The sequence below is a fragment of the Schistosoma haematobium genome, chromosome 2 (genome assembly GCF_000699445.3).
Source record: "Schistosoma haematobium chromosome 2, whole genome shotgun sequence".
NCBI lineage: Eukaryota > Metazoa > Platyhelminthes > Trematoda > Strigeidida > Schistosomatidae > Schistosoma > Schistosoma haematobium.
In genome coordinates this window covers 10,171,399-10,232,346 of record NC_067197.1, presented here as the reverse complement: position 1 = coordinate 10,232,346, position 60,948 = coordinate 10,171,399, and the positions used below count along the sequence as shown (strand labels likewise).

General features: G+C 40.2%; 1 protein-coding gene across 3 annotated transcripts; it reads left to right on the top strand.

The window, feature by feature from the left end:
* Positions 1-865: 865 nt before the first annotated feature.
* Positions 866-23,382, top strand: MS3_00006173 (uncharacterized protein). 3 transcript variants are annotated; one of them, XM_051214291.1, is made up of 10 exons: positions 866-1,124; positions 1,161-1,261; positions 1,293-1,405; positions 5,606-5,802; positions 7,630-7,806; positions 8,682-8,910; positions 15,368-15,448; positions 18,848-19,201; positions 21,276-21,694; positions 22,704-23,382. In XM_051214291.1, exons 1-10 carry the CDS (start codon positions 957-959, stop codon positions 22,905-22,907), a joined length of 2,043 nt encoding a protein of 680 aa, XP_051067443.1. In that variant the 5' UTR covers positions 866-956; the 3' UTR covers positions 22,908-23,382. The 3 variants fall into 3 exon arrangements, with proteins under 3 accessions (XP_051067443.1, XP_051067444.1, XP_051067442.1); XM_051214292.1 differs by lacking the exon at positions 15,368-15,448 and having other exon boundaries at positions 22,704-23,103; XM_051214290.1 differs by having other exon boundaries at positions 1,161-5,802; positions 7,630-19,201.
* The last annotated feature ends 37,566 nt before the right edge of the window (positions 23,383-60,948 follow it).

Here is a 60,948-nt window from a genome sequence, read left to right as displayed (position 1 = left end):
GGAACGAAGGTGGGGACATAGTCTTTAGCTTAAGTACCTTGGGTGTCTGTTCCGTCATGGTGCAATACCACGTACGAGAATGAACGAATGATATATATATATATATATATATATCAAAAACACGGGGGGAAATATCACAATATATAAAAAATTAATATAACGCAGTAATATACAGAATTCCAAAAAGGAAGAGACTCACAGTTTACAATCTGGTATTTGAGTACTGCATACAAGCGGCTAGTTCCTGTCTAGAAAAAGTCAGTGAACTTTTGGAAAAGGTCCAGAGGACAGAAACTAAGCTGATTCCCGGAATAGTAAAGCTCCCGTATGATGCTCGACTGGCCTAGCTAAACCTATTCCCGTTGTCATATCGAAGAACTAGATGCGACTTGGTTACAGTTTCTAAATTGCTTAGTGATAAATTTTCACCTGATATGCCCTCATTTTTCTTGTCTTCCAAATCAGAGAATTTACGAGGACACTCCAAAAAGGTTCACAAGCCCAGGACAAATTACCTGTCAGTTGGCTATCGACTTTTACATCGAATCATCAACGAGTGGAATTCATTACCTCAGCACGTGGTTGAGGCTCCATCCGCCGACTATTTCGAAAGAAAGTTGGATCAACTGAGAGAACACCATTATCAGGACTAACACAGGCCATCAAGCCTCTTGTCCTTTCCAAACTGAAACTGATAATACCACTGAAGATTCGTCCCATATCATTCATTATTACGATGGCATCACTTTCGTTAATCGACGGATGGACGTAATTAGACATAAGGTGCCTGGACTCAGGCCAAATTTTAAAATATCTTGATTTGACCGCTTCTGCAAAACTTCACGAATTTTCGGTGTGACGCACCAATCATCTTACTATAGTTTGACCTTCAAGTGCTCGCAAACTCCACCAGTGGACGATACCCTTGAAGCTTCTAGTCTCTGTATCGACCTCTAATGCTGCAGGCGATTTATCCATATGAAGGTCCTTTTCCCGGAACCTTGAAGTTTTCTCGAGACGAAATATTTTTAGATATCCGAGAGGAAAACGAGTATTGGCGTTTGGTTTCCAAAACCGACGGGACTCTAGGATGTGTCCCTACTAATTTTGTTAAGCGATATGAGGTAATTTTTCATGCAACATTCGAATTAAATTAAAAGGCTAAAGATGAGGATTTTGTTCAGCAGTTAGCCAAAAAAGCTCTAGCGAACCTAACAGCCAATTCGTCGGAGGAACTTCAGGGAAAAGAAGACTTAGTGAAGTAATTCGACTTCTCTACATTGCTGTTTTAGACGTTTGCTTCAAATATCCAAGAGGAAACCAGACGAAAGTACAGCACTTTGTGGAGAACTTTCTGGGCTAAAAATAAGTGCTCCTGAAAAACCTGTAACTATGACTGGAACAGGTTGGTTGTACTTTCCTATACTTCTGTCTTAGCATCCGGGTGGCACCATCTCTCACACTAAGTTGACTTAAAAGATAAGACATGTTAATACCGAGGTCATCGTTCAGTATACGATAAGCGAATATTAGATCACCCCGTATTCTACGGTAAGGTAACGGAAATAAGTTGATGTGTCTCAGTCTGTCTTCGTAAGACGGCAGATAGACCTTTCAACATCTTAGTACATCGTCGTTGGTTTCTTTCCAGCATCTCTGCTTCGTACATGAAACAAGGACTCGCTGCTTGAATCCCATATTCTAAATGTGGTCGCACATAAATCGGGTATAATAATTTAAAATTTTCGTCATCTAAATACTAGAAAGACCTATGAATAGACCATAATACCCTATAGTCTTTCGCAGCAGCAGCCTTACAGTGACTAGTGGTTTTGAGATCATTGCTTAATATGACTTCTTAATGTTACTAGTTTCTTACTTTGGGTAGCACGAGTCCACATATTGTATAGTGATACGATTCATCATAGTTATTTAAGTGCATCACCGCACTCTTATTAGGATTCGCTTCTAGTGACCACCTGTCTAACCATGCCACCATTGAGCAAAGATCATCCTGTAATACTATTCTATCCGACATACTGTGTATGAGTCTCCGAATTTTTATGTTATCAGCGAGGAGTAGAACGGATGATTTTGCTACAGTTGGTAATTCATTTACATAAAGTAAAAAAAGAAGAGGCCCGAGGATTGTATCTTGGGGAACTCCACTTTTTACAGGTACTCACGAGGGGGGAGCTCCATTAACCCTTACCCTTTTGTCTCCTGTCATGGAAAAAGTTACTTGTCTAATCTACGACTGTATAATGGATTCCAAAACGTTCCAGTTTGGATTTAAGACCAGAATGGGAGACCTTATCGAAGGCCTTACTTAGATATATGAAGATCACATCTACAGGAATATTCCGATCTTTTGCAGCAGCCCGATCTTCTCTTGCAATGAGAAGATTTGTCAAGCATGATAGGCCTCTCTGAAAACCATGTTGTTTCCTGGAGAAAAGATTATGCCGTTCAACATAGTTTATAACAGATATCAATGATTTTTTCCATCAGTTTTACAACCTCACTAGTCAAGCTAACGGGTCTATAGTTACTAACTAAATCCCTACTCCCAGCCTTATACATCGGGCTTATTATAGCGTCTTTCAAGTCTCTGAGCAGTCTGGACTGCCCAACTAATGTCATATTATTGCTTTATATTCTCATCACTAAATTAATATTCGTAGTTGTGAAATAACTCGTTCGTAGGGAACTATGCGGATATGTCGTGTACTTATATTTGAAGTATTAATAATGTGTGGTGAAGTGAGGTTTCTTTCTACTCATTTAATGTTCAATTGGTAACCGTAAGTTAATATTGTCAAGTTAAAAATATAGGCTTTTTGCCGTTAGTGCCCAATTTCTATGCGCCTCGTATGCCCGATATAAAACACAGTCAGACAGAAAGTTTGTAGCTTTAGTTTCGTTCCATTGTTGTAGTTCGTTTGCAAAGTACAGCTTCGTATACGAGATGCTCATGTTTACCAGGTTAGTTTGTAATTTGAACTCGATCCAATCAAAACCTGGGACCGGAAACAAACGTCCGTTGCTACTATATTATTACCGTAAAGTTTATAAGATGAATAAAAAGGTGGAAACAGTAGTACTACTATTTGTCATAAGAAGAAAACTAGTCACGGAAGGTATGATTTAAAATGACAATAAAGGGAACAAGTGTGCGGAATACTATCGGGACTCAAGGTCTGAGGGAAGATAATGAATAAATGATGTGCCACTACGATTTTGAACTTAAGATTTCCCTGTTTTCTTAACGGTTGCGCCGCCAGGTAGCATCATCCTTTAAGGTTGGTGTTAGTTAAACATACGTTACATATTTTAACTGAAAGGAGTACCAAAGAAGTACATTAACCTTGTAAAGGCTCTCTACTCAAACACAACTGGTCGAGTGAGAGCTTATGGCGAACTGTCATCAGAATTGATTACCTCAAGTGGTGTTCGTCATGACTGTCCACTCTCTACATTCTTGTTTAACTCTGTCGTTGACGTGCTTTTAGAGATGACACTTTCCTCATCCAAATTTCCAGGGGTTGAACGTCTACCGGGAGATTCACTTTTCGACCTAGAATATGCCGATGGCATAGTTCTATTTGGTGAAGACGCTGACAAAATGCAGTCTTCTGACCACTCTAAACAACAATGCAAACATGTTCGGGATGCGATTCTCCCCCTCGAAATGCAAAATTTTGCTTCAGGATTGGGTTGCATCGACACCCGAACTAATGATATGGAGTGAAGTAGTTGAGCGTGTCGATCGCTTCACTTACCTTGGAAGTCTCATCAGCCTTTGTGGTCTGGTGTGTGACGAAATCTCAGCAAGGATACAGAAGGCTCGATTAGCTTTTACCAACTTGCGTCATTTATGGCGTAGGCGAGATATCCGTCTATCAACCAAAGGACGTGTTTACTGCGCAGCAGTTCGTTGCGTCCTACTTTATGGCAGTGAAACATGGCCGGTAAGAGTAGAGGATATTCGTAGGTTACTAGTATTTGATCAAAGGTGTCTTCGAAGCATTGCTCGTATATCCTGGGACCATCGAGTAAGTAACACAGTTGATAGGAAACGGGTACTAGGTAAGGATGGCAAATCAATTGGTGATGTAGTGAATTTTCATCAGTTGAGATGGCTGGGACATGTGTTACGTATGCCCAAAGACCGACTGCCTCGATGTGCGATGTTTTGTTGTATAGGAGTAGACTGAAAGAAAGCTAGGGGCGGCCAGACCAAAGCATGGCACAAGTCCATGAAGTCACTGACAAGTAAACCGAATCATGTTGGTAGATGTAGACTACCTGGTTGGGGACCGCGAGATGATAGCAACCGACTGTTGGAGACCCTGAATGACATGGCTCAAAATCGTTTGCAATGGCGCAGGTGCATCCACTCTCTGTGTTCTCCCAGATTCTAATCTTCTGAATTCTCCATGTCCCTTTTTTCCTCTTTCCAAATTTATTTCACTGGATTATACTCTTTAAATAACATCTCCAAACACTAATTTTTCTGATTACTGCTTATACTCTTATTACCTCTACCACTACGGGATTTGAATCGACCACTGCATCTGTGTGCTAATGTGGTATGGCAACTCGAACTGATGTACGTACGTACAAAGTTCTACGTTGTTACTGACTGACTGACATATTTTAACCGCATTAGTTGACGGAGATTCACTTGCTAATCTTTACGCAGTACCCTGTACTTACTCTGATATAATAGGGGATAAAAGGTGAACTACAAAATCATAACAAGAAGGTTCATACGGCATGTAAGTAAATAATCAAGTACATTGCTTAGTTAGTCCCAGTTTAGATGGAGATCTGGCCAAGAAAAACTTTCAGTTAAGTGACCTTATCTTACATCCATGGAGAATGTAATTGAAAACTCCTGGATCGCTATCAACCTTCATTATGAGCTATACTTGGTATCTTTTTAAGTCGCGATGTTTCATTACCCCAGTTAAGGGGTCGTGAGTGACCAACATACATTCCTTACATCTATCTTTTATATCACGATACCATGCCATAAATTTGATGGCACTCCACTCTCACCTAGCTCCAATCTTGGCATATAGTAGTTGTAGAGATCTCTAGGATGGCTTTGTGAAGTAGAACCATGTCACCAAGTTCGGTGTTTAAAGCTGGTGTCACCAGTCGAATTATCGTCACCACCCAAGCACCTCGGCGTTACTGCCTTGACTTTGTGAATGGATGGCGACCCTCTAGAGATAACGATGATCGGAAACAGTCACCAGACATCCACAACTCGATCATCATACAGTTATTCGACAAATGTCAGTCACTCAGTATACTTATCCTTTAATAACGAGACTTTCAGAGTAAATAAGTTGTTCAACACTACTACGTCACTTCCCATATACAAACTGAGCAACAACACAAGCCAGTCTTCGAACAACAGTTGGAATTTGGGAGGATCGAAATACATCTCAAGCACTTTTGCATTGTTGCTTGAGGTGTCCGAAACACTTCATTTTATGTTTGGTTTTCATTTGTAAGGTATCCTCTGTCTAAATAACTTATGAATTTTTGTACCAATAGTGATAAATGTTCCATTTACGACCTTTTTTTCTAGTTGGATTAATACCTGGAAAACCTTCCCCTGCTAAACAAAGCATTGGTTTACCAAAGAATTTTGAATCCTGCTTAGTGGATACAATCAGACTTGGTACAAATTGCTCATATGCAGATTGTCGATCTGTCTATTATGCAATTGTTGATTTACTGTCCACTATTCCGGAGCTAAAACAAAATTTTCAAGGCTATAATTCAGTAATGAATAAACGTTTTAAGCAAATCATACCAGTTGAAAGTTAACGCTGTTAATAAGTATTTGTTTTCTGTTTGTGTAGACTTTAGTTATGTATGGTAATTGATCATTGACGAAATAAATCATATTCTATGTATAATCACTTGAATATCACCATTAGTGAAGCGACTACAGTACTCTGACGATCGCTAGCAACGGAACGCATTTCGGTGTGCTTTTTACTCTGTTCGACAATGAGTTCTCTCCAGAATACTTACACTTCTAAAGCCTTGGTTTCTCAAAAACAAGAAACGAAGCAGTGACCATCTTTCTGACTATTTTATGTTTGTCATCTATATCCACTTTATGCTGAATGTGTTCACTAATACAGGTGTAAATAGCCAATACTTCACACCAAATATTTACCTCGAAATATATTGAAAAGGCATAATTGGCAAGTCGAGTAACTAATATTTCACGCGCCTCTGACGTAATCATGGTTAAATGGATAAAATCAAATTTTAATAGTTGAATTCATAAGTCGACATAAGCTAGACCACCATGGAAAACCTGGAAGCACTGGTAGTCTAGCTTACATCGACTCATAAATTCAACTATTAAAATTACTACAATCTCCACAAACCCCATTCTGATAATAAGAATCAAATTTATCAGTTTAAAATTCTATTAGTTTCTCTTTGCTCTTAGCTTAAAATATTATGGTTCAATTGTTCTTCTTTTCACCCATTACTAAATTTCAGTCTGAACCAAATAAATGTTGCAAGTAGCTAACTAAAAAACTTTAAAGATAAAAACAGGATTATCTTATTTTTGACTAGTCATAGATTTATAATCTTGACGTTAGTAGAATATATGTTTAAAAATACGAGTGTCTATCAGAGAGCAAAGTATAAACTTGGTTTTACTGATTACCTTTCACTTAAATGGATCTTAGAGATTGACAAAAGCACCAAATGTTTCGAGCTTTTTTATCTTAAGACAAGAAACGGGGTATAGACAAATCGCTCTAAGGTGACCTTTCGTCAGATATCTTACAAGTAACTTCTTGCTAACACATTTCTGATACTACAAAAGTACTAACATCACAAAGCTTCTGGTCATCCAATGCTCACCACTATGTTTAGTTATTGGAGTGTGGTAACTGTTTTATTACAGATGTTTGATTGGACAATCCAGAAATTGAACTGGACGATTTTTGACCTCCCAGTCAATAGGATCGTATGGCGTACTAATCCGTCACTACACTATACCAGCAAATATTAAATTAATAAGGTGTAAAACTAGGCATTAACAATAATGGCACCTGGAGTAGTAGAAAACTAAAATAGATACGGTCGACAAATAATGATTTTTAGTAAGTAAAAGATAAATAGTGGGTCTACATATGTTACCTATGTCTGTTGCAAGCCTTAAGGTCTCTGCCTGTCAACTTTTGATGTCACAGACTCGAAATAGAAAACACGCAGTTCAAGAACTTATATTTGAACCTTATATTCTCCCATACCCTTACTTAATTACATTTTGATCTCTTCAAAAGTGTCCTTTGATCTGCCAAATCTACGTCTGACTAGCTACCGTCACTAATAAAATACATCTAACTTAGCGCCCATTCAGATTTTAAGCTCTTTCTTAATAATTTCATATGGAATTCTCCAAGTGATATCTCTAGTTATATTTTCCAAAGTATCTTTTTGACTCCACCTGTTGAGACGTAAGTGTGGTTTGTCGCACAACTTAGCCGGGTTTTAGTCTCCTTGTTGTCACATTGAGGAGTACAAATAAATCGTCATCAGTCACAGAATTGCTTATGACTAACCATTTTGTTTTAGACCTCATATACAGTGGAAACCGAACTGGATTATTCACGAAGTCCTGATTGGTATCTTCTTAAAATTAAACTTGGATATTTTGAATCCCGACAAAGTAATGATCAAGAATGTAATTGGGGATTGCATGAGGACAGTCATGAAATCGTTGAACGCCTAAATGAGCTAAATACTCTTCTGGTAATTGTTATTGTTTCTGTTATATTTCAACTAGCTTTCACTGTTCCACTTTTTGATAAACACTACTATCCTTAACAGTGTTTTTAGTTTTTTACACAATTGCGATTGTTCTAGTGCGTAGAATCATTACAATTGATTTTTAGGCAATACTTTGACAGTAACTGCTGTTTTAATGCAACCTTCCCCATTTGTTTGATCTGTATCAGATTCCAGGAAGTTGTTCTAGTCAAAGTTCTAACATTGTCAAATATTTCTTATATGGTTTGTTACATGCAATATCCTAGGTTCCTTCACGCCATCCGGCTCAATAACGTGAATCACTAAAGGGTCGGTCCATTGTAAATAACCATATGTTGACTAACCGCTTACCATTTAGTTGGAAATTCTATTATAAAGAGATGAACAAGTATTTAAGTATATTGTAAAGTATATTTAATTCACACTTAGCGCAACTCACTAACCGGTCCCAGCTCCATGTACGCGGCTTTGATCCAAACTTAAAAGGCGAGGATTGATGGAAGTATCTAGCTGTCGAAACCGAGATCAATAAGGCCAAGTCCTAATTTACGACTCCCGATCTTTATTATTTACACTGTATTCAGCGGTACATCAATCTAGTAGCCCTCATCTGATAAAAATGATTGCATATCATTCAAACACTATTTGACCATCATTACTAGTTTTGGCAGGTGCTTATGGCTGTCGGTTTTGTTTTCTGTTGAGATCTTGCTCTAGAAGAATGATCATTTATTTTAGACATGTTTGTTGGAAATTTTCAGTTTTTTGACCCGCTAATCATTTAGATTTTATATTAAGTTAGTTCACTTTTATTGGAAAAGGTGTCATATTCATTTCCATTTATTATCATATTTTAGGAAAAAGCTGATCCAAAGTTAGTTGTTTGCTATCTACATTCGGTAAAATTTCTACCAGTGCTCTCTCTTGTTGGACTATATCAACGCGAAACCAGGAATGAAATAAGATCTAAGCTCCTTAGATCTGTCGGTATTTTGTGTTCCCTGGATGCCTCTTGCATTCGTATTTGCCTTGGGTCAGTTCTACCAACTGAGCTTATTCGTGAGCTACGAGGTTCTTCACCTTGTGGTAATTTACCCTTTTTCTTCATTTTATCTTTTTCGCGAAGTGTAAACTCCATTTTCGCTCTTTTTACAAAAACATTATTCTGTCACAACAAAAATGATTACGCAAATGTTTATGCTGAAAATTAAGTCATAAAAGAAAATTATATTTTTTAAGATAGCCCTTAAAATTAAGTAGTTCCGTTTCGTCGCGAATTTCTTCGTCACAGAAATAATCAGAACTAATTTTTAAGTGTGAGTGTTCTTAATATAAGTACTTAATACTACTGTGCACTAAGCTAATAGTTCTCAGATCCTATGAATGGGACTGCTTCTATCCTCTTTTTGAGAAGCTTTTTTGATAAAGAATTGTCTAGATCCGAGTTACTTCAATCATATACCAATTGAACTTGATGATTATTAACTGCAGAATTTTACTAAACTGACAGTACCTCATATACTCAACAAGATTACTAGTTATTAATCATAGGTTCTCACCTCGCTCTTCCTAATTCGGTTTGGGCGGTCAGCAGCACGGCTCAAAATCAAGCTCGTAAACTTCTATTTAGTAAATTAGTTAGACTATTATTTTTACATAGTCGATATTGACAGTCATCTTGAACCATAGCTCGTCGTACTTATTTCATTTTGTACTTCTGGTTATTATCCCTATTTTTTAGAGATAATCTAATCTATAGCTTAGCAGCCATCTTTTGATAGATATTGAGTTGAAGGTTTTCTCATTCAGAATGTAGTAGTTTTAATGCATGAGAATACCTCAAATAATTGTAAGGCAAAACTCATTAATGGTCGTTTTGTATTCGAGTGATTGACAGTAGCGGGAAATGTCTTGTTATGTGTCGGGTAGAGATTGGAAACTTCATGCACATGCTTTGTAGAAGTAAACCGAGCGCCGGTAATGATTACCGTCATGGAGTTTTTAAAACGAATTAAGATGATGCAGAGAAAAAAGTTCTTTTCAGTAATATTATTTAATAAAGCTCGCGTCTTTCAGTTCTATATACCCTTCTGACTATCAACAACTGATTACAAAACAATCATCAGTTTCAGTCACAACAAAGATCGCGAATTCTAGTCATGCTTTCTGTTAGCGGGACATAGACTAGATTAAAGCATGCTCAATGCATGATTGCTTTGGTGCACGCTGATTGGCTGATTCTTATCCAATCAGCACTAGTCGATAGTCGGAGAATACTCTGGAATCTTCTTATGTAAAAACTATAAATATACCGACGTTTTCCCTATTGTGCTTCTGGCTTGCATCTTGCCTCCATCTAACCTTGTTATTTGGAATATAATCTCTTTCCTGTTCAACCGTGTTCTGATTTGGGGTCCTGTCGAGTGAATCGGTGTCCAAGAATACTAAGCAATAGGAATAGCTGGGTCATAACCGTAAGAAGAAAGAGATTATAACAGTGGCGGCGGGGAAAAACTAAAGAAAAATGGCAATTTCTTTAGAACAGTTGCGGTTAATATTACAGCACCAGCAGTTGTTAGCCTTGCAACAACAACTATTGAGCACACTTTTCACTCGACCAGAAAATAGGAAATCTGTTTATGATGCAGTAACAGACATTTCAGAAGCATATCTAGTGGAGGGTTCAAATCCCTTTATACCTGAATCAGAACGTAATATTTGTAACGTGTCCGGCTCACAGCAAGAAAATACTGTGCTGAATGCTCATAAAGTTGTGGCAATACGAAATGATCAAGAGCCAGACCCTGTAGATTAAGCCCGGAGTCCAGAATTGAATGAAACACTACTGGTCCTGTCTAGCTCTGAAAATAAACTTCAGCTAGAACAAAATTATGGTCCACGTGATATTAGCCGAAAAAGCTATGGGGACTCGTATTCAGAAAATAACTGCAGTGACACGATGAACCCAAATATACTGAATGTTACTCAAAATCATTGTGAGATAGAAATTTATATTGAATCAGCTTATCCGATTTCTAATGACAATGTATCAGATATGGGTTCTCAGAATAATGCATGTAATTTTGATGAAATTTCTTATAAAAATCAGGAAGATATGTCAGCCGAGTCCAAATCTCTTCCTTTGGTAGCTGCCTTTCAAACAAACTATGACATTCAGAGAAAGTATGTTACCATCCAGATAAACGGCATATCAGCTCGTCTTCAAATTGACACGGCATCAGATATCACGTTAGTGTCTAGAGAAACGTATAACTTGCTGGGTAAACCGCCAATGAAGCCATCTAAGAAAACGGCTAAAAACGCATCAGGTGGTGTGCTAAAACTGGTTGGTGAATTACAGTGTGAATTTTCCTTCAATGGAACTAACTGTACAGGAATATGTTACCTAACAGAACGGCCGAACCTTGATCTTCTTGGTCTAGATATGCTAGACAAACTTGGAATAATGGATATACCAATTAACAGTGTCTGTAACGTATCGTGTTCATCATTGGACACCCCATTACTTCCAAAGAAGACAGGTGAACGGTTACTAGAAAAACTGAAAAGAAAGTTTGCCTCTGTTTTTCAGAATAGCCTTGGCCACTGTACCAAGATGAAAGCGCACTTACCAGTGAAACCAGATGCCATACCTATTTTTCGCCCGAGACGTCCTGTACCATATGCTGCTCTTGAGCTAGTCGACCAGGAACTTAATCGCTTGCAGCAGGCTGGTGTAATCCGACCAGTTAACTACTCTGCATGGGCCGCACCGATTGTAGTGATTAAGAAGGCCAATGGGACTATACGCATATATGCCGATTTCTCGACCGGTTTAAATGCTGCATTAGATGTATATCAATATCCCTTACCAGTTCCGGAAGACCTGTTTGCCAAGCTTAATGGTGGGACATGTTTCGCGAAAATAGACTTCTCCGATGCTTATCTCCAAGTGGAAGTAGATGAAGATAGTAGAGAGCTTCTGACCATTAACACTCATCGAGGGTTATTTCAATACACCCGTCTACCATTTGGCATCAAGACCGCACCCGCCATCTTTCAGCAAATAATGGATACGATGCTAACAGGTATACCTGGTACAGCAGCTTATCTAGATGATATCATAGTTATGGGTTCAACTGACAGTGAACTTTCTGATCGACTACACCAAGTTCTTAACCGAGTGTTGGAGTATGGTTTCCAACTACGTGAGGAAAAATGTATCTTCTTCATGCATTCGATCAAATACCTTGGTTTTATCTTAGATAAGAACGGTCGCCGACCAGACCCTGCTAACATCGAAGCCATTCAGAAGATGCCTGCACCAACTGATGTTTCTTCATTAAGATCCTTCTTGGGGTTAATCAGTCATTACAGCACATTCTTGCCTGAAATGCACCGAGTGAGAGGTCCCCCAAATGAATTACTATCGAAAGATAAACCTTGGCAGTGGTCAGCAGAATGTCAAGCATCTTTTGACAGAGTCAAATCAATGCTCAGCTCAAAGATTCTTTTGACGCACTTCGATCCCAGCTTGGAAATTGTTGTTGCATCTGATGCCTCTAGTCATGGAGTTGGAGCAGTGATATCTCACGTGTTTCCGGATAAATCAGAAAAGACAATTGCCCATGCTGCTAGATCACTTACTCCAGCCGAGCGAAACTACAGCCAAATTGAAAAGGAAGCTCTTGCAATCATTTTCGCAGTCAAAAGATTTCATAAAATGCTCTATGGTCGTACATTTACTCTACTGACAGATCACAAACCTTTGATTGCAATCTTTGCTTCTAAGAAAGGAATCCCTGTCTATACGGCTAATAGACTACAGCGCTGGGCAACAATGCTCCTGAGTTATGATTTTAATATCAAGTATCAGTCGACAAATACTATCGGTCAAGCTGACGCTCTCTCCCGATTAATTGGAGTTCAACATCCTGGACCAGAGGATATAATCATTGCCTCCACAGCAGTAGACCCAGAAATACGAAGTATAGTGGCAGATGCCATTCGAAACACTCCAGTGTCGTCAGATGAAGTCAGGGAAGAAACGCTTCGAGACCCAACACTACAAGAAGTTAGAAAGTTCCACCTAGAAGGGTGGCCCTCGAAAATCTATTCCACAGAGCTTCAACAGTTTTACCAGCGAAGACTCTCTCTTTCAATCATCGATGACTGTCTGCTGTTTGCCGAACGTGTCATAATTCCCAAGAAGCTACAACCAGCAGTGCTTGAACAGTTGCATGCAGGACATCCTGGAATAAATCGCATGGAAGCACTAGCACGAAGTTATGTATACTTGCCGCATTTAGACACCCAACTGGAGCAGCTATCCCGTTCGTGTACCAAATGTGCATCAGTAACAAAAGCACCGCGAAAAGAAGAGCTGCAATCATGGCCAATACCACAGTCACCGTGGCAGCGTATACATTTGGACTTTGCTGGTCCACTTCATGGACAAACTTACCTTTTGGTGGTTGATGCATATAGCAAGTGGCCAGAAATTTTTCTCATGGAACACCCGACTGCAAGCTGCACAGTCAGTAAACTACGTCAACTATTCAGTCGTTTTGGAATCCCGGAATTGATAGTTAGTGACAACGGAACACAGTTTACGTCCGAAATCTCACAATTTTGTCGGCAGAACGGAATCCAGCACCTCCGAACACCTCCATACCATCCCCAATCAAATGGCCAAGTGGAACGCTTTGTGAGTACATTTAAAAATGCTTTAAAAAAATCCAAAGGGGAAGGGACCACTGAAGATATCTTAGAGAGTTCCTGTTTATTTATCGTTCTACACCGAACCCTCAGACAATTAACGGGGTCTCTCCAGCAGAAGTTCTACTTGGCAGAAAGATACGAACACATTTCGATGTCATCCGTCCTACGCCAGCTATTGAACCCCAACGAAACCTATCGATGGAGAATCAGTTTAACCGACATCATGGGGCACAAAGACGATTGTTCACGGTGGGACAAAAAGTGCTTGCTATGGACTATCGTGGGAAACATCCTACATGGACAGCTGGTCGGATCTTGAAAAAGAAGGGGAGTGTGGTTTACGAGGTGTCAGTTGGCTCGGAAGTTTGGGTACGTCATGCTAACCAATTGAAAGCAACCTCGATAGCCAGCAACAAGATTCAATATCGATTACCTCTTGATGTTCTGCTAGACACCTTTAAAATCAAAACGCCGGGAATAGACACATCAGTTTCTGTGCAAGGAAAGAGTGATACTTCTTTATTGCCTAGACGATGGACTAATCGAAAGCACAGGCCAGTCACTCGGTTGCAGTTGGACCCTAGCACCAGATCCTACGAATCTGCTCAGAAGGGAGGTGTTAGCGGGACATAGACTAGATTAAAGCATGCTCAATGCATGGTTGCTTTGGTGCACGCTGATTGGCTGATTCTTATCCAATCAGCACTAGTCGATAGTCGGAGAATACTCTGGAATCTTCTTATGTAAAAACTATAAATATACCGACGTTTTCCCTATTGTGCTTCTGGCTTGCATCTTGCCTCCATCTAACCTTGTTATTTGGAATATAATCTCTTTCCTGTTCAACCGTGTTCTGATTTGGGGTCTTGTCGAGTGAATCGGTGTCCAAGAATACTAAGCAATAGGAATAGCTGGGTCATAACCGTAAGAAGAAAGAGATTATAACACTTTCCTCTACCACGTATTTCTTTCAAAAACCTTTTGCCGAACTAGTCAGGCCGATCCAAAAAATACGAATCGAAACGTGTAAATATCATCATTAATTTCATTCCTCATCCTACTATGATCCATATCTCCTAATTTTTTTAGTCTTTTTGATCACTTTGTTCCTTCTTATTTATTTAAACACACAGACATTAGTACGCGGCGGTACCAAGCAGATGTGCGCAACATAAGTCACTGGATTTGTGTGAGGGCTGGGATACTGCCCGGGTGCCCAAACCGAAGCAGGTGGTTTTCTTAGGAGGCCACACCCCGAGCCTTTGACCTAAAGATCTGATCCACAAGGCAGTGGAGCAAAGTCAGGTTTTGCAGTCCCATAGTAGCCGGTGACCAATGGTTCGTTCATACTCCATTTGTCCCTTCAGGATCCTGGAGCCCATGTGCACCATTGGTTTGGAATCAGGGTTCCCCAACTCCCCTAGGTGGACTCTCCGTGTCCACCGACCCGTTTAAAGCGCCGGACATTCGTTTCTTCATTGTCTGTATATTTGCTAAGTAGACATTTAAATTTCACTTCGTAACTACCAATTATTTTCATCCTATTGTCTCATTATTCTCTAGGGTACTAAACAACTTTTGTTTGATGTTTTAAAATGTTTAGTCACTTCGTTAAGAATGCAATACTCAATTTTATCGTCGATTGATCTATATGGACTGTGATTTGGCTGCTTTAGTAAATCATTTCATTTGGAGAAAATTTCTGCCGAATTATCTTAAATTTTTATGCTTAAATTAAGCATGATAACCATTCTTTAAAATGTGATTCTAGCTAATTATTTTGGATTTTCATATTTTTTTATATTTACATTTTCCAATTTAGAGATTCCACATCTTGCTTTACAGTTACGATTTCTTTCTATATTAATTAGTCAGTCTCAGACTCTTCCTGTTGACTTGTACAGTAAGTTGAATTTCTACTGTAATGTGTTCAGTTAGTCTGTGGTACAAGTAATAATTGTGAGACCAAAAGATTGCATTATTTTCTAAATGCTTTTTTTACAAAAATTTACGCTTTCTTAGTTTTGTAGCCGAAGCACTTGTAACAACATATGGTTAAACTTTGTTCCAGAAAACGATATTTCAACACTTTTTGATCTCAAATATCTCAGCTTAGTATACTTTGGAATGCATAGGTTTTACATCATCAGGCTGGTTACATTCATTATTTGAATTGTTTATTATATGTTACTTATCCAAATATTTGAATCCATTGTTTATTACTAGAATATTTAATTATCTTTCATTCTAGGATGAAAATCCAGCCATCATGGTGTAGTAAGAATATCAATTTCATTTGTTTATGTTGGTACTGAAGTATTTATTCTTAAAGAGTTTAAATCACTTTCTCCTATCGTTTGCTAGATATTGTATGTGAATTTGCTGACATCTTATCCTGTTTCCTTTTTTAGGTATAGTAAAGTGTTAGATTATTGAAAATCATCAATTTTGTGAGTCCCTCACTTTCTAATGAATTGAAACCCGAATATAAGGCCTAATTCCTCCCGTCATATCAATGTGAGTAGGTAGTATTAAGACAATCGAACATACGTTTCTAAGGCTCACTCGTCGGATTTTATTCCGAAGTCCTGCATGTGGTATAATGACGTTAAACTTGTTATGACGCGGGGAGTCCTAGATCTGATACTGGCACATAAAGTGCTACTCGCTATCCCCCTCCCAACTGACTACTTACGTAAGAAAACAACAGGGGAGGAGAACGTTTATTGGGCTACCAAATAACATGCACAAATACTCAAATATATGCATTCCTACCCTTTAGAAAACCAATCTATTTCTTAGCCAATGGTATGCATATCTGTCCTTTGGGTCATTTCTGATTGTCATCAAGTGACCTCATTTGGTTACCTCTGATTGGCTCATTGTATCACGACTTACTCTTTGGGTTATTATTTTTATTTATTTGAACACTTAAATATTGGTGCAAGGGGGCACCAGATATTTATGCCCCACACAAAACAATGAGAATGGGAAGAGAAAAAGAATGTAAGATGAGTAAAAGCAAAAAAAGAGAACAATAATAACTACAGATTAGTGTATGGTAGTGTAATAATAATAATGGGGGGAAACGGAAAGTACAGTCAGAAAGAATTCTTCCAGTTATGGAAGTTACAACCACTTTTTATGAAGAAGGTTACAGCAGGATCGCCACTGGCTTCTATTTTGAGCCATATCTGATAACGTCGCTAGCTACTGTGTTGCACCACCCCTAGGACCCCAACCAGGGAGTCGTGAAGAACCAACAGAAGCCAGCCCTTTGCAGCTTTCTTTCATACCACGACACCATGTCATACACTGACCACCTATCCGCTTTTTCCAACCAGTCCCATAGTCGGCAAATAATGAACAACGTGGAATTCTCTGGGACGACATTCGTAGAACATGTCCGAGCCACCGAAGTCGATGTTTCAAGATGGTAACACCAATTGGATTATCGTCTCTGTGCCCGAACACACGATGCCGAATCTCTGCATTACTAACATGGTGTTGCCACTGAATGTCAGCAATCATTCAGAGACAACGATGATCAAACACAGAGTCGTCTAACATCCTCAACTCAAAGAGGCCAGGTTTCATAAGCATACAGAAAAACTACTCTCACCGACACGTTGTAGACCCGACCTTTTACAGTCAGACTGACATCACGAAGGCGTCAAAGATGGCCCAGATTAGCATACTCCGCTCTGGCTTTCACTATACGTGCATTGTTCTCATCACTCACACCCCCACCAGCACTTATGCAGCTACCTAGATACACGAACTTCTCGACTACTTCTATCTGCTCACCATCCAGGGTGAGTACAGGATTAGAATCCTGCCAGTCTTGTAGAAGTACTTTGCACTTCGAAGGTGCAAAGCACATAGCATACCTACGGACACTGATTGCCAACTGATTAAGTGCGGATTGCATGCCTTGGGCATTATCGCACAGTAAGACAATATCATTCTCATACTCAAGGTCGAGAAGTCTTTCTTCAGCTAGTACTACGATATCTGTCGAACGAACTTTCTGGATAAGAACAGTTAACTGGTGGTAGAATTCATCCTTGATTACATCCGGGCTGCAATCTGCCGGGGCATAGGCGGAAACGATGAAAAGACATCATTTCTCACGCCGACTTCTCACTTTGATGGAACTTTCTAGTCTAACAGCACATAACCGACTGTTAATGGAGATCCAGTCGATTAGTGCTGCCTCGTCCCGAACGCTTAGTGCGATACCAAGGCCAGACGAAGTTGCGACAGTGTCCCCGGATAAGCGCACGTAAAACAAGCCTTTTGAAGTGACAGATGGAGAGCAAATTTGTAGTACTTTACCAGAGTCTTGAATACGGGTCTTGGATAGACAACAGGCGTCGATATTAAGACTCTAAAGACATAGCCAGCCCTGTCTGTTGTCTGACCTGCATAAGTGTGCGAGTGTTGAAGGCAGCCAGTTTGAATGGTGCACGTGGTTTCAGAAAAAACTGTTTCAGCAGTCGCATTCGGTGGTAGCATTCATTTTTCGACCAGTCAGTGACTCGAGATCGTTTAGATAGAACAGAGTTTCCACCATGGGCGAGCTGCTGTATAAGTTGAAAAATAAGGATACACAAAGTGGGAATAAAAAAGAGTGAATAAATGACGTAGTAAAAAAAGGGAGGAAAAAGAAAATGTGAACCGTCTGACTTTTAATCGAGACGAGAATAGCATTTTCAGTAATTATCGTCATTTCATTTTATTTGTGTGTGGGCTGTGACACTGCCCGGACCGAAGCAGGTGGTTTTCTTAGGAGGCCACACCCCGAGCCTTTGACCTAAAGATCTGATCCACAAGGCAGTGGAGCAAAGTCAGGTTTTGCAGTCCCATAGTAGCCGGTGACCAATGGTTCGTTCATACTCCATTTGTCCCTTCAGGATCCTGGAGCCCATGTGCACCATTGGTTTGGAATCAGGGTTTCCCAACTCTCTGCTCGGTTAAAGCGCCGGGCATTCGCTTTTCGTCCTTTCGATTCTGTAGACAACACGCCCGCCATGAGAAGGCAGTAAGTTGGACTTCCCTGACAGAGGCTGGATACGCGTGGTCGTGCGAGTGTTTCGAGAGGGAGGGCGGGCTTTCCTCACTCTCGGCCGTACCAGGGCATTTGGGGTAAGTTTCACAAATAAAAATAAACCAGAACTCATAAAGTATTCATTGTTGTTTATTCACACAAACCACAATGACTTTTTCTTGTTGCAATTCATTGCTAAATTTACAATACGTCATGTAGTAAATGAGTATATTGATATTGCTTTCTTTTTAGCATCACTTGATCAAGAACTATTCGCTCACCTCATTAATTTATGTGATACTTCAAAACAACAGTCAAACTTAATTGATTTAGGGAATCACTCTCCTAGTAATCAAATCCTAATAACGGATGGATTGGATCCGTTTGAACAGAATGGCGGTCAGTATTACATGTTTTCTTATGCAGTGGCGTTGTTTTTGTTAGCATGCAACTGGCACTTTTGTTCAGTTTATGCGCTAAATTCTTCTGAAACAAGTTCGCCAAATTCAACAGACACCAAGACACCGTTATTAAAAGCGTTACTAGCCAAACCTGTGTCATCACGTTTATTCCTTGAAATAATTATTCAGACATTTAATCGTCACTGTAAGTTGTAATTGTTATCAATGTATTGTTTTTAGATTACGTGATTCCTTTCTGTAATTAGTTCGCTTCAAATAATAGGTTGTAAAATGAAAACAAAGGTGTTTTCATATTTACACACTTTTCTAACAAAACAAGGTCTATAGGTATCATTACCAAGGTCTGACTTAATAATTTCGAATAAATTGAGCATTGGGTAAATTGTTATTAATAACCAAATGAAAATTAATCCAAGTTTAAATAGTACAAACGGAACAACACAAGAATATTGTGATCAGTCAAAAAACAGGTCTGAACAAATCAATATCATGTCATTTTGGTCAAGGTGATTCATAAGCGAAAGATAAATTTGTGTATGTGTGCACAGTTAAGGAACACACTTCGGAATACTTTAACTCGCTTAAAAGAAAAAACCCCTTTTATGTCAACACAGAACTGTCTACAAATTAGGTTGTGTCGATTGTGATGCCTTCTATATTGGAGAGTCATCTCACGAAATCTTGACTGGAGCCAAAGAACATATTTGGTACACAAAGAAACCACCTAATCACCCCGTAGAACTGGATAGACTTCAAATTAAATCAGCAATAGCAGTTCACACCATTTTCAACAACCACCAAATCGATTTCAAAAATATTAAAATATGACAAAGGTTTTTCCAATTACAAAGAAATGAGAGTAGCTGAAGCTTTCCATTTAATGCTTAATCCTACTGCTCTCAATATAAAAGAAGGCTTCACTATACATCGTACTTGGACTATCTATCCTAGCCACCTAGTCTGACATTATTCACAGTTCACACTATTATCATTAAAGAGGAAGAATGTATTTGTAAAATCTCAGCGAATGAATTTGAAGTAAATCCAACGTTTCGCCTGGCAATCTGGTCCAAACTTTTTCAAGGAAATATAATCAAATATAAATGTTATCTTACTATATTTTTCTAATCATTGACCTATTTCCGATTATGTGACATTGATTTAAGCCTTTATTATTCTTATTAATACTAGCACACCTGTCATCACACTATTAATTTGTACTTTTCACTTATTATGTAATCTTTTCTATTGTTTAAAACAACTAGTCACTTTGATTGTTATCATTGACCCATAAACTACCTTGATTGGTTTAATAATTTTATATATGCATATAAATATTACTGTATATTAGAGTAAAGCCTGATGAGGATCTAATTGAAAACAATATTGTTCGCTTATATATGTTGGTCTAAATATAAATAGGTACATGGTTATCTGATTCATTGTGTACTGAATAGGTCATCCAATCAACACTCAAAGTAGGTATTTGGATTCTTGTGTGAGAGACATGTGGTGTGAAACGAAAAGTGTTGAAATAACATATTGTGTGTGAGAAATTTCATCCACTATATATTGTCTTTGGTCAGTGAATATTAAGAAAACATATAATTTTTATATATGATATGAATAAAAAATATCACAGCATGCATAAAATGAAGATAAATAGACAAGATAAAAGAATAAATTCAAAGAGGAAGAATGTATTTATAACTGAAAGTTTGTTATTTTAATGTTCCAGTCAGTTGTTCAACATATTCAGATATGATAACTGGTTAGAACCGTTGAATGTAATTTACGTTATTCAAATAATACGGAGTTCATGTTTACTTTATTAATCATTAGTTGCCATGGGACAGTTAATTGTATTCCATCTCTCCTATTAATACTGTTTAGATTTACCCATATATGTAGTGCTTCGGCTGTTAAGAATTATTTATTTTATTGCTTTAAATAGGGTTATGAATTACAACCTTATTTTCATAGCTATAGTTTGAAATCAAAGGGCTTATAATTTAGTCACTTTTTTTTATTAGGGTCATTAAAAATTGGCTTCATCCTTAACTATGTACATACTTTAATAACGTTGTTATATGAGTTTCAGAGAAAGTGACCGGTATGATAAATTTCAGACTGAGTTCACATAAACAGTTGCCAAATTTTTATATATTACAATGGTTAGTATGCTTATTTAAGAGGAAAATTCAGTGTATCTGTTTCCTAACCATTCATGATTTCGTGGTTTTCTTTCGTAATTTTAGTGGATCCAATCTTCATGGTTACGTTTTTACCAAACGATAAAAATTGCGATTCAGCAAATAATTTAACACAATGGGCTAGCTTTGCTCGATTTGATGCTACTTGGACGACTTCGTCAGAAAAAAACTTGGAAGATTTTATTAAAAAGTTTGAAGCTAATTCATACTTGCGTAAAAATACTCACAATGATTTGGAATATATTCAAAGTCTTTGGACTCATAATTTAGGCCAAACAGCTGAGTTGGACAGTAAACCTGTCTTGCCTGTTAATGCTAGCCTAAATACACCAAATGACAGTGTAGTAAAATTTCTCTGTGATCTATTTTCGTACTCAGATACTGGAGCTTTAATATATCAGAATGATTTGGATGTAATCATTGGAGTGATAAACCGGAGGATACGAGATGAACCGAATTCTGAAGTACGTTTTTTTAGTAGGTGATGAGTAATTCGTATTTTTTTATTACAGGTGATAAGTTGTTCTCCCATCCATGTAAAATATATTTATCCGTGAAGAGCATCTGTATTCTTTTATTTTACGGAGATGCTAGTTAGTTACTACGTTGAATTCGAAAATCCACCAGCTTTCAAAAGATAGTTTGTAGCTGCGATTGCTAGTGTTTATATTTCTTGATCAAACGACCAACTATAACTATATCGAAATGTACCTTTATGTTTATAAATCCACCGTTGCGAGCTATGATATGGAGAGGCTTCATGTACATGTGCCATTAAACGTCATTAATCTTTTTCTACCTCAACTAGTACTACTTCTACGGACAAGCGATTGATAGGGATATTTGAAACCACTCATAGTCACCTTGCTTTTATAATTGTTCATAATGGCTTCTGTTCTACGTCCCTTACATGTATGTCTATGTTCATTCTTTGTATATTTTACCGGCCACACCTATTCTTTTTAATTAATCCTGGGATATCACCTGTCAAACATGTCATCTTATCGTAGTATCATATCTTCTAGTCTTTCGAAGAAAACAAGTACAGTTTTTTACCGACTGTCTTGTTCACGTCCGTTTTCTCGTTATAAAGAGCGAAATAAATTAGCCGTTGTACTCACTGCAACTCATATACTAACGAATATCGATGTGCATATAAAGTTTTTGTCAGACTCGAAATACGTCTAATGTTTAATCAACAAGTACTAACCACCAAATTTTCTTAAATTATAACCAAGATAATGTTCAGCATCTTGTATTAAAAGAGTTTAGAACTTCAGAGAGAGCGTAGGTTTTCTTCATGATTCACATGTTTTTTGTTGATAAGTTCGAGGCAACACAAAAACTATTGTCTTTTACAAAAGTATGTATATAATAAAGTAAAGAAATTTTTTTCAACTAGTTTTTCGTCGTTTTTAAAAAAATTTTACTCATGTTTAATTCATATTAAAAAATTGTTTTCATTCATTTCAGCATCTACCTCATTTACTGCTACTTCTTAACCTGATATGTATCAATGCGAATATTGCGAATAAAAGTTCTTTGAAAATTAACGATACCATGGAAATACTTGCACCTCTTTCACAAGCATCTCTTAGTCCACGTTGTAAAACACTGGCGATCGCTGCACATCAACAAATAAAATCGGTTATCTGTTCACCTGATAGAAAGTATTGATTGTTTATTAATTGTTAACTTGAGAAGATTTATTGATAATTCGTATTTCTGAACATTCCTTTTTTTTCTTTCACAAACAATTTTCATTATCATCAGAATTCCAAGTTTCTAAATAGAACTCTTTAAATAATACTATCCACAGAGTACTAAACATGTTTATTGTTATTATAAGAAATACAAAAATTAGAGAAACGAATTATTTTATCAAATTCAGTTATTCTGAGCGATAAACAACTATAGATCGTGCTTGGTAAGATTTCATTGATGTCCTTCATAGGTAGGTAGTAGTGGATGTAGGGGATTAGCTCCGAGATAATTCTTTAGGCTTCATATATCAATCGCCCTGATGACCATTATTAAATAAATCCTGACGGTGTATGAATTTAGAAGGCAACACGAAGCGCTGACTACAGTTTTATTATTGAATTGCACAGATCACTAAGCCACAAGCATACTAAGCGAATTAAAAGTCGAATAAATCATATATATATATATATATATATATATATATATATATATATATATATATATATATATATATATATATATATATATATATATATATATACATTAATAGTCTGCGTCATAATCATTAAAATTAAAACACAAATTTCAGCGAAGGGATCTCTTTTCAACGAATCTATTATCAAGCTGTACAATCGTATATATATGAAAATTTTGTTTTTGTAAAAGTACTAATTCCGTGAGGAAATGTGGACACAGTTAATAAAAAGGTTATAATACTAGATTACGTAATATGAATAATAATTTTGATTTTGATTATTACCCTGAAGAAGTCCAGACAAGTTAGCTGGACGAAACGTTGGAATTAGTTAAATTTCAATCGCTGAGAATATTTCAAATATAATTTTCACATATAATAACAATAACAATAGATTTGGTGAACATAATAAGATGATTAAAATGTTTTTGTTATAATAATTAAAGGTCATATAGGTGTAGAAAATAAATACGGTGATATGATGAGTATTTACGAATAAAACAATGAGAATATAAGACATGAGTAAAGGGGAGAATGGAGTAATAATAATAATAATAGGATAATCAAATTACTTAAGGCCAAGGTAACGATAAGACGTAATTCTTTTGTACGCATAGTTCTGGTTTAAGCTCCTGGACGGTAAGAGCTTCGGCTATTTTTAAGAGTTGGATACGAAGAAATCTGGGTAGATTTGAATGAATCATATAAACAACCTTAAATTCATTTTTTGGATCTGTGGAATGGTTATAGTCGATTAGGTGTTTCAGTATAGAACTACTAACTGCTTTCCTTTCCCCTTATAGAACCAAGCTGGAATATGTTCCCGTATCCGAGTTGTAAGCGAGCGCTGGCTACGGCCAATGTACCTTGCTCCACAAGAGTAGGTGGACTGGTAGATGCACATGGAGGCGACCAGACACGGAAGCTTATCTTTTATGGATACAGAAAATAAGTTCCTACTAGTGAAGGTTATTCGCAGTTTAGCGGCGTTAAATGTTCTTCTAATAGTTGTTGTTAGACGGTTTTTGATTACGTCTGGTGTTCGATCACCTTTAAATTCCAGACTTATATAAAGGTTTTGCTTCGGAATGGAACAACTAGATTTCTTGTCGTAACTACTTCTATTCATATTCTTTTCTATGTATTCGATGTATTCGATAACATAAAGAATGGATGAAGTTTCTCTTCCTACTAAACGGAACCCAGTTATATAAGTTGGCTGGCCATTCCATGTTTGTTTTCTAAAGATGGATCTTTTAAAGAACCATTACTCCTCATCAGACGTACATCGAGAAAAGGAATTGATTGGTCCCGTTCCCTTTCTAAAGTGAAGTCTATGGAAGGGTGGCATGAGTTAAAGGTGTGTAAAATATCCTCTAAATCAATATTATTGTCACAAACGATAAACGTGTCGTCCATATATCTGACGTATAGGTGAAATTGATTGATCATTGAGCTTAGTTGGTCGTTTTCTAGTTTTGCCATGAAACAATCTGCTAAAATCGGACCCAATGGAGACCCCCTTTGCGATCCCATCCCTCTGTCTATATATTTCATTATTGAAACTAAACTGGACATTAAAAGTACAGCGTAACAATAGTTCTTTCAAGTGTTCAGTCGGCAAACCTAGATCTATGTTGTTGGAATCAATATACTCACATATATAACATATCGTTTCGGTTAAAGGTATGCTAGTGAACAAAGAGTTAACGTCAAGCGATAACATGTGTTTTCCGGAAGTATTAACGTCCTTAATACGATCAATAAATTGAAAAGTATCATGAATAGAAAATTTAGATACTCGCCTTCTAACATTTTAATCATCTTATTATGTTCACCAAATCTATTGTTATTGTTATTATTCATATTACGTAATCTAGTATTATAACCTTTTTATTAACTGTGTCCACATTTCCTCACGGAATTAGTACTTTTACAAAAACAAAATTTTCATATATATACGATTGTACAGCTTGATAATAAATTCGTTGAAAAGAGATCCCTTCGCTGAAATTCGTGTTTTAATTTTAATGCGTCATAATCAACCAAAATTGTATCAGCTTACAGTAGTTCTGATATTCTACAAAAGAACGCGAACATGTATATAATATGAAGGATTGGTTTAAAATATTTTCTCAGGTATACTACGTTAGTACGATTATAAGACTATTTACGTTATATTAGAGCCAGGGTTCACGATCCAGAATAGAGAACCAGAGTATAGACTAGATAATACTTAACAGAATTACAAGCAGTGAGTCCGGAGTAGAAATCAATAACAGGAAAGGAAATCACATATTTAATAGTCGGTAGGCTGTAGTTTGTCCACGATCAATATATCAAACGTGTAACTTCCAAATATTGCGAACTGTTAAAAACCCCACCACACACTTGTCATTATACCAGATAATTCTGAAAGAAAGAATGTTTGAGCGAACAAGTGTTTTCATTGGTTTCATCATCAGGCTCTGCAGTTATAAGCCCATAATTATTGTTGCTTGCTAGTTAATTAAGAAATATGTTGAGAATGATGGGCTTTTGGTATAAATAATTCAAAGTCATATCATTTGCAAATTAGGAAGGTTATCATGATTCTCAAGTTACAATCGATAATAAAATAGATAGTGTGAATAAAATAGTGTAGTAGGAGAATTTTGTTTGGATAGTGGAGATAATATTGTGTTCGTATAATATGTAATAAGAGATGTGTTTTCAAGGTAGTCACGACAACAAGTCCATGTGAGTTGGAAAAAATGTGTTTAGATAATGAAAGAGGTATGGTAGATATAAACACAGAAGGGATTTGGGGGTGTGTAAGGGGTTTTTAGCATCCGGTCCAGGTATATGATCGTTCAGTTACGGTAAACAGAGGCCGGGCATATTTCTTGGGTATAATTCGGTTTTTTTAGTTGATCCAGATGTTTTCAGTTATGTAGAGGAGTCGTAATGTAGCTCCTTAAAGGGGATTACCTGGTACTTGATACAAAACAAAAAGCTTTTAATATGATGTTCACTATCCATCAAGTGAGGAGAGGTAGTGTTGTTTATGGATTTCTTTACACTCTCAGCCACCCCGGTATATGTTTGCTAGCACAACAGGATGAAGTCCTCTGAATACCACCTACGTTTAGTTGGTATACACACATGGAGGAGCCCATCAGCGCGCTGTTGTGTAAGTAATACTTTAGTTGAGAAAAGTTTTGTAATTGGGCCGGATTGAGCGATGACAGTTTGGTTTCCCGAAATCTGACCTTAAGCCGACAGTTCCTATTGGTCCCGGCCGTTGCTGCTACCTTGACGTGGTGGTCGGGCTTGCCTATCGTGATGAACTAGACGAGCTATCTTGCCTGAAACAATCGTTCCTCAAGGTCCTACCATGCCAGAGATGTCGGTTGAAGAACGGTAAGACTAGAAGCAGCAAACCAAAAATCCAAAGTCGTACTACTGACTGTACAGAGGTGTGACGGCAGTAGGGTACTTCTTTCAGACAATCAGCAGAACAGCAATGCTGCCTTCTCACAAGGAGGGGTGGGTTCAGAAGACGTCGACCCTGAAAACGCACGCCAAGCCTTGTTCCATGGATATCCGGTTTGGCGGTAATGTTCCAACAAGTACGGAGCCAACACGAAAATTACGAAAAGGTTGTATGTGACCGGCTTCAAGCAGTTGTCCCTTGGGCACTGCAGTCTCTCAAGTCCCTAGGACCACCTCTAATCCAAGTTCCTTTTCAGGTATCTTCAGAAGTACCCCTTCACGGCATGGGCATCCGTGATAACCGCCCACATACCTCTAACAACGCTCAAGCACTATTAGAGTAGATTCCCATTAACAGTCGTCTATGTACTGTTTGGCTAGACGACTCCGTAAGAACTCTGAGGGATAGGGACATGAGTCGTTGTCTTTTCGTCGTGTCTGCCTATGCTCCCACTGACTGCTGCCCGGATGGAGTGAAAGATAAATTTTACAGAGATTTCTGAAGTTCTTCAAAAAGCTACACTCTCGGACATAGTACTCGTAGTAGGAGACTTTAATGACCAAATAGGTCGCTTAAACCAAAGAGAAAGACATTTAGATGAATATTTTAGTATCCCCGCTCAGCGAACAGATAATGGTGATCGTTTGCTGCAAATGTGCTCGGACGATCGTATATTTTTAGCAAACACTAATTTTAAGCATAAAAAGTGACATCGTTTAACATGGCGAACCCCTGTACCAAACCGACGATGAATTCTGTTGTGGATGCGGAGGAATAGACCAATAATTATCATGTTAAGTCCAATGGTGTCCTTGGACTTTAAATGGACATTTCCTATTGGTCAATATCTGTTCACTTGCTGAATATTGTACAAAATGTTGTTTTCTATTTTATGGTACCATGTGGTATGCTTGGTTAGTATATAAATAGAGTATGTTTGAAATATAATGATTCATATCTCCGAGGCTGTGGCTTGTGTTCTGGACTCAACTAACTGGGCTAGACAGGGAAGTGGGACCAATCGAGACTCTAGGCCGTCCGTACGTGTTTGCGTGTCACTGTAATCGATCGATAAGTACGCTGCTCTCTAATTTTCCAGTCAAGGACACAACAATTAGCACGGGGTAAAAATCGACCGCAACATAAAGTCATAACAAATTCAAATAGACCATATTGTCGCTCATTCTGAAATACTTGCTTGGACTCCGACCATGCTCTAATGCGAGCACGCATTTGCTTGCATCTCACTGCACACGGAAAAACAACACTAGGATGACCCATTAAAATTGAACTCAGTGACGAGAAAGTCAAAAACAGATTTCATGAACAACTGAAGTCAGGCTTAAGTAGTTGTGAAAACGAGGCTGACACAGATGATGCATGGAAAGATATACAAATATCGGTGACATACATTAGAGATTTAAACTACAGCTACAAGAAGCCAATGGGAATCTTCGAAGTATATTGCACTAAGAGATTCTAGAAAGCTCACGCTATCAGCAAAAGAACACGATAAAGAGACAAAGTAAATCAGACCGAGTATAAAGAAAACACATAAGAAATGTTGGGCAACGAAGGGAAAAGGAAAAAAGATCTAGAAGAGAACGTTGTCGCAAAAGTGAAAAAGACCAATTGTTTATTCGCTTTTGAATACATGGAGATCTCCGTAGATGGACTTGTGAATGTGACCGGCACATCACCATTCAGTTGGCCCTTGATCAGCCTCGAGATCTTGAGGTGTTAGATGGAGCCACGAATTCATGTGGGATATTATCTCAATGAGAATAGGACCACCACCAATTCGATGTGGATGTGGAGGAAGACGCAGCATCCAGAGGAGGATGTTGTCACAAAATCAAAAACAAACGAAACGCTTGAGAGATGATGGATAGACAGTCGGTGCTGTGATGAAGAGTCGTATGAAAGATTCGGGTGATCTGTGCTCTCCAAACCGAATTGAGGTTAATTGAAATAAAGCTCTGTAAGATAGTGAGTGACAATGGTGATCATTACAGAATCGGGTTAGTTGAATATTTTATGTAGGAGAATACAAACAGGACTATGTGTCTATGAATATGTGTAATATCTGAGTGTCTGAGGGTTCCTCATTTCGATAGACAAGTGTGGATGAGACGAACAATGAAGAATGAGAATGTGTTTGTTTCCATGATTGACGTTGAAGTTTGACAAGTTGTGACGTGTTGAAAGAGTGAAGATCAGCGCACGCGCGCCGGTAGTGTAGTGGTATCATGCAACCCTCCCACGGTTGCGACCCGGGTTCGACTCCCGGTCGGCGCATGGCTTTTATCCAAACCACTACTAGCACTCGTATCACTCATCCTCATATCATTCGTACGAATTCCACACATCAACTCCACATACCACTCTGTGACCAACGGTCGAGGAGATTGGACAATCTGGACGACTGACTACAACTGCACAGTGAAGTCGGACAAGGCGGATCACCACACACACTGTGCCTCGTGCTCCCTACATCGTGTCCGTGGACAGTGACATGCGGTCGACAATAACTGAGATCAGAGCATTGACAATGAGTTCGGGGATGACTATAATTCGTGGTTGGTCGAATTGTCATCAAAACACTACATCTCAATGTTGTCCAGTAGTGAACTCAGTCTCGTTAATATGGTAAATATCTGGACATGCAATAAATTGTGTATGACGACTCACACAAATATTTGTATTCTGAAATGTGGTAGGGCGTTTCGTGCATGATTGTATAAGCTTTCTTGTATACATGCAAGTGTATGTGTGTTTGCGTATGGTTGTTTGGTGAGTGTGTCTGAGACTGTGTGTTTAAACGCGAGTGGTGAGATTTATTCGCTTATGAGATACACGTGAAGTGAATATGAACTAGTCAGGAAATCTGTGTGGTCTCGGCGCATGAAACAGTCGGCAGACGGAGCTGGATCCGGAGCATGCCATAGTTTTCAGAGTGGATGAGTGGTATATATTTGAAAATGACCAGTCGACTGACCGAACAATTGCCCATCTGTCCATCCATCTCTCTGCCCAACTTCCTGACTTACTGAATCACTGACTGATCAACTGAACGATGTTGAGTATGTGCACTGATGTGAGTGAGTGGTCGATTCGGAGTTCCTGTGTTTGCGTGCATTTGAACATATACATCAGCATGTGCATTTGTGGCTGATTGACTGACAAACAATGAATGGGATATGAAATTTACATATATATATATGAGAGTGAGAGAGTTTGTGTGTGTGAAAGACAGAGAGGGAGAGAGAGAGTAATGGTGTTGGTGTCAGTATGAAATAGGTCGTAGGATGAGAATGGAGGTGAAAATCTAGAGTGGGTGTACGTGCGTGTATATTTGACGCTTTAAGTTTGCAAGAGACAAGCACACATGTACACACAGTCGCTGTACGAAATAGGAGAGAGTTGTCCACCTTGTGGAAACCTTCATCAGCACATCGATAAGAGATGGTATTAGTGAACACACAGATCCTTCAAATGTGACCAACACGATATGACATAGAACGAAGTGGGCTTTGGAGATCGGTATGTTTCGATTCCTATTGTAGCAATGAGAGAAGAGAAAAGTGATAAAGACCAATTGTTTATTCGCTTTTGAATACATGGAGATCTCCGTAGATGGACTTGTGAATGTGACCGGCACATCACCATTCAGTTGGCCCTTGATCAGCCTCGAGATCTTGAGGTGTTAGATGGAGCCACGAATTCATGTGGGATATTATCTCAATGAGAATAGGACCACCACCAATTCGATGTGGATGTGGAGGAAGACGCAGCATCCAGAGGAGGATGTTGTCACAAAATCAAAAACAAACGAAACGCTTGAGAGATGATGGATAGACAGTCGGTGCTGTGATGAAGAGTCGTATGAAAGATTCGGGTGATCTGTGCTCTCCAAACCGAATTGAGGTTAATTGAAATAAAGCTCTGTAAGATAGTGAGTGACAATGGTGATCATTACAGAATCGGGTTAGTTGAATATTTTATGTAGGAGAATACAAACAGGACTATGTGTCTATGAATATGTGTAATATCTGAGTGTCTGAGGGTTCCTCATTTCGATAGACAAGTGTGGATGAGACGAACAATGAAGAATGAGAATGTGTTTGTTTCCATGATTGACGTTGAAGTTTGACAAGTTGTGACGTGTTGAAAGAGTGAAGATCAGCGCACGCGCGCCGGTAGTGTAGTGGTATCATGCAACCCTCCCACGGTTGCGACCCGGGTTCGACTCCCGGTCGGCGCATGGCTTTTATCCAAACCACTACTAGCACTCGTATCACTCATCCTCATATCATTCGTACGAATTCCACACATCAACTCCACATACCACTCTGTGACCAACGGTCGAGGAGATTGGACAATCTGGACGACTGACTACAACTGCACAGTGAAGTCAGACAAGGCGGATCACCACACACACTGTGCCTCGTGCTCCCCTACATCGTGTCCGTGGACAGTGACATGCGGTCGACAATAACTGAGATCAGAGCATTGACAATGAGTTCGGGGATGACTATAATTCGTGGTTGGTCGAATTGTCATCAAAACACTACATCTCAATGTTGTCCAGTAGTGAACTCAGTCTCGTTAATATGGTAAATATCTGGACATGCAATAAATTGTGTATGACGACTCACACAAATATTTGTATTCTGAAATGTGGTAGGGCGTTTCGTGCATGATTGTATAAGCTTTCTTGTATACATGCAAGTGTATGTGTGTTTGCGTATGGTTGTTTGGTGAGTGTGTCTGAGACTGTGTGTTTAAACGCGAGTGGTGAGATTTATTCGCTTATGAGATACACGTGAAGTGAATATGAACTAGTCAGGAAATCTGTGTGGTCTCGGCGCATGAAACAGTCGGCAGACGGAGCTGGATCCGGAGCATGCCATAGTTTTCAGAGTGGATGAGTGGTATATATTTGAAAATGACCAGTCGACTGACCGAACAATTGCCCATCTGTCCATCCATCTCTCTGCCCAACTTCCTGACTTACTGAATCACTGACTGATCAACTGAACGATGTTGAGTATGTGCACTGATGTGAGTGAGTGGTCGATTCGGAGTTCCTGTGTTTGCGTGCATTTGAACATATACATCAGCATGTGCATTTGTGGCTGATTGACTGACAAACAATGAATGGGATATGAAATTTACATATATATATATGAGAGTGAGAGAGTTTGTGTGTGTGAAAGACAGAGAGGGAGAGAGAGAGTAATGGTGTTGGTGTCAGTATGAAATAGGTCGTAGGATGAGAATGGAGGTGAAAATCTAGAGTGGGTGTACGTGCGTGTATATTTGACGCTTTAAGTTTGCAAGAGACAAGCACACATGTACACACAGTCGCTGTACGAAATAGGGAGAGAGTTGTCCACCTTGTGGAAACCTTCATCAGCACATCGATAAGAGATGGTATTAGTGAACACACAGATCCTTCAAATGTGACCAACACGATATGACATAGAACGAAGTGGGCTTTGGAGATCGGTATGTTTCGATTCCTATTGTAGCAATGAGAGAAGAGAAAAGTGATAAAGACCAATTGTTTATTCGCTTTTGAATACATGGAGATCTCCGTAGATGGACTTGTGAATGTGACCGGCACATCACCATTCAGTTGGCCCTTGATCAGCCTCGAGATCTTGAGGTGTTAGATGGAGCCACGAATTCATGTGGGATATTATCTCAATGAGAATAGGACCACCACCAATTCGATGTGGATGTGGAGGAAGACGCAGCATCCAGAGGAGGATGTTGTCACAAAATCAAAAACAAACGAAACGCTTGAGAGATGATGGATAGACAGTCGGTGCTGTGATGAAGAGTCGTATGAAAGATTCGGGTGATCTGTGCTCTCCAAACCGAATTGAGGTTAATTGAAATAAAGCTCTGTAAGATAGTGAGTGACAATGGTGATCATTACAGAATCGGGTTAGTTGAATATTTTATGTAGGAGAATACAAACAGGACTATGTGTCTATGAATATGTGTAATATCTGAGTGTCTGAGGGTTCCTCATTTCGATAGACAAGTGTGGATGAGACGAACAATGAAGAATGAGAATGTGTTTGTTTCCATGATTGACGTTGAAGTTTGACAAGTTGTGACGTGTTGAAAGAGTGAAGATCAGCGCACGCGCGCCGGTAGTGTAGTGGTATCATGCAACCCTCCCACGGTTGCGACCCGGGTTCGACTCCCGGTCGGCGCATGGCTTTTATCCAAACCACTACTAGCACTCGTATCACTCATCCTCATATCATTCGTACGAATTCCACACATCAACTCCACATACCACTCTGTGACCAACGGTCGAGGAGATTGGACAATCTGGACGACTGACTACAACTGCACAGTGAAGTCGGACAAGGCGGATCACCACACACACTGTGCCTCGTGCTCCCTACATCGTGTCCGTGGACAGTGACATGCGGTCGACAATAACTGAGATCAGAGCATTGACAATGAGTTCGGGGATGACTATAATTCGTGGTTGGTCGAATTGTCATCAAAACACTACATCTCAATGTTGTCCAGTAGTGAACTCAGTCTCGTTAATATGGTAAATATCTGGACATGCAATAAATTGTGTATGACGACTCACACAAATATTTGTATTCTGAAATGTGGTAGGGCGTTTCGTGCATGATTGTATAAGCTTTCTTGTATACATGCAAGTGTATGTGTGTTTGCGTATGGTTGTTTGGTGAGTGTGTCTGAGACTGTGTGTTTAAACGCGAGTGGTGAGATTTATTCGCTTATGAGATACACGTGAAGTGAATATGAACTAGTCAGGAAATCTGTGTGGTCTCGGCGCATGAAACAGTCGGCAGACGGAGCTGGATCCGGAGCATGCCATAGTTTTCAGAGTGGATGAGTGGTATATATTTGAAAATGACCAGTCGACTGACCGAACAATTGCCCATCTGTCCATCCATCTCTCTGCCCAACTTCCTGACTTACTGAATCACTGACTGATCAACTGAACGATGTTGAGTATGTGCACTGATGTGAGTGAGTGGTCGATTCGGAGTTCCTGTGTTTGCGTGCATTTGAACATATACATCAGCATGTGCATTTGTGGCTGATTGACTGACAAACAATGAATGGGATATGAAATTTACATATATATATATGAGAGTGAGAGAGTTTGTGTGTGTGAAAGACAGAGAGGGAGAGAGAGAGTAATGGTGTTGGTGTCAGTATGAAATAGGTCGTAGGATGAGAATGGAGGTGAAAATCTAGAGTGGGTGTACGTGCGTGTATATTTGACGCTTTAAGTTTGCAAGAGACAAGCACACATGTACACACAGTCGCTGTACGAAATAGGAGAGAGTTGTCCACCTTGTGGAAACCTTCATCAGCACATCGATAAGAGATGGTATTAGTGAACACACAGATCCTTCAAATGTGACCAACACGATATGACATAGAACGAAGTGGGCTTTGGAGATCGGTATGTTTCGATTCCTATTGTAGCAATGAGAGAAGAGAAAAGTGATAAAGACCAATTGTTTATTCGCTTTTGAATACATGGAGATCTCCGTAGATGGACTTGTGAATGTGACCGGCACATCACCATTCAGTTGGCCCTTGATCAGCCTCGAGATCTTGAGGTGTTAGATGGAGCCACGAATTCATGTGGGATATTATCTCAATGAGAATAGGACCACCACCAATTCGATGTGGATGTGGAGGAAGACGCAGCATCCAGAGGAGGATGTTGTCACAAAATCAAAAACAAACGAAACGCTTGAGAGATGATGGATAGACAGTCGGTGCTGTGATGAAGAGTCGTATGAAAGATTCGGGTGATCTGTGCTCTCCAAACCGAATTGAGGTTAATTGAAATAAAGCTCTGTAAGATAGTGAGTGACAATGGTGATCATTACAGAATCGGGTTAGTTGAATATTTTATGTAGGAGAATACAAACAGGACTATGTGTCTATGAATATGTGTAATATCTGAGTGTCTGAGGGTTCCTCATTTCGATAGACAAGTGTGGATGAGACGAACAATGAAGAATGAGAATGTGTTTGTTTCCATGATTGACGTTGAAGTTTGACAAGTTGTGACGTGTTGAAAGAGTGAAGATCAGCGCACGCGCGCCGGTAGTGTAGTGGTATCATGCAACCCTCCCACGGTTGCGACCCGGGTTCGACTCCCGGTCGGCGCATGGCTTTTATCCAAACCACTACTAGCACTCGTATCACTCATCCTCATATCATTCGTACGAATTCCACACATCAACTCCACATACCACTCTGTGACCAACGGTCGAGGAGATTGGACAATCTGGACGACTGACTACAACTGCACAGTGAAGTCGGACAAGGCGGATCACCACACACACTGTGCCTCGTGCTCCCCTACATCGTGTCCGTGGACAGTGACATGCGGTCGACAATAACTGAGATCAGAGCATTGACAATGAGTTCGGGGATGACTATAATTCGTGGTTGGTCGAATTGTCATCAAAACACTACATCTCAATGTTGTCCAGTAGTGAACTCAGTCTCGTTAATATGGTAAATATCTGGACATGCAATAAATTGTGTATGACGACTCACACAAATATTTGTATTCTGAAATGTGGTAGGGCGTTTCGTGCATGATTGTATAAGCTTTCTTGTATACATGCAAGTGTATGTGTGTTTGCGTATGGTTGTTTGGTGAGTGTGTCTGAGACTGTGTGTTTAAACGCGAGTGGTGAGATTTATTCGCTTATGAGATACACGTGAAGTGAATATGAACTAGTCAGGAAATCTGTGTGGTCTCGGCGCATGAAACAGTCGGCAGACGGAGCTGGATCCGGAGCATGCCATAGTTTTCAGAGTGGATGAGTGGTATATATTTGAAAATGACCAGTCGACTGACCGAACAATTGCCCATCTGTCCATCCATCTCTCTGCCCAACTTCCTGACTTACTGAATCACTGACTGATCAACTGAACGATGTTGAGTATGTGCACTGATGTGAGTGAGTGGTCGATTCGGAGTTCCTGTGTTTGCGTGCATTTGAACATATACATCAGCATGTGCATTTGTGGCTGATTGACTGACAAACAATGAATGGGATATGAAATTTACATATATATATATGAGAGTGAGAGAGTTTGTGTGTGTGAAAGACAGAGAGGGAGAGAGAGAGTAATGGTGTTGGTGTCAGTATGAAATAGGTCGTAGGATGAGAATGGAGGTGAAAATCTAGAGTGGGTGTACGTGCGTGTATATTTGACGCTTTAAGTTTGCAAGAGACAAGCACACATGTACACACAGTCGCTGTACGAAATAGGGAGAGAGTTGTCCACCTTGTGGAAACCTTCATCAGCACATCGATAAGAGATGGTATTAGTGAACACACAGATCCTTCAAATGTGACCAACACGATATGACATAGAACGAAGTGGGCTTTGGAGATCGGTATGTTTCGATTCCTATTGTAGCAATGAGAGAAGAGAAAAGTGATAAAGACCAATTGTTTATTCGCTTTTGAATACATGGAGATCTCCGTAGATGGACTTGTGAATGTGACCGGCACATCACCATTCAGTTGGCCCTTGATCAGCCTCGAGATCTTGAGGTGTTAGATGGAGCCACGAATTCATGTGGGATATTATCTCAATGAGAATAGGACCACCACCAATTCGATGTGGATGTGGAGGAAGACGCAGCATCCAGAGGAGGATGTTGTCACAAAATCAAAAACAAACGAAACGCTTGAGAGATGATGGATAGACAGTCGGTGCTGTGATGAAGAGTCGTATGAAAGATTCGGGTGATCTGTGCTCTCCAAACCGAATTGAGGTTAATTGAAATAAAGCTCTGTAAGATAGTGAGTGACAATGGTGATCATTACAGAATCGGGTTAGTTGAATATTTTATGTAGGAGAATACAAACAGGACTATGTGTCTATGAATATGTGTAATATCTGAGTGTCTGAGGGTTCCTCATTTCGATAGACAAGTGTGGATGAGACGAACAATGAAGAATGAGAATGTGTTTGTTTCCATGATTGACGTTGAAGTTTGACAAGTTGTGACGTGTTGAAAGAGTGAAGATCAGCGCACGCGCGCCGGTAGTGTAGTGGTATCATGCAACCCTCCCACGGTTGCGACCCGGGTTCGACTCCCGGTCGGCGCATGGCTTTTATCCAAACCACTACTAGCACTCGTATCACTCATCCTCATATCATTCGTACGAATTCCACACATCAACTCCACATACCACTCTGTGACCAACGGTCGAGGAGATTGGACAATCTGGACGACTGACTACAACTGCACAGTGAAGTCGGACAAGGCGGATCACCACACACACTGTGCCTCGTGCTCCCCTACATCGTGTCCGTGGACAGTGACATGCGGTCGACAATAACTGAGATCAGAGCATTGACAATGAGTTCGGGGATGACTATAATTCGTGGTTGGTCGAATTGTCATCAAAACACTACATCTCAATGTTGTCCAGTAGTGAACTCAGTCTCGTTAATATGGTAAATATCTGGACATGCAATAAATTGTGTATGACGACTCACACAAATATTTGTATTCTGAAATGTGGTAGGGCGTTTCGTGCATGATTGTATAAGCTTTCTTGTATACATGCAAGTGTATGTGTGTTTGCGTATGGTTGTTTGGTGAGTGTGTCTGAGACTGTGTGTTTAAACGCGAGTGGTGAGATTTATTCGCTTATGAGATACACGTGAAGTGAATATGAACTAGTCAGGAAATCTGTGTGGTCTCGGCGCATGAAACAGTCGGCAGACGGAGCTGGATCCGGAGCATGCCATAGTTTTCAGAGTGGATGAGTGGTATATATTTGAAAATGACCAGTCGACTGACCGAACAATTGCCCATCTGTTCATCCATCTCTCTGCCCAACTTCCTGACTTACTGAATCACTGACTGATCAACTGAACGATGTTGAGTATGTGCACTGATGTGAGTGAGTGGTCGATTCGGAGTTCCTGTGTTTGCGTGCATTTGAACATATACATCAGCATGTGCATTTGTGGCTGATTGACTGACAAACAATGAATGGGATATGAAATTTACATATATATATATATGAGAGTGAGAGAGTTTGTGTGTGTGAAAGACAGAGAGGGAGAGAGAGAGTAATGGTGTTGGTGTCAGTATGAAATAGGTCGTAGGATGAGAATGGAGGTGAAAATCTAGAGTGGGTGTACGTGCGTGTATATTTGACGCTTTAAGTTTGCAAGAGACAAGCACACATGTACACACAGTCGCTGTACGAAATAGGGAGAGAGTTGTCCACCTTGTGGAAACCTTCATCAGCACATCGATAAGAGATGGTATTAGTGAACACACAGATCCTTCAAATGTGACCAACACGATATGACATAGAACGAAGTGGGCTTTGGAGATCGGTATGTTTCGATTCCTATTGTAGCAATGAGAGAAGAGAAAAGTGATAAAGACCAATTGTTTATTCGCTTTTGAATACATGGAGATCTCCGTAGATGGACTTGTGAATGTGACCGGCACATCACCATTCAGTTGGCCCTTGATCAGCCTCGAGATCTTGAGGTGTTAGATGGAGCCACGAATTCATGTGGGATATTATCTCAATGAGAATAGGACCACCACCAATTCGATGTGGATGTGGAGGAAGACGCAGCATCCAGAGGAGGATGTTGTCACAAAATCAAAAACAAACGAAACGCTTGAGAGATGATGGATAGACAGTCGGTGCTGTGATGAAGAGTCGTATGAAAGATTCGGGTGATCTGTGCTCTCCAAACCGAATTGAGGTTAATTGAAATAAAGCTCTGTAAGATAGTGAGTGACAATGGTGATCATTACAGAATCGGGTTAGTTGAATATTTTATGTAGGAGAATACAAACAGGACTATGTGTCTATGAATATGTGTAATATCTGAGTGTCTGAGGGTTCCTCATTTCGATAGACAAGTGTGGATGAGACGAACAATGAAGAATGAGAATGTGTTTGTTTCCATGATTGACGTTGAAGTTTGACAAGTTGTGACGTGTTGAAAGAGTGAAGATCAGCGCACGCGCGCCGGTAGTGTAGTGGTATCATGCAACCCTCCCACGGTTGCGACCCGGGTTCGACTCCCGGTCGGCGCATGGCTTTTATCCAAACCACTACTAGCACTCGTATCACTCATCCTCATATCATTCGTACGAATTCCACACATCAACTCCACATACCACTCTGTGACCAACGGTCGAGGAGATTGGACAATCTGGACGACTGACTACAACTGCACAGTGAAGTCGGACAAGGCGGATCACCACACACACTGTGCCTCGTGCTCCCCTACATCGTGTCCGTGGACAGTGACATGCGGTCGACAATAACTGAGATCAGAGCATTGACAATGAGTTCGGGGATGACTATAATTCGTGGTTGGTCGAATTGTCATCAAAACACTACATCTCAATGTTGTCCAGTAGTGAACTCAGTCTCGTTAATATGGTAAATATCTGGACATGCAATAAATTGTGTATGACGACTCACACAAATATTTGTATTCTGAAATGTGGTAGGGCGTTTCGTGCATGATTGTATAAGCTTTCTTGTATACATGCAAGTGTATGTGTGTTTGCGTATGGTTGTTTGGTGAGTGTGTCTGAGACTGTGTGTTTAAACGCGAGTGGTGAGATTTATTCGCTTATGAGATACACGTGAAGTGAATATGAACTAGTCAGGAAATCTGTGTGGTCTCGGCGCATGAAACAGTCGGCAGACGGAGCTGGATCCGGAGCATGCCATAGTTTTCAGAGTGGATGAGTGGTATATATTTGAAAATGACCAGTCGACTGACCGAACAATTGCCCATCTGTCCATCCATCTCTCTGCCCAACTTCCTGACTTACTGAATCACTGACTGATCAACTGAACGATGTTGAGTATGTGCACTGATGTGAGTGAGTGGTCGATTCGGAGTTCCTGTGTTTGCGTGCATTTGAACATATACATCAGCATGTGCATTTGTGGCTGATTGACTGACAAACAATGAATGGGATATGAAATTTACATATATATATATGAGAGTGAGAGAGTTTGTGTGTGTGAAAGACAGAGAGGGAGAGAGAGAGTAATGGTGTTGGTGTCAGTATGAAATAGGTCGTAGGATGAGAATGGAGGTGAAAATCTAGAGTGGGTGTACGTGCGTGTATATTTGACGCTTTAAGTTTGCAAGAGACAAGCACACATGTACACACAGTCGCTGTACGAAATAGGGAGAGAGTTGTCCACCTTGTGGAAACCTTCATCAGCACATCGATAAGAGATGGTATTAGTGAACACACAGATCCTTCAAATGTGACCAACACGATATGACATAGAACGAAGTGGGCTTTGGAGATCGGTATGTTTCGATTCCTATTGTAGCAATGAGAGAAGAGAAAAGTGATAAAGACCAATTGTTTATTCGCTTTTGAATACATGGAGATCTCCGTAGATGGACTTGTGAATGTGACCGGCACATCACCATTCAGTTGGCCCTTGATCAGCCTCGAGATCTTGAGGTGTTAGATGGAGCCACGAATTCATGTGGGATATTATCTCAATGAGAATAGGACCACCACCAATTCGATGTGGATGTGGAGGAAGACGCAGCATCCAGAGGAGGATGTTGTCACAAAATCAAAAACAAACGAAACGCTTGAGAGATGATGGATAGACAGTCGGTGCTGTGATGAAGAGTCGTATGAAAGATTCGGGTGATCTGTGCTCTCCAAACCGAATTGAGGTTAATTGAAATAAAGCTCTGTAAGATAGTGAGTGACAATGGTGATCATTACAGAATCGGGTTAGTTGAATATTTTATGTAGGAGAATACAAACAGGACTATGTGTCTATGAATATGTGTAATATCTGAGTGTCTGAGGGTTCCTCATTTCGATAGACAAGTGTGGATGAGACGAACAATGAAGAATGAGAATGTGTTTGTTTCCATGATTGACGTTGAAGTTTGACAAGTTGTGACGTGTTGAAAGAGTGAAGATCAGCGCACGCGCGCCGGTAGTGTAGTGGTATCATGCAACCCTCCCACGGTTGCGACCCGGGTTCGACTCCCGGTCGGCGCATGGCTTTTATCCAAACCACTACTAGCACTCGTATCACTCATCCTCATATCATTCGTACGAATTCCACACATCAACTCCACATACCACTCTGTGACCAACGGTCGAGGAGATTGGACAATCTGGACGACTGACTACAACTGCACAGTGAAGTCGGACAAGGCGGATCACCACACACACTGTGCCTCGTGCTCCCTACATCGTGTCCGTGGACAGTGACATGCGGTCGACAATAACTGAGATCAGAGCATTGACAATGAGTTCGGGGATGACTATAATTCGTGGTTGGTCGAATTGTCATCAAAACACTACATCTCAATGTTGTCCAGTAGTGAACTCAGTCTCGTTAATATGGTAAATATCTGGACATGCAATAAATTGTGTATGACGACTCACACAAATATTTGTATTCTGAAATGTGGTAGGGCGTTTCGTGCATGATTGTATAAGCTTTCTTGTATACATGCAAGTGTATGTGTGTTTGCGTATGGTTGTTTGGTGAGTGTGTCTGAGACTGTGTGTTTAAACGCGAGTGGTGAGATTTATTCGCTTATGAGATACACGTGAAGTGAATATGAACTAGTCAGGAAATCTGTGTGGTCTCGGCGCATGAAACAGTCGGCAGACGGAGCTGGATCCGGAGCATGCCATAGTTTTCAGAGTGGATGAGTGGTATATATTTGAAAATGACCAGTCGACTGACCGAACAATTGCCCATCTGTCCATCCATCTCTCTGCCCAACTTCCTGACTTACTGAATCACTGACTGATCAACTGAACGATGTTGAGTATGTGCACTGATGTGAGTGAGTGGTCGATTCGGAGTTCCTGTGTTTGCGTGCATTTGAACATATACATCAGCATGTGCATTTGTGGCTGATTGACTGACAAACAATGAATGGGATATGAAATTTACATATATATATATGAGAGTGAGAGAGTTTGTGTGTGTGAAAGACAGAGAGGGAGAGAGAGAGTAATGGTGTTGGTGTCAGTATGAAATAGGTCGTAGGATGAGAATGGAGGTGAAAATCTAGAGTGGGTGTACGTGCGTGTATATTTGACGCTTTAAGTTTGCAAGAGACAAGCACACATGTACACACAGTCGCTGTACGAAATAGGGAGAGAGTTGTCCACCTTGTGGAAACCTTCATCAGCACATCGATAAGAGATGGTATTAGTGAACACACAGATCCTTCAAATGTGACCAACACGATATGACATAGAACGAAGTGGGCTTTGGAGATCGGTATGTTTCGATTCCTATTGTAGCAATGAGAGAAGAGAAAAGTGATAAAGACCAATTGTTTATTCGCTTTTGAATACATGGAGATCTCCGTAGATGGACTTGTGAATGTGACCGGCACATCACCATTCAGTTGGCCCTTGATCAGCCTCGAGATCTTGAGGTGTTAGATGGAGCCACGAATTCATGTGGGATATTATCTCAATGAGAATAGGACCACCACCAATTCGATGTGGATGTGGAGGAAGACGCAGCATCCAGAGGAGGATGTTGTCACAAAATCAAAAACAAACGAAACGCTTGAGAGATGATGGATAGACAGTCGGTGCTGTGATGAAGAGTCGTATGAAAGATTCGGGTGATCTGTGCTCTCCAAACCGAATTGAGGTTAATTGAAATAAAGCTCTGTAAGATAGTGAGTGACAATGGTGATCATTACAGAATCGGGTTAGTTGAATATTTTATGTAGGAGAATACAAACAGGACTATGTGTCTATGAATATGTGTAATATCTGAGTGTCTGAGGGTTCCTCATTTCGATAGACAAGTGTGGATGAGACGAACAATGAAGAATGAGAATGTGTTTGTTTCCATGATTGACGTTGAAGTTTGACAAGTTGTGACGTGTTGAAAGAGTGAAGATCAGCGCACGCGCGCCGGTAGTGTAGTGGTATCATGCAACCCTCCCACGGTTGCGACCCGGGTTCGACTCCCGGTCGGCGCATGGCTTTTATCCAAACCACTACTAGCACTCGTATCACTCATCCTCATATCATTCGTACGAATTCCACACATCAACTCCACATACCACTCTGTGACCAACGGTCGAGGAGATTGGACAATCTGGACGACTGACTACAACTGCACAGTGAAGTCGGACAAGGCGGATCACCACACACACTGTGCCTCGTGCTCCCTACATCGTGTCCGTGGACAGTGACATGCGGTCGACAATAACTGAGATCAGAGCATTGACAATGAGTTCGGGGATGACTATAATTCGTGGTTGGTCGAATTGTCATCAAAACACTACATCTCAATGTTGTCCAGTAGTGAACTCAGTCTCGTTAATATGGTAAATATCTGGACATGCAATAAATTGTGTATGACGACTCACACAAATATTTGTATTCTGAAATGTGGTAGGGCGTTTCGTGCATGATTGTATAAGCTTTCTTGTATACATGCAAGTGTATGTGTGTTTGCGTATGGTTGTTTGGTGAGTGTGTCTGAGACTGTGTGTTTAAACGCGAGTGGTGAGATTTATTCGCTTATGAGATACACGTGAAGTGAATATGAACTAGTCAGGAAATCTGTGTGGTCTCGGCGCATGAAACAGTCGGCAGACGGAGCTGGATCCGGAGCATGCCATAGTTTTCAGAGTGGATGAGTGGTATATATTTGAAAATGACCAGTCGACTGACCGAACAATTGCCCATCTGTCCATCCATCTCTCTGCCCAACTTCCTGACTTACTGAATCACTGACTGATCAACTGAACGATGTTGAGTATGTGCACTGATGTGAGTGAGTGGTCGATTCGGAGTTCCTGTGTTTGCGTGCATTTGAACATATACATCAGCATGTGCATTTGTGGCTGATTGACTGACAAACAATGAATGGGATATGAAATTTACATATATATATATATATATATATATGAGAGTGAGAGAGTTTGTGTGTGTGAAAGACAGAGAGGGAGAGAGAGAGTAATGGTGTTGGTGTCAGTATGAAATAGGTCGTAGGATGAGAATGGAGGTGAAAATCTAGAGTGGGTGTACGTGCGTGTATATTTGACGCTTTAAGTTTGCAAGAGACAAGCACACATGTACACACAGTCGCTGTACGAAATAGGGAGAGAGTTGTCCACCTTGTGGAAACCTTCATCAGCACATCGATAAGAGATGGTATTAGTGAACACACAGATCCTTCAAATGTGACCAACACGATATGACATAGAACGAAGTGGGCTTTGGAGATCGGTATGTTTCGATTCCTATTGTAGCAATGAGAGAAGAGAAAAGTGATAAAGACCAATTGTTTATTCGCTTTTGAATACATGGAGATCTCCGTAGATGGACTTGTGAATGTGACCGGCACATCACCATTCAGTTGGCCCTTGATCAGCCTCGAGATCTTGAGGTGTTAGATGGAGCCACGAATTCATGTGGGATATTATCTCAATGAGAATAGGACCACCACCAATTCGATGTGGATGTGGAGGAAGACGCAGCATCCAGAGGAGGATGTTGTCACAAAATCAAAAACAAACGAAACGCTTGAGAGATGATGGATAGACAGTCGGTGCTGTGATGAAGAGTCGTATGAAAGATTCGGGTGATCTGTGCTCTCCAAACCGAATTGAGGTTAATTGAAATAAAGCTCTGTAAGATAGTGAGTGACAATGGTGATCATTACAGAATCGGGTTAGTTGAATATTTTATGTAGGAGAATACAAACAGGACTATGTGTCTATGAATATGTGTAATATCTGAGTGTCTGAGGGTTCCTCATTTCGATAGACAAGTGTGGATGAGACGAACAATGAAGAATGAGAATGTGTTTGTTTCCATGATTGACGTTGAAGTTTGACAAGTTGTGACGTGTTGAAAGAGTGAAGATCAGCGCACGCGCGCCGGTAGTGTAGTGGTATCATGCAACCCTCCCACGGTTGCGACCCGGGTTCGACTCCCGGTCGGCGCATGGCTTTTATCCAAACCACTACTAGCACTCGTATCACTCATCCTCATATCATTCGTACGAATTCCACACATCAACTCCACATACCACTCTGTGACCAACGGTCGAGGAGATTGGACAATCTGGACGACTGACTACAACTGCACAGTGAAGTCGGACAAGGCGGATCACCACACACACTGTGCCTCGTGCTCCCTACATCGTGTCCGTGGACAGTGACATGCGGTCGACAATAACTGAGATCAGAGCATTGACAATGAGTTCGGGGATGACTATAATTCGTGGTTGGTCGAATTGTCATCAAAACACTACATCTCAATGTTGTCCAGTAGTGAACTCAGTCTCGTTAATATGGTAAATATCTGGACATGCAATAAATTGTGTATGACGACTCACACAAATATTTGTATTCTGAAATGTGGTAGGGCGTTTCGTGCATGATTGTATAAGCTTTCTTGTATACATGCAAGTGTATGTGTGTTTGCGTATGGTTGTTTGGTGAGTGTGTCTGAGACTGTGTGTTTAAACGCGAGTGGTGAGATTTATTCGCTTATGAGATACACGTGAAGTGAATATGAACTAGTCAGGAAATCTGTGTGGTCTCGGCGCATGAAACAGTCGGCAGACGGAGCTGGATCCGGAGCATGCCATAGTTTTCAGAGTGGATGAGTGGTATATATTTGAAAATGACCAGTCGACTGACCGAACAATTGCCCATCTGTCCATCCATCTCTCTGCCCAACTTCCTGACTTACTGAATCACTGACTGATCAACTGAACGATGTTGAGTATGTGCACTGATGTGAGTGAGTGGTCGATTCGGAGTTCCTGTGTTTGCGTGCATTTGAACATATACATCAGCATGTGCATTTGTGGCTGATTGACTGACAAACAATGAATGGGATATGAAATTTACATATATATATATGAGAGTGAGAGAGTTTGTGTGTGTGAAAGACAGAGAGGGAGAGAGAGAGTAATGGTGTTGGTGTCAGTATGAAATAGGTCGTAGGATGAGAATGGAGGTGAAAATCTAGAGTGGGTGTACGTGCGTGTATATTTGACGCTTTAAGTTTGCAAGAGACAAGCACACATGTACACACAGTCGCTGTACGAAATAGGGAGAGAGTTGTCCACCTTGTGGAAACCTTCATCAGCACATCGATAAGAGATGGTATTAGTGAACACACAGATCCTTCAAATGTGACCAACACGATATGACATAGAACGAAGTGGGCTTTGGAGATCGGTATGTTTCGATTCCTATTGTAGCAATGAGAGAAGAGAAAAGTGATAAAGACCAATTGTTTATTCGCTTTTGAATACATGGAGATCTCCGTAGATGGACTTGTGAATGTGACCGGCACATCACCATTCAGTTGGCCCTTGATCAGCCTCGAGATCTTGAGGTGTTAGATGGAGCCACGAATTCATGTGGGATATTATCTCAATGAGAATAGGACCACCACCAATTCGATGTGGATGTGGAGGAAGACGCAGCATCCAGAGGAGGATGTTGTCACAAAATCAAAAACAAACGAAACGCTTGAGAGATGATGGATAGACAGTCGGTGCTGTGATGAAGAGTCGTATGAAAGATTCGGGTGATCTGTGCTCTCCAAACCGAATTGAGGTTAATTGAAATAAAGCTCTGTAAGATAGTGAGTGACAATGGTGATCATTACAGAATCGGGTTAGTTGAATATTTTATGTAGGAGAATACAAACAGGACTATGTGTCTATGAATATGTGTAATATCTGAGTGTCTGAGGGTTCCTCATTTCGATAGACAAGTGTGGATGAGACGAACAATGAAGAATGAGAATGTGTTTGTTTCCATGATTGACGTTGAAGTTTGACAAGTTGTGACGTGTTGAAAGAGTGAAGATCAGCGCACGCGCGCCGGTAGTGTAGTGGTATCATGCAACCCTCCCACGGTTGCGACCCGGGTTCGACTCCCGGTCGGCGCATGGCTTTTATCCAAACCACTACTAGCACTCGTATCACTCATCCTCATATCATTCGTACGAATTCCACACATCAACTCCACATACCACTCTGTGACCAACGGTCGAGGAGATTGGACAATCTGGACGACTGACTACAACTGCACAGTGAAGTCGGACAAGGCGGATCACCACACACACTGTGCCTCGTGCTCCCCTACATCGTGTCCGTGGACAGTGACATGCGGTCGACAATAACTGAGATCAGAGCATTGACAATGAGTTCGGGGATGACTATAATTCGTGGTTGGTCGAATTGTCATCAAAACACTACATCTCAATGTTGTCCAGTAGTGAACTCAGTCTCGTTAATATGGTAAATATCTGGACATGCAATAAATTGTGTATGACGACTCACACAAATATTTGTATTCTGAAATGTGGTAGGGCGTTTCGTGCATGATTGTATAAGCTTTCTTGTATACATGCAAGTGTATGTGTGTTTGCGTATGGTTGTTTGGTGAGTGTGTCTGAGACTGTGTGTTTAAACGCGAGTGGTGAGATTTATTCGCTTATGAGATACACGTGAAGTGAATATGAACTAGTCAGGAAATCTGTGTGGTCTCGGCGCATGAAACAGTCGGCAGACGGAGCTGGATCCGGAGCATGCCATAGTTTTCAGAGTGGATGAGTGGTATATATTTGAAAATGACCAGTCGACTGACCGAACAATTGCCCATCTGTCCATCCATCTCTCTGCCCAACTTCCTGACTTACTGAATCACTGACTGATCAACTGAACGATGTTGAGTATGTGCACTGATGTGAGTGAGTGGTCGATTCGGAGTTCCTGTGTTTGCGTGCATTTGAACATATACATCAGCATGTGCATTTGTGGCTGATTGACTGACAAACAATGAATGGGATATGAAATTTACATATATATATATGAGAGTGAGAGAGTTTGTGTGTGTGAAAGACAGAGAGGGAGAGAGAGAGTAATGGTGTTGGTGTCAGTATGAAATAGGTCGTAGGATGAGAATGGAGGTGAAAATCTAGAGTGGGTGTACGTGCGTGTATATTTGACGCTTTAAGTTTGCAAGAGACAAGCACACATGTACACACAGTCGCTGTACGAAATAGGGAGAGAGTTGTCCACCTTGTGGAAACCTTCATCAGCACATCGATAAGAGATGGTATTAGTGAACACACAGATCCTTCAAATGTGACCAACACGATATGACATAGAACGAAGTGGGCTTTGGAGATCGGTATGTTTCGATTCCTATTGTAGCAATGAGAGAAGAGAAAAGTGATAAAGACCAATTGTTTATTCGCTTTTGAATACATGGAGATCTCCGTAGATGGACTTGTGAATGTGACCGGCACATCACCATTCAGTTGGCCCTTGATCAGCCTCGAGATCTTGAGGTGTTAGATGGAGCCACGAATTCATGTGGGATATTATCTCAATGAGAATAGGACCACCACCAATTCGATGTGGATGTGGAGGAAGACGCAGCATCCAGAGGAGGATGTTGTCACAAAATCAAAAACAAACGAAACGCTTGAGAGATGATGGATAGACAGTCGGTGCTGTGATGAAGAGTCGTATGAAAGATTCGGGTGATCTGTGCTCTCCAAACCGAATTGAGGTTAATTGAAATAAAGCTCTGTAAGATAGTGAGTGACAATGGTGATCATTACAGAATCGGGTTAGTTGAATATTTTATGTAGGAGAATACAAACAGGACTATGTGTCTATGAATATGTGTAATATCTGAGTGTCTGAGGGTTCCTCATTTCGATAGACAAGTGTGGATGAGACGAACAATGAAGAATGAGAATGTGTTTGTTTCCATGATTGACGTTGAAGTTTGACAAGTTGTGACGTGTTGAAAGAGTGAAGATCAGCGCACGCGCGCCGGTAGTGTAGTGGTATCATGCAACCCTCCCACGGTTGCGACCCGGGTTCGACTCCCGGTCGGCGCATGGCTTTTATCCAAACCACTACTAGCACTCGTATCACTCATCCTCATATCATTCGTACGAATTCCACACATCAACTCCACATACCACTCTGTGACCAACGGTCGAGGAGATTGGACAATCTGGACGACTGACTACAACTGCACAGTGAAGTCGGACAAGGCGGATCACCACACACACTGTGCCTCGTGCTCCCTACATCGTGTCCGTGGACAGTGACATGCGGTCGACAATAACTGAGATCAGAGCATTGACAATGAGTTCGGGGATGACTATAATTCGTGGTTGGTCGAATTGTCATCAAAACACTACATCTCAATGTTGTCCAGTAGTGAACTCAGTCTCGTTAATATGGTAAATATCTGGACATGCAATAAATTGTGTATGACGACTCACACAAATATTTGTATTCTGAAATGTGGTAGGGCGTTTCGTGCATGATTGTATAAGCTTTCTTGTATACATGCAAGTGTATGTGTGTTTGCGTATGGTTGTTTGGTGAGTGTGTCTGAGACTGTGTGTTTAAACGCGAGTGGTGAGATTTATTCGCTTATGAGATACACGTGAAGTGAATATGAACTAGTCAGGAAATCTGTGTGGTCTCGGCGCATGAAACAGTCGGCAGACGGAGCTGGATCCGGAGCATGCCATAGTTTTCAGAGTGGATGAGTGGTATATATTTGAAAATGACCAGTCGACTGACCGAACAATTGCCCATCTGTCCATCCATCTCTCTGCCCAACTTCCTGACTTACTGAATCACTGACTGATCAACTGAACGATGTTGAGTATGTGCACTGATGTGAGTGAGTGGTCGATTCGGAGTTCCTGTGTTTGCGTGCATTTGAACATATACATCAGCATGTGCATTTGTGGCTGATTGACTGACAAACAATGAATGGGATATGAAATTTATATATATATATATGAGAGTGAGAGAGTTTGTGTGTGTGAAAGACAGAGAGGGAGAGAGAGAGTAATGGTGTTGGTGTCAGTATGAAATAGGTCGTAGGATGAGAATGGAGGTGAAAATCTAGAGTGGGTGTACGTGCGTGTATATTTGACGCTTTAAGTTTGCAAGAGACAAGCACACATGTACACACAGTCGCTGTACGAAATAGGGAGAGAGTTGTCCACCTTGTGGAAACCTTCATCAGCACATCGATAAGAGATGGTATTAGTGAACACACAGATCCTTCAAATGTGACCAACACGATATGACATAGAACGAAGTGGGCTTTGGAGATCGGTATGTTTCGATTCCTATTGTAGCAATGAGAGAAGAGAAAAGTGATAAAGACCAATTGTTTATTCGCTTTTGAATACATGGAGATCTCCGTAGATGGACTTGTGAATGTGACCGGCACATCACCATTCAGTTGGCCCTTGATCAGCCTCGAGATCTTGAGGTGTTAGATGGAGCCACGAATTCATGTGGGATATTATCTCAATGAGAATAGGACCACCACCAATTCGATGTGGATGTGGAGGAAGACGCAGCATCCAGAGGAGGATGTTGTCACAAAATCAAAAACAAACGAAACGCTTGAGAGATGATGGATAGACAGTCGGTGCTGTGATGAAGAGTCGTATGAAAGATTCGGGTGATCTGTGCTCTCCAAACCGAATTGAGGTTAATTGAAATAAAGCTCTGTAAGATAGTGAGTGACAATGGTGATCATTACAGAATCGGGTTAGTTGAATATTTTATGTAGGAGAATACAAACAGGACTATGTGTCTATGAATATGTGTAATATCTGAGTGTCTGAGGGTTCCTCATTTCGATAGACAAGTGTGGATGAGACGAACAATGAAGAATGAGAATGTGTTTGTTTCCATGATTGACGTTGAAGTTTGACAAGTTGTGACGTGTTGAAAGAGTGAAGATCAGCGCACGCGCGCCGGTAGTGTAGTGGTATCATGCAACCCTCCCACGGTTGCGACCCGGGTTCGACTCCCGGTCGGCGCATGGCTTTTATCCAAACCACTACTAGCACTCGTATCACTCATCCTCATATCATTCGTACGAATTCCACACATCAACTCCACATACCACTCTGTGACCAACGGTCGAGGAGATTGGACAATCTGGACGACTGACTACAACTGCACAGTGAAGTCGGACAAGGCGGATCACCACACACACTGTGCCTCGTGCTCCCCTACATCGTGTCCGTGGACAGTGACATGCGGTCGACAATAACTGAGATCAGAGCATTGACAATGAGTTCGGGGATGACTATAATTCGTGGTTGGTCGAATTGTCATCAAAACACTACATCTCAATGTTGTCCAGTAGTGAACTCAGTCTCGTTAATATGGTAAATATCTGGACATGCAATAAATTGTGTATGACGACTCACACAAATATTTGTATTCTGAAATGTGGTAGGGCGTTTCGTGCATGATTGTATAAGCTTTCTTGTATACATGCAAGTGTATGTGTGTTTGCGTATGGTTGTTTGGTGAGTGTGTCTGAGACTGTGTGTTTAAACGCGAGTGGTGAGATTTATTCGCTTATGAGATACACGTGAAGTGAATATGAACTAGTCAGGAAATCTGTGTGGTCTCGGCGCATGAAACAGTCGGCAGACGGAGCTGGATCCGGAGCATGCCATAGTTTTCAGAGTGGATGAGTGGTATATATTTGAAAATGACCAGTCGACTGACCGAACAATTGCCCATCTGTCCATCCATCTCTCTGCCCAACTTCCTGACTTACTGAATCACTGACTGATCAACTGAACGATGTTGAGTATGTGCACTGATGTGAGTGAGTGGTCGATTCGGAGTTCCTGTGTTTGCGTGCATTTGAACATATACATCAGCATGTGCATTTGTGGCTGATTGACTGACAAACAATGAATGGGATATGAAATTTACATATATATATATATATAGAGTGAGAGAGTTTGTGTGTGTGAAAGACAGAGAGGGAGAGAGAGAGTAATGGTGTTGGTGTCAGTATGAAATAGGTCGTAGGATGAGAATGGAGGTGAAAATCTAGAGTGGGTGTACGTGCGTGTATATTTGACGCTTTAAGTTTGCAAGAGACAAGCACACATGTACACACAGTCGCTGTACGAAATAGGGAGAGAGTTGTCCACCTTGTGGAAACCTTCATCAGCACATCGATAAGAGATGGTATTAGTGAACACACAGATCCTTCAAATGTGACCAACACGATATGACATAGAACGAAGTGGGCTTTGGAGATCGGTATGTTTCGATTCCTATTGTAGCAATGAGAGAAGAGAAAAGTGATAAAGACCAATTGTTTATTCGCTTTTGAATACATGGAGATCTCCGTAGATGGACTTGTGAATGTGACCGGCACATCACCATTCAGTTGGCCCTTGATCAGCCTCGAGATCTTGAGGTGTTAGATGGAGCCACGAATTCATGTGGGATATTATCTCAATGAGAATAGGACCACCACCAATTCGATGTGGATGTGGAGGAAGACGCAGCATCCAGAGGAGGATGTTGTCACAAAATCAAAAACAAACGAAACGCTTGAGAGATGATGGATAGACAGTCGGTGCTGTGATGAAGAGTCGTATGAAAGATTCGGGTGATCTGTGCTCTCCAAACCGAATTGAGGTTAATTGAAATAAAGCTCTGTAAGATAGTGAGTGACAATGGTGATCATTACAGAATCGGGTTAGTTGAATATTTTATGTAGGAGAATACAAACAGGACTATGTGTCTATGAATATGTGTAATATCTGAGTGTCTGAGGGTTCCTCATTTCGATAGACAAGTGTGGATGAGACGAACAATGAAGAATGAGAATGTGTTTGTTTCCATGATTGACGTTGAAGTTTGACAAGTTGTGACGTGTTGAAAGAGTGAAGATCAGCGCGCGCGCCGGTAGTGTAGTGGTATCATGCAACCCTCCCACGGTTGCGACCCGGGTTCGACTCCCGGTCGGCGCATGGCTTTTATCCAAACCACTACTAGCACTCGTATCACTCATCCTCATATCATTCGTACGAATTCCACACATCAACTCCACATACCACTCTGTGACCAACGGTCGAGGAGATTGGACAATCTGGACGACTGACTACAACTGCACAGTGAAGTCGGACAAGGCGGATCACCACACACACTGTGCCTCGTGCTCCCCTACATCGTGTCCGTGGACAGTGACATGCGGTCGACAATAACTGAGATCAGAGCATTGACAATGAGTTCGGGGATGACTATAATTCGTGGTTGGTCGAATTGTCATCAAAACACTACATCTCAATGTTGTCCAGTAGTGAACTCAGTCTCGTTAATATGGTAAATATCTGGACATGCAATAAATTGTGTATGACGACTCACACAAATATTTGTATTCTGAAATGTGGTAGGGCGTTTCGTGCATGATTGTATAAGCTTTCTTGTATACATGCAAGTGTATGTGTGTTTGCGTATGGTTGTTTGGTGAGTGTGTCTGAGACTGTGTGTTTAAACGCGAGTGGTGAGATTTATTCGCTTATGAGATACACGTGAAGTGAATATGAACTAGTCAGGAAATCTGTGTGGTCTCGGCGCATGAAACAGTCGGCAGACGGAGCTGGATCCGGAGCATGCCATAGTTTTCAGAGTGGATGAGTGGTATATATTTGAAAATGACCAGTCGACTGACCGAACAATTGCCCATCTGTCCATCCATCTCTCTGCCCAACTTCCTGACTTACTGAATCACTGACTGATCAACTGAACGATGTTGAGTATGTGCACTGATGTGAGTGAGTGGTCGATTCGGAGTTCCTGTGTTTGCGTGCATTTGAACATATACATCAGCATGTGCATTTGTGGCTGATTGACTGACAAACAATGAATGGGATATGAAATTTACATATATATATATATATATATATGAGAGTGAGAGAGTTTGTGTGTGTGAAAGACAGAGAGGGAGAGAGAGAGTAATGGTGTTGGTGTCAGTATGAAATAGGTCGTAGGATGAGAATGGAGGTGAAAATCTAGAGTGGGTGTACGTGCGTGTATATTTGACGCTTTAAGTTTGCAAGAGACAAGCACACATGTACACACAGTCGCTGTACGAAATAGGGAGAGAGTTGTCCACCTTGTGGAAACCTTCATCAGCACATCGATAAGAGATGGTATTAGTGAACACACAGATCCTTCAAATGTGACCAACACGATATGACATAGAACGAAGTGGGCTTTGGAGATCGGTATGTTTCGATTCCTATTGTAGCAATGAGAGAAGAGAAAAGTGATAAAGACCAATTGTTTATTCGCTTTTGAATACATGGAGATCTCCGTAGATGGACTTGTGAATGTGACCGGCACATCACCATTCAGTTGGCCCTTGATCAGCCTCGAGATCTTGAGGTGTTAGATGGAGCCACGAATTCATGTGGGATATTATCTCAATGAGAATAGGACCACCACCAATTCGATGTGGATGTGGAGGAAGACGCAGCATCCAGAGGAGGATGTTGTCACAAAATCAAAAACAAACGAAACGCTTGAGAGATGATGGATAGACAGTCGGTGCTGTGATGAAGAGTCGTATGAAAGATTCGGGTGATCTGTGCTCTCCAAACCGAATTGAGGTTAATTGAAATAAAGCTCTGTAAGATAGTGAGTGACAATGGTGATCATTACAGAATCGGGTTAGTTGAATATTTTATGTAGGAGAATACAAACAGGACTATGTGTCTATGAATATGTGTAATATCTGAGTGTCTGAGGGTTCCTCATTTCGATAGACAAGTGTGGATGAGACGAACAATGAAGAATGAGAATGTGTTTGTTTCCATGATTGACGTTGAAGTTTGACAAGTTGTGACGTGTTGAAAGAGTGAAGATCAGCGCACGCGCGCCGGTAGTGTAGTGGTATCATGCAACCCTCCCACGGTTGCGACCCGGGTTCGACTCCCGGTCGGCGCATGGCTTTTATCCAAACCACTACTAGCACTCGTATCACTCATCCTCATATCATTCGTACGAATTCCACACATCAACTCCACATACCACTCTGTGACCAATGGTCGAGGAGATTGGACAATCTGGACGACTGACTACAACTGCACAGTGAAGTCGGACAAGGCGGATCACCACACACACTGTGCCTCGTGCTCCCCTACATCGTGTCCGTGGACAGTGACATGCGGTCGACAATAACTGAGATCAGAGCATTGACAATGAGTTCGGGGATGACTATAATTCGTGGTTGGTCGAATTGTCATCAAAACACTACATCTCAATGTTGTCCAGTAGTGAACTCAGTCTCGTTAATATGGTAAATATCTGGACATGCAATAAATTGTGTATGACGACTCACACAAATATTTGTATTCTGAAATGTGGTAGGGCGTTTCGTGCATGATTGTATAAGCTTTCTTGTATACACGCAAGTGTATGTGTGTTTGCGTATGGTTGTTTGGTGAGTGTGTCTGAGACTGTGTTTAAACGCGAGTGGTGAGATTTATTCGCTTGTGAGATACACGTGAAGTGAATATGAACTAGTCAGGAAATCTGTGTGGTCTCGGCGCATGAAACAGTCGGCAGACGGAGCTGGATCCGGAGCATGCCATAGTTTTCAGAGTGGATGAGTGGTATATATTTGAAAATGACCAGTCGACTGACCGAACAATTGCCCATCTGTCCATCCATCTCTCTGCCCAACTTCCTGACTTACTGAATCACTGACTGATCAACTGAACGATGTTGAGTATGTGCACTGATGTGAGTGAGTGGTCGATTCGGAGTTCCTGTGTTTGCGTGCATTTGAACATATACATTAGCATGTGCATTTGTGGCTGATTGACTGACAAACAATGAATGGGATATGATATATATATATATATATATATATATATATATATATGAGAGTGAGAGAGTTTGTGTGTGTGAAAGACAGAGAGGGAGAGAGAGAGTAATGGTGTTGGTGTCAGTATGAAATAGGTCGTAGGATGAGAATGGAGGTGAAAATCTAGAGTGGGTGTACGTGCGTGTATATTTGACGCTTTAAGTTTGCAAGAGACAAGCACACATGTACACACAGTCGCTGTACGAAATAGGGAGAGAGTTGTCCACCTTGTGGAAACCTTCATCAGCACATCGATAAGAGATGGTATTAGTGAACACACAGATCCTTCAAATGTGACCAACACGATATGACATAGAACGAAGTGGGCTTTGGAGATCGGTATGTTTCGATTCCTATTGTAGCAATGAGAGAAGAGAAAAGTGATAAAGACCAATTGTTTATTCGCTTTTGAATACATGGAGATCTCCGTAGATGGACTTGTGAATGTGACCGGCACATCACCATTCAGTTGGCCCTTGATCAGCCTCGAGATCTTGAGGTGTTAGATGGAGCCACGAATTCATGTGGGATATTATCTCAATGAGAATAGGACCACCACCAATTCGATGTGGATGTGGAGGAAGACGCAGCATCCAGAGGAGGATGTTGTCACAAAATCAAAAACAAACGAAACGCTTGAGAGATGATGGATAGACAGTCGGTGCTGTGATGAAGAGTCGTATGAAAGATTCGGGTGATCTGTGCTCTCCAAACCGAATTGAGGTTAATTGAAATAAAGCTCTGTAAGATAGTGAGTGACAATGGTGATCATTACAGAATCGGGTTAGTTGAATATTTTATGTAGGAGAATACAAACAGGACTATGTGTCTATGAATATGTGTAATATCTGAGTGTCTGAGGGTTCCTCATTTCGATAGACAAGTGTGGATGAGACGAACAATGAAGAATGAGAATGTGTTTGTTTCCATGATTGACGTTGAAGTTTGACAAGTTGTGACGTGTTGAAAGAGTGAAGATCAGCGCACGCGCGCCGGTAGTGTAGTGGTATCATGCAACCCTCCCACGGTTGCGACCCGGGTTCGACTCCCGGTCGGCGCATGGCTTTTATCCAAACCACTACTAGCACTCGTATCACTCATCCTCATATCATTCGTACGAATTCCACACATCAACTCCACATACCACTCTGTGACCAATGGTCGAGGAGATTGGACAATCTGGACGACTGACTACAACTGCACAGTGAAGTCGGACAAGGCGGATCACCACACACACTGTGCCTCGTGCTCCCTACATCGTGTCCGTGGACAGTGACATGCGGTCGACAATAACTGAGATCAGAGCATTGACAATGAGTTCGGGGATGACTATAATTCGTGGTTGGTCGAATTGTCATCAAAACACTACATCTCAATGTTGTCCAGTAGTGAACTCAGTCTCGTTAATATGGTAAATATCTGGACATGCAATAAATTGTGTATGACGACTCACACAAATATTTGTATTCTGAAATGTGGTAGGGCGTTTCGTGCATGATTGTATAAGCTTTCTTGTATACATGCAAGTGTATGTGTGTTTGCGTATGGTTGTTTGGTGAGTGTGTCTGAGACTGTGTGTTTAAACGCGAGTGGTGAGATTTATTCGCTTGTGAGATACACGTGAAGTGAATATGAACTAGTCAGGAAATCTGTGTGGTCTCGGCGCATGAAACAGTCGGCAGACGGAGCTGGATCCGGAGCATGCCATAGTTTTCAGAGTGGATGAGTGGTATATATTTGAAAATGACCAGTCGACTGACCGAACAATTGCCCATCTGTCCATCCATCTCTCTGCCCAACTTCCTGACTTACTGAATCACTGACTGATCAACTGAACGATGTTGAGTATGTGCACTGATGTGAGTGAGTGGTCGATTCGGAGTTCCTGTGTTTGCGTGCATTTGAACATATACATTAGCATGTGCATTTGTGGCTGATTGACTGACAAACAATGAATGGGATATGAAATTTACATATATATATATATATATATATATATATATATATGAGAGTGAGAGAGTTTGTGTGTGTGAAAGACAGAGAGGGAGAGAGAGAGTAATGGTGTTGGTGTCAGTATGAAATAGGTCGTAGGATGAGAATGGAGGTGAAAATCTAGAGTGGGTGTACGTGCGTGTATATTTGACGCTTTAAGTTTGCAAGAGACAAGCACACATGTACACACAGTCGCTGTACGAAATAGGGAGAGAGTTGTCCACCTTGTGGAAACCTTCATCAGCACATCGATAAGAGATGGTATTAGTGAACACACAGATCCTTCAAATGTGACCAACACGATATGACATAGAACGAAGTGGGCTTTGGAGATCGGTATGTTTCGATTCCTATTGTAGCAATGAGAGAAGAGAAAAGTGATAAAGACCAATTGTTTATTCGCTTTTGAATACATGGAGATCTCCGTAGATGGAGTGGTGTAATTCTTATATTTTTTTTATTCTGTTTCTGCTCTTTCTTTTGATTTATTTGTATCTGGACCTTCAACTTTTTAATATATTTTTTAGTTTTTATCGGTGGTTAATTTTCCTTTTTTTTCAACTTATTTTTTATATACGTTTTTAATTTATTTTGTGTTGTGTTGTTAAGAGTTCTGTTTCTTTTTTTCTTTTCGATTCGATTGTGTTCTAATAATGTTTTCTTGTAGAAAATCTTCGGATTCTCAATTTCTCTGTTTTCTGTAAATTTTTTCGCGGTTGTTTCATGTTTCTCTCTCGGTTTCTGTTTTTTTTTTATCGTTTCGGAATTTCTTCCCTCTAGATTTTTGATTATATTTAATCATACGACGATTCTGATTTGTGGTTGAATAATTTGCTTCTCATTTTTTTATATTTGCTTTATACTTCATAACTTGGATATACACTTCGGTCTTATTTCGATATTCATTTTGTTTTACTATCCGTGTCTTTTTCCATTTTCATGTTTCTTTTAACTTGTATTTCGTAATTTTTTGTAACGTGCTGATTTACTATAATTAATTATTTTTTGAATGGTTCCATTCTTCTACTTTTTTGACTTTGAACATTAAAATCAATCATGATGTATATATGTTCGATACATATATTTATTTGATATATAAGGCCTCTTTTATTTATTTGTTGTTTCTTTTCATACTACTAATTCAAATAAAGTAGTGTGAGTGAGACCAGCATAACTTTTTGATTACGTAGCTCTTTTGAAGTGATTTAATTAATTGTTGGTATCCTTCTGGTATTGTTATCCTTTAGTAATATACAATATATTATTATTCTGAAATAAAAGTGAGGATATATGTAATCAGTTTAACTCATTAAATTCTCAGATCAGAAAATAAACGGTACTAATTCATCAATGAAGAGTTTTATTTGGCTTCAATGTAAAGTTATTTGATTTTCTGTTAATCTTACATAGATATATTGTTTACTCATTTTTTTCCTTGGATCATGCATAGAAGCTATCTAAATAATTAGCTTCTGATGAAATAAAATTCCAGAAAACATAAATTAAACATAGGAACAAACCGATGGGAGATATAACCAAAACAAAGAAATAAACAATGACTGATTTAAGGTTAACTAGAACCAACTAACATCGAAGTGTACAGGACAAGCTGTCAACCACATGTAGAGAAATTCGAACACTTCATTTCTATCGGAAGTTTGTGCTGATGATTTCGTTCAGAAGAACGATGAAAGCTCCATAACCAAACCATCCAGCTCGGAGAACAAAACTCCATCAAATTCATCCACCTGAGCCACAAATCTCCACCATTAAAATTTTATTCGTCAGTTTGATTGTGAAACAATTTAAAGTACAGAGGTCGTCGAAAGAATGACTTAAACCTTTGAATGTAACTCAAATGAAGATTTTTTAATATTGATGTATAATTTTTACTAAGGGATTTCACAGTGCTTTGCACAGTTTATTTGAAAAACGTTTTCTGCTTTGTAAAACAACTGAATGAAAGCTTACTCATTTAACATACAAAGTCATTAAGCTAAATAATAAAATGGTAGTTGGTGGTAGTAAACAGAAAGTCCGATACCTAAGTCTTGTGTCAACTGGAGCTCGTCAACAAGGTATATCTGTAATCTCAAGGGGACTGATGCCCCTTTACAGACTCGATCTTGTGTCACCCAGCTTCACAGTCAAAGGCGTTACCACTGAGCCACGACTGACATCTTGTAGGCCATGTATGTCAAGTCCTTCTTAGTACAGATGGAATCCTATCAATCAAGTTGCAATGTAGCCACCCGTTTAGGTGATTCAAATAATTTACAAGTATGTTAAGAAATATTACTGTTCGTGTACTGTAGTAATTTTATGCAATATTCTCATTGCTTATCATTATTATTATTTCATGATATACCCTAACTAATATTTTAAATAAGTACTTAACATTTTGTTTGATACTGAATACCATTTAAAAGCATTGAAATCATTTAAGTCTATCAACTTTAGTCCAGAGATGTTGTTCAATAATATGAACATGCGTGTATTCACATATAAACCATATTCTTCTGACATTGGAAACAAACAAATGTTTACAAATTGATTTAAGATAACTCTAAAAGAGTACTTCCATTTCTCATTTAAATAATTTCAAACTCTTTGTTTAACTTCAGTATTGACAAGTTATGTACTAGGCTACAACTTTATAAACTTCATTCATGAGAAGGAAAACATTTGAGGAAGAATAGGTAATAATAGATTATGATGTCAATGAAATGATAAATTAAACAGAATACAGCTTATTGAGAAAATAAAAAAATTAAGAAAGCATAGTTCAATGAAGAGTTCTGTTTAGCAGTGAATTCATTTTCAAAGTTATACAATTGAAGAATATGTACTTTTTTCATAATTATACTCAATAATACGTCTGTTAAAATAATAACAATATACTGAATATAGTTACAAAATCAGATGTAATTTGTATTCAAAAACCAAAAAGAAATATGAATGTTAAGGCTTGATCATTTATCAAGTATGTCATAAACATTAAAAAAACCTGAAATGATCTGCAACGTGGTAAACTGGTTAGAAGTGAAGGGTCAATGGGGAAGTGGGAGAAGTTGGGATCAAGACAGAATAATTAGTTGAATAAGTTTCCTTTATATACATAATCCTGAATCTCGTAGATATATGGTGAAGGCTTCAATAGTGTTCATGAGCTGCAAGCTTACTATCTTTAATGATAAGCTACTGAACATACTTACCTCTTATTAAAAGTAATTAAACAAGACAATTTAAAA

Coding starts and splice junctions, on each gene's coding strand:
- MS3_00006173 (XM_051214290.1), top strand. CDS start 10,784: ATGAACCCAAATATACTGAATGTTACTCAAAATCATTGTGAGATAGAA.